This window comes from Corvus kubaryi, unplaced genomic scaffold (genome assembly GCF_017639235.1).
Source record: "Corvus kubaryi isolate FWS band 111438036 unplaced genomic scaffold, C.kubaryi_AGA036_p1.0 37312, whole genome shotgun sequence".
NCBI lineage: Eukaryota > Metazoa > Chordata > Aves > Passeriformes > Corvidae > Corvus > Corvus kubaryi.
Window position 1 is genome coordinate 1,703,603 of NW_024581098.1, and position 69,108 is coordinate 1,772,710.

Sequence of the window (69,108 nt, forward strand, 5' to 3'; positions counted from 1 at the left end):
TTCCTTCCTTCCTTCCTTCCTTCCTTCCTTCCTTCCTTCCTTCCTTCCGAATTCCTTCCTTCCGAATTCCTTCCTTCCTTCCTTCCGAATTCCTTCCTTCCTTCCTTCCTTCCTTCCTTCCGAATTCCTTCCTTCCTTCCGAATTCCTTCCGAATTCCTTCCTTCCTTCCGAATTCCTTCCTTCCTTCTTTCCTTCCTTCCGAATTCCTTCCGAATTCCTTCCGAATTCCTTCCTTCCTTCCGAATTCCTTCCTTCCTTCCTTCCTCTGTCGCTCCTTCCCTCCCTCCTTCCCTCCCTCGAAAGCTTAACATTAATAATTTTACTGAGTTGTCATCCCTGGTTTTATACCAGTTCACACAATTACTTCTTTGTGATGTTACTCTAAATCAAGTGTTTGGGCTAGCTGGGAGGTATTTGTGTTTTTCAGTTGTCCACAGTCTCAAAGCTGGACTCAGTTCCTATTATAAGCACCCTGTCTAATTTCTCCCTTTGAAATGAGGAGCTCAAGGCACAATCATTGGTTTTTTTCCTCATGCTGTATCAAAAAATAAAAAATTAAAGATTTGCTATAGTTTCAGAGCACACAGAAAGTCCCAGATGCTTGTGCATACCTTGCCACATACTCATTAAGAGGGTCTGGATGATGGTATGACAGCATTGATGTATGGAGGGAAAACTGGCTCATTGTTATCCTTACCTAGGATAACCTACAAGAACAACGGAGATTTTCTAAGGTGCTCTGGTGTATGGCAAGTCAGACCACAGTGCTTTCAATTAAAAGCAGGGCTGCCTGTCAAACTGATTTGGAAATTGCTCTTCCCTTAACAGAACCCTGGACAGTAACTTAAGGCTTGTAGGAATAAGGCCTGGAGCTTTTTATCCTACTGAGACTGTTCCTGAAGCAGGTCTGCTCACTGGTGCACAGGCCAGGTACAGTACTCTAGAACTGGATGTACCTTCTTGGGAGTGCTGGGGTGTTGCTCTATAATTATGTGCCTGAAGCTCATCAGAGCTGCACTTTCAGAGCTCAGCAGCAGATAAAAGACAGGTTTTCAGTCATGATTTTTTCAGGTCAGGATATGTCATTGTTATAGTGGAGAGTGTGGAATCACTCATTTCTACAGGTGGACACCAGAGCATGTACTTAAAGCTGGTGCATAGATAACACGAGAATCCAAACTGTCTAAACATGTGGATGTCTTGTAATACAGTGCTCTTTGTAGCAAATCAACCAGAGGTTCCAGAATGATAGCCTGGTCGTGGTGCCTCGTTAGAGGGCAAGTTACAGTATAAAAACTGTACCTCTGTGGAGTACAAAGGCTGAAGCTGGATTAGGATGCCTCCATTGATCAGCGGTAACATGGTTTGGAGAATTGCTGGATCTACTCCTCCCATGTGATATCCCATGTGCAGGTTAGAGATGACTCTGTGCCAGTCCTCCTACAGGGATGCAGATGGTGTGCATGGTGAACTGGGCATCATTCAAACATCAGAGGACTGCTTCAGAGGGAGAACAGTCATGCAAGATGCCTTGTGGGTGTGAGCACAATTCACTGTTTCACAGCTTAATCCTGAGCAGAAGCAGGGCCAGCCAAATCAACACAGAGAAATCCAGGTCAGCACGAGAACAACTATTCATATCTAAACAGTGGTTCATTAAAATCTGTCTTGTCTTCTATTTAAAAACTTCTAAGGATGGGGGTTCCTTATCCTTAGATTATCTAATCTAGTACTTCTAAGAATACTTTTTGTTTTAGCCACATGAATTAGGAATAAAAAATTATTTTTCCTTTTGGTGATATTTTACATTTTGTAGGCTAGTAGAGTATCTTTTTTGTTTACTTATTTTTTCTTCCCTTTTCTCCTGGATTATAACCCCCATATTTTCCAAAAAGAATGCATTTTATAGGCCTCCAGTCTCCTTTGATACTCTTCCCTTGACTTTTTAAAATTTATTCATGCAATGCCCTAATTAGGCCTCAGTCATGCTGACTAATGAAGAAGGATTTCTTTGTGTCTTGTATGTAGTAATCCCACTGATATTTCTTCTCAGCACTTTGTGTATACACTTTATGCCTACTGCTACATAACTGTTCCCACCCAATTACATCTTTTTATTTCAGTACATTTCTAGAACATGTCAAGAACATTTTGAATTCTAGACTCACATTCCATCCCAGTTTCCAAATTAAAAAGCGTACTCACAGGAGCTCTGGATGAGGAACAGTTCCTATAAAATCCCTCCAGTGCATCCTCTTGTTGATGACCACAGACCATTTCGAGCCAATATAGTATTGCATCCTTCTTACAGTTTTCTCTGGAGGAAAGGACCACTTGGGTGGCAAACAAAACTGAAAGATATGTTACTGTATTTGTGTTTGTCTCCAAGCTGCTTTTGCATCTCCACATGCATGGAGGAGTGTCTCCTCTTTGAAGTGTCTGTGCAGTCCAAGGGGAGAGGAAGAGAAGAAGAGCTGTTCCTGCCCCTCTTACTGGAGTCTTGTGTGCACTATTTACCAGGAAAACCAGAACTTGTAGATTTTTCTCTCTTGGATATTTGCGAAGTACTTTGGTGAAATTACATATAAACAAAAGGGGCTGTATTGTACAAAAGGCCAACTTCTTATCTCCTTCCTCTGCCTTTGTAAACCCTCTAGAAGCCCTGGAACTACTTTTGTTGTGCCATCTTGAGACGGGGAAGTTGTATAGGTGACTCACAGGTTTTGGAGGTGAAAATCCAAGGCAGGAGCACCTGGTTTTGACCTATCATGGAAGCAGAAATCACTGACAGTAAACTAAATTTAGGAACTGGGAACCTCTGGCTGTATTTACTCTTGACAAGTTAATGTCAGACATCATGAATTAGAGGGTGTACGTGAGTGAATCTCTGATAGAACTTGGACTTTGATTAATCTTTAATCAGTGAAAAAGGCTAAAACAGTGAAAAAGGGTTACATTTTCCTTTAAAATAATTTTTTTGCAATAAAAAAGCAACTTGGAAAAAAAAACGTGAATACTTCATTCCTGCTCATAATCAGGACAAATCATATGAAAACTTGTTTGAGACAATTCAGGTAAAGAATTGTTTGTATACAGAGGGGTTTGCACAAATCTAGGCCTTGACTGTTACTAGACTTTCACTGTTATTAGACTTTCTATTTGAAAATGTCTTTCCATCAATCAGGTGAAATTCCCAACTCTGATCACCTAATTAATCTTCCTATTTGTGAAAGACCTGGCTTTTTTATGCTTTATCTGCTTGCTTGACAATTACTCTGTTAATGGTAATGAAGAGTTAATATTTTCTCACAGTACGTAAAAAGTAGCAAAAGTAATGTACAAATGTTTCTAATAGGAACCTGTTTACCAACACTTAACACATGTTATTCCCTTTAGAGTTCACTTTTCAGCATAGAGAATTCTTCACTCCCACCTTAGCACAAAAGAGGAGGGAACCTAGGTGAGAAAGCAGAGCAAAGCCCTTTGATGGAGTGAAGCACAAAGGCAGAAAGCAGCAGAATACAGATTGACTCACTCCCCTTTCACTTACCCTTCCTCCCCCTGAAAAAGTGAATTCCTGAGACATGCTGCTTCCCAATACATGAAAAGGGAGGGAAGAACCCAGTGGCAGGTTAGGCATACAGCTCTCATGATATCTGACACAAAGATAACCCTCTGAGAATAGCTTTTGAGCTGCAAAAAATGAGAGATTTGAGGACATTGCTAGATTTCGGGAATTATGATACAAGGTTTGCTATTAATGCTCAGAAGTCACGGTGGTTGGCCACGGTATAAAATGTTATTTTATGATAGAGATTTATGAGTTATTTCATGTTAGTATTTTATTTTTGTGTGAGTGCTTGAGAGTTCTTTCATGTTTTTAACTGGAATACCTGTCCCAAGGTAGATCAGGTTTTCCCAGATGATTTTCAATTGAGATTTTTCTTTAAGTAGCACATACAGTTCTGGATGTCAGGATGGAACTGGCGTATTGTCAAGAATACATCTGGCTACATTAAGTAGGAAAATTTTGTTACATTTAACTCTTGCTGGCAAAAGACCTTCTACAAGGGATTTAGGAACATGCCTCTGTGGCAAATTATCAGAAGAAGAGCTACAGAAAAGCATCTCCTAACAGATGCTGAGTGTTCATTTCCCTTGTACAGCAACAGCTAACATCTGAACTGGTGGTACCAGGAACTCCTTACAGGCCATGGAGAAAACCTAGTTTAGAGAAGGTATTAGGGAAACTTCCCTGTCCCATCATTCAGGAGCCACTCTGGCAGCCACACTCACACCACCTGAGCTGGGACCGAGGCCCCTTTATAGATAAACGCCCCACACTCACACAGTCAGACAAATGAGCACTGAAAGAGGACAAGGCACTAACAGCAAAATTATGGCATGTGCTGTTGTTTTCTTCCCCCGGAAACTATTTTGAATAATGAGTTGCATTAAACAATCGATTTGTCTTGAGAAATTTTACAAATGATTGAGTGAATAAAATAAAGTATTAATGCCATGCCATATATATTTCATCACTGGAAAGAATCTAATTTTTCCATAAATACAAATTTATTTGATTACAGGTAAGATAACCATTTGAATAAAAGATAATTGCATCTGACATTAATGGCTTTTATTTTTTTTGGTTGCAATTTATCTCTCCAGTTATCTGTACAAGAATAACATTCAAACAGTAGATCAACAGGCATTTTCAGAATATCTGTAGAAGATTCAAAACTATTTACCGAAATCCCTGCAACAAAGTTTCTAGAATTTTATTATTATTATTATTGTTATTATTATTATTATTATGTGGTGCCCTGAAATATGGAAATTTGTATTTTAGGACTGGATAAATTCATTTAGTAAATACAGCCACAGGTTCCATAATTAAAATTTGCCACTGTTATCTTGTTTTAGAATGATAATAGTCTAACTATGATTGCTACAGAAGGAGGTTGCTGCCCAATCTTCCTTATCAATGTAGAAACACCAAAAACCACAGCAGAAAACTGCAATGTAATTTGGCACATGGTGCCCAAACAAACCAACAAATCCTTTCTGTATGTGTCCCTCTCCAAAAAAAAAAAAAACCAAACAATTATGTACAGAACTAAATAACAAAAAAGAAAGGAAACCACAATTAAGAAATTTTATATTCAATAGAAAAAATGCCACTAAAATATGATTTGAGATGTTATTCTGTATTTTTAGCAGTTAATAATTTAATGTTTACCTTTGAAAAGCATTTTGAAAACTAATGTATCTTTGGGGTTGCAGTCAAAGTAAAGTTTTCATTTTCTGTTGTAAAACTAGAATAAAACCAATTATGATTTCCCATTACAAACAAATGTTTGCATTAGCAAAATTAAGTTAGCTGCTGAGAATAATATTCTGAGGTCATATAATTACCAACAGAATAGTTAATTATTTTTTGAATGTTTCTGTGTCATTACTTAATAATGCTACCATAAAAATCCTCATAACAAGCTATGCTATAGGGAAAATACCATGTTTTTGATGCATTATTGTTAGAATTCTTTTCAGCTTTACCTTCTAACAGCTGCAATACAAATATTTGCTAAGCTGTGTGTATCTGAGCATGCACCTGAAACACAGCTGCAGACGTAAAATGGCAACAATGGAAATATGGAAATAATACTTAAAAACTGGTTCAAGGCTGATTCCAATGTGTTGCACTTTCTTGTGTCAATCACAATGCACTGAGCCCTGGCACAAGTAGCCAAGACAGTCTGTGGAGTTGTCATCCTCAGAGATACTCAAAATCCATCTAGATGTAGTCCTGAGCAACTGAGTTTAGGTGGCCCTGACTGAGCAGGGGAAGGCTGGACCTGAAGTCCTACAGAGATCCCCCCCAACCTTAATTATTCTGTGATTCTGTAAAAAACACTTATTCTCTGTTGAAAAAAGAAAGTTCAATTACAATTTTATTAATAGCTCTAATAAGGGAAAATTATGGGCACTTGATCACAGCTTCATATCAAGTCACTCCTTCCTCAGTTTGGCAGTTCCTGCCAAATATAATCCTGCTTTGGGGAAAAAAGAAAAAAAAATTAATTGTTTTGATGTAACAACCTAAGTTTTTATTTATAGATAGAGGCTTTTTTTATTAGATGGCTGGTAATGTTAGAAAGAAAGACAAGATTTTGTGCAAGAAAGCATTTATTTTGAATTTAAAGAGAAGCTTCACCTTGCAAAGCTAAGTACACATGAGAATAGTGTTGTAAAATTAAATTAAGTACATAGCAGGTCATCTCTGAGACAAAAATTGGACCAGAAAAAGATATTAAATGAGGCAATGGAAGAAGAAAGAATTGAGTGGTAATTTCTCTGAGAGGTAGTAAAACTGCATATAACATAGAAATATGACTTTAATATGCCCTAAAATCATTATCATACAGTAGTCATTTAGTCTTTGATATTTAACAGGGCAAGGAATTCTTTTGCTTGGATTTGTTTCACTCTTGTAGATTTTTTGGCAGGTTTTTTTTGTATGTCTCTTTCTTATTCTTTTACCACCATCTCTGATATTCATAAATACTTGAGAAGTGCCATTTCCAGGGTTCAAGATACTGTAACTGTAAAAGAATGTTTCTGTATTATGAAAATACACCCCTTATCAAATTTTTTTGCAAAGATATTTTGCATCTCCTGTAAAGCCGGATAAAAATTAAATATTGTAATTAACATTGGTACCATTCATGTGTTACATAGAGGTAGAGATAAGCGAAGCAGATTTTTTTATATAGTGAAGATATCGTAATCAGTCATTCATCGGATTTTTTGTTCCATTGGCAATAAATAGAAAATACATATGCCCTTATTCTCATCAAGCAATTGGAGTCACAATCAGAGTATACATCTTTCCTATTCTTTTATTTCAGCTGTCACGCTCAGCTTCATACAGACTATGCCTTTGATGCAATCTTTATTTTTCTTTCTCCAACAAGAACGATATCATTTTAGCTTTTTCTTTAATCTGAATTTTATTCAAGTTATTGTGATTTTAGGCTTTTTCTTGTCTCCTATCTGATGCACGCTTTATCCTAGAAAATGCTTTTGAGATTTTTAATCTTGAAACTTTTACTGCAGGTCTTTTGATTTCTTGGTTTTGGTTTGGTTTTTTTCATTCTGTTCCAGTCACATAATAAGTGATGAATAAAATTTTTAATGGTATATTAATTTCTCAGAAGCCTAACTGACTTTAGAGCTTAGGAGAAAACATTTCCCTGGTACAGCTGAGCATATATGGGCAGAGAGCGAGGCTGTTTTGCACTTCACCTGTTGCCATATGAGGAAGAAGCAGAACTACTCAGAGGTGTCTGGCTCAATGAACTTAATCACTATTATGAAAGCTGTATCCCTCTTCCCAGTAAGCCAGTTGGTTAACTCTGAAAGTTGCAATCCTCAGCTCTCAGGCTCTCTCAGTCCTCTTCTAATGGCATTGCCACATCTTTCTGCACACAACACAGTTATTCATAAAATACTCTTTGCCAACTGTCAGCGGAAACTTCTGCCTTTGCTTCTGAATCTGTGTAAGTTTGCATTTGCTTTGCATCCCTCCTGAGATGTAGAGTGCATTTGGAAATGTATCCTTCAGGGCCCTTCTGGAAGACCCAGATTGATTTCAGTGTTCCTGCAAACTCCATGCAAGCGTTATGGGAGGATATTTCCCATCATGGAGTGTTTTACTGCCTGCTGTAATTTTAAAACACTCAAGAACATTAAAAATATGTTTTGAATCATAGAGATTGTATCTAGAGTAAGCTTTCAGATCATTCCTTCACTCTATCACGCATGCTTTCCATATTGTTTCAATATACTCTCTCATCTTTGTCTTGACTGAATCCTTGGAATGTATTTCCCTGTGGGTTTATGCAAGGACAAATTTGAAATTAGTGGCTGCTATTCAAAACACTGTTTTTTCCCACCATTATTTTGTTTCAGTGAGAAAAAGCAGGACTGGATAGGCCCCTGGTGTGTTTCTACAGTAATTAATCTGGATGAGAAGATGAAAGAACTGTAGGTAAATAGCTTTCATTTAAATATATAACTCTTTTCGGGAAAAAAAAAAAAAGTGACCAAGCCTTTCTTTAGAGGTGCAGTTTGGAAAACTCCTCAAAGGAAATTTGCCACCTTAAAAACCAAGCCTGTTTCAGGAAGGAAAACATGATTAATTTATTTGTTTCAAGCTCTTGCTGACTTTCCAACTAATTAAACTTCACTTTTCTGTATCATAAATTTTTTCTACTTAACTGTACTTTTTATCAGGATTTCACTGAAATTTTGGGTCATGCTGTTTCATCCTTTCATGTACCGTCCTCAGAAGATGTTACTTCATTGCAGCACATTAAAATGAGTCTTATTAACCTTTTTATATGGTAGCTGACATTCAGAGGCAGTATCAGCTTCAAATTTTGAAACTCTGCCAAAATATTCAAGCTTAGATGTACAAGTTTGGTTTCTCAATCTGTAGTTGAAATTTCCAGATCAAAGCAGCCTCATTTGTAGTGATTGGAGTCTTTGGATATCAAGGTAAAAATATTCTTGTCCTGCCCTTATAGTTAGGAGGCAATTTGTATGTTCTATCAAAGTCAGAACAGTAAGAGATTTGAATTATTTATGAGGAGACTTCTTGAATATTCATAATTTTTAAAAAGTCAAAAAACTGTGCTAGTGTCAAAACTTATGTAAAATACTCAACTCACCATTGATAAATTTCTCTTGAAGTTTTGATGTTGGTAATCAATAGTACTCATGGGAGGATGGTTTACTGACTTGTGCATTGCTTTGCATTCTTATGCAAGGTATTTCTCTTGTTCACAGCTGTCTAAATCCTGCCAATACCAAAAATAGTCTGATAAGATGATGACTTTTCTCTACAGCCTCCCAAAATTAAAATTTTCAATTCCTGAAACCAGCTTCCGAAAAATGTTTTCTGCTCTCCCACAAGACCATATCACAGGAGATTTCAGCTGGACCGTGCCTTTTACCTAGTTTATTCTGGTCCTTTTCGCTCAGAGAGGTTTTTCTTAGGCAAAACGTACATTTAATGTACAATTCAAAAGCAGACTAAAAATTGAAGCTGATTTTTTTTCTGCTTTCATGAAAGAAAATTGGCGAATTACTGGGACACTCATGCTGCTTCAATGTCATCCCAAACATGCTGTTGCTAAGCTAGTCCAGGTCTCAAAGCAGTGAGGAGAGCGCTATGTCTACAGGAGCATCTAAGGATGGGAAGTATATTTGAACATTAGACGTCAGAGTTGCTGGGAGATAATGAAGAGAAAATAAAAACAACTGAAATGGGTTTAATGTCACTAGGAAAGCTGTGTCATTTTTCCCTTTTTTGTCTCTGGCAGTGGGTAGTAGGCTTTGGGCATGAATGCTTCATTTCTAATAAGAGGATGAAAAGTAAGCCAATATTTAAAAGACCTATTAGGAAATTAGGCTCCAAATGACATCTGGAGGGAAAAGTGATTGTAATGCAAATGTTCCATTTTAGCAAGAGAGAGATTTAAAGGAACTTATGTCATGTGACTCTAGAAAGCAAATGTCCTCTTTAGTCTAGAAAGTAATACACATTAAACAGAAGTTATTACCGCAGGCCTGGTTGATACGGTATATCACCGTGTCCCGCAGCCATAGGGAGGAGGAGGAGGAGAAGATCCAGCAGGCAGGAATTGTGCAGCAAGATTGATTTATTTAATTATTTTCCAAACTCTTTTATAGACTTTTTTCTTCATAGTCTAATTGGACAAAGGACCAGCCACTCCTTGGGGGTGATTGGCTAAAATCCTAAAACATCCATTGTAAAAATATTTTTCTACTATACCATAAACAAGACTTTTCAAGGTTGCAGGTGGCTTGGTTGTTTACATTCCCTGCTACCTCTTCTCCGTGAGAGAGAAAAGTCTCTCACAGACTTAGAAAATAGCAAGAAAATCCTTGCTAGCAGCATTTTTGTATCTACAAGAAGTTCCTACCAATGGCTTAGTTTGGAAATGAGCTGCATTTGTGAAAAGCTCATGCCAGGTTTTCTCCTCCAATGGATTCCATCTCCAGCTGCCTATCATCATTGCCACAAGCATTTTTCCATGTATATTGTATCATTTTCTTGCTTAATGCAACTAAAAAAAAGTCACCATATATTTTACTGGGCTGTTAGAATATGGCACTCATCCAAGATTCCTGTAACCATTTAGAAAACTTATACAGTATACACTTATGTTGTTATCATTTCTGAAGTTTTTTGGAACCACTTGAAACGTTTAACACATTTTTCTTTAAGTATTATAAACAGAACAGAAAATAGTTCTCATTTTCTTTCCCTGTCCAGTTTTTATGCAGCAGAAATAATTTTTTTAGCACAGCTCATTAATACCTATCCCTGACCAATGTTTATCCTTTTGGATGAATGAATGCATCAAAAATAGCTTGTACAGACTTGTGTATTACAAGTGCTTCTGGAGAGCAAATTATATCAGGATTGCTTTTTCTCACCCGTCTGAACATCAGTGTTGTTAATAATAATCTCGGAATAAACAAGTTCAGAAAGCTTTTGACAAGGGCATTGTTTTTCTGTTTTGCTAGAAAGTGTCTTCATTTGCAATTCTAACAGTACAGAACATTAATGATAGACTGTGAATGCATTTCTATCCTGCTGCAGCAGTAGCTTTAGAGCCAAAGAAGAGCTTAAAAGTAAGTGTTTCAAGGTAAATGTTTTTTTCTTAGTATCATCTGGAGTGAAAAGAGCCTTCACATATAATCCCTTTTCTTTACTTTGTAGGGCAATTTTGATTCCCTCACATTTCAGATTTCCTCTTTTTAAAAAACAATTTATAGTGAGAAAAGTATTCTGTAAAAACCTTTTTCTTGGACCATTTTATGACTGCAGGTTGTAAAAGGAAAGAAAAAAAGCTAGTTCATTTTTCATCCTGAGATTATTCTTCACATACTAACCACCAAAATTCTGTCTTTTAATTTTTTTTTAAATTTTATTTTTGAGTCACATTTCACAACTTGGCACTGTTGGTCGTGACACTAAAAGGGAAGAAGAAAGGTTTACAGCTCTAAAGCACAGCAGGGATGAAACCAAGTTGGAATATTACATTTAGTGGATTTACCATCCTTGGAGATACTTAAAATCCATTTGGACATGACCTGGGCAATTGGTTCTAGGTGGCCCTGCTTGAGCAGGGACACTGGACCAGATGACCTCCAGAGGTTCCTTTCAATATCAACCATCCTCTGATACCAAATTCCTCTGAGGGCCAAGCTAAATTCTAAAAATCAAACTATGCACATTATTATTATTATTATAGTTATTGCATAAAAAATTCATTTTTTCCAAGTATAATTTTCTGTTTACTATTATTTTAATTGGCAAGAACATATATAGGATTTATCTGGATTCCAGGCTCAGCTCTGTAGGTGTTGTGCTAGCATCTGAAGCTCTGTTCTGAAAAGCTGGCTGTGAAAGGCAGGTGACAGAATGAAGACAGGTGCAGTCAGATATTGCAGAAATGCATACATACATAAAATTATAATAGTTGTTTGCTTTAAAGAAGCTGTTTGGGGTTTTTTTTTATTTTGAAGACAGTGTTTTAAGGAAAATGTATTTCTTTCCTAAAACTAGAACATAAGAAAAATGATAAGGGCAGCAAGATTACTACTTTTCCAGTGATCAGAGCAGGAGATTGGAAAATAGATATTATGCATTTTAGAGCACAGTATCTGTGCATGCATGGCACATGAATGTTAGAAGAGGAGACTTCTGCAAAACCCTGAAATTCAGTTTTCTAACTATGAAATGGTTATGACCTACCACCTGAGAGATTGTTACTTTGGGTGAGGCACCAAATGATTTCATTATTCTCCTTTTGATATTCAGCATAATATGAGTCATGTAAGTACCATATAATAACTATGATTTCACCCCCCCCCCCACCCCAACCAGAATGCTAATACTGCTGTATTAATAAAAGAAATCCACAGGGAATCAGTGTAGTAGCTATCAGCAGTTCTCTGATCAAAAATAACTACTTCTTATTATGCAGAGATAAATTAAGACATCAAGCGGAGTCACCAGAAACAATTCAAAGCCAACATGATGAAAAGCAATCTGAAGTTTCCTCTGAATTTTATCCAGCTGTGCTCAGTTTCAAGGCAGAGAAAAAGAGCAAAATAATAATACAGTACTCAGCAAACCAGCTGACAACACTGTCTGTTTTTATTTTCAACAGAGATGAGAGAAATACTCATTTAAAGTCTTACTTTTCAAGCTTTTGGCCTACACAGTCTGGAGTTAAAGAATAGATATATCAGTTGGAAGGGACCTACAAGGACCATCTAGTCCAGCTGGACCAGTCTAGTCCTGACCAGGGCTGCCCAAAAGTTAAAATATATTATTAAGGGCATTGTCAGAATGCCTCTTAAACACTGACAGACTTGGGGCATCCACCACCTCTCTAGGAAGCTTGTTTGAACAGCCTTTCAGTAAAGAAATGTTTCCTGATGTCCAGTCTAAACCTTCCCTGGCGCTGTTTTGAATCATTCCTACATGTCCTATCTCCGGATAGAAGGGAGAAGAGATCAGCAACTCCTTCTTCACCTCTCCTCCTTGGGAAGCTGTAGGGAGCAATGAAGCCCCCCCTCAGCCTTCTTTTCTCCAAAGTAGACAAACAGAGCCTTCAGCTGCTCCTCACAGGATCTTTTTTCTAGTCCTAGCACCAGCTTTGTTGCCATCCTCTGGATGTAACCGAGTACCTTCATACCCTTGTTAAACTGTGGGGCCCAGAACTGCACATGACACTCCAGGTGAGGCTGCACCAACCCTGAGTAAAGCAGGATAATCATCTCTTTTAACCTGCTGGTGATGCCGTGTTTGAGGCACCCTGGGATAGGTTTTGCCCTCTGAGCTACCAGAGCACACACTGCTGACTCACACTGAGCCTGATGCCCACCAGCACCCCCAGATCCCTTTCTGCACTCCTTTCCCGGTGTAATTTTGTCTCCAGTATTACTCCATCCTAGGTTCAGAATCTGGCATTTGCAAGCTGTATCTAATTTTGAAATACTATTTTAGAGATGTGAGCTTTCCCATTATTGTTAGGGAAATATGAAGGCAAACTAATATAAAATGCAACTGTCTTCTCTAGCATGTGAATCCTGTATTCCTGTGTTCATGATGAGGGACAGTAATTGAAAAATCCAGATGCATAGCAGGTGCCACCTGCCAGCACTGTGCATCAGCATCCTTCTCCACTCCTCCTGCAACAGCACTGTGCATATGCAGCATGCACCATGACCAGGATTAATGCCTTGTGTCCAGCTTTGCAGGGACTGTTTGCACTTAAACCATATACCCAGATTGCTGAAGGAGAAATCAAAACAAAAAAAGTTTAACCTTTTTTATCACTTTTACAAAGTTAGCACTTAATTGCTTGCCTCATCTGTTTCTATTATCTGTTTTTTGGAGTCACTCTTGTCTTCACAGAGATCTGGCTTATTTTGCTAGTTGGTGTTGTAGTAAAGAAAATGCATCATATTAGCTGTGGATGAGTGCTCTTCTGATGGGGAAAAATTGCACTGGACTGTTAATAAAAATCTGGCAAGGGTGATGTATAATTTAGGATTTCTGAAGGAAGGGCAGATATCTGTCTCACTCACACAACCATTGTCACATCTCTGTAAGCTTTACTATTCTTAGTTATACAAAGTCACTTTTCTAATATTGATTATTCCTGTCTTTATGTCTAAGTGTTGGTATCTCTGTCCTACCTTTTTTTCTGCCCATGTTGAAAACAGTGTCTTGGGACACTGATGATTTTAAACAGGGGAATGCTTGCTGAGTGAGAGAAGACACTGATTCTCTCTTGGTTCCTGTGAGCCAACCTATTAGCTGCTGGCAGGCTTTATTGAATCAGCATGTGGCTTAAATCCAGAAACGAATTATAATACAAGATTAGAGTTATGGTCTCAAACTAAAAACAATGTTAGTGCACTGACTGCTGCGATCAAAGCTGTTTCGAGTTCTCTCAGAGGTAGAAATCCCTAGGTGGCAATCAAAGGTTTCATGGTTAGGAATTACAGACAGAATTCATAATACACTCCAGTCAAAATAAAAAAAGTCAGAAGCTACTATAAATGGAATACTCTCTTGGTTAAGAGCTGGGGCTCTGCAGGCTAATTTAAAATCATCTCCTACCCCAAACAACTTAGTTACATCCCAAAAGTCCTGAAAAATATTATATTAAAAAATAAAATCTACCTAAACCAGATCAAGCACACATAATTCTTATTTGTTTAATGGCCAAAGCAAAAGTAGCATGGGGTTAGTGTTGGTTTATAGAGGGGTAATTCTGCAGGCCAGATGAAAATGCTCAATAAAATTTCTGACAAAAATAGATAATTTTTTCTGATGTATAGAAGAAACATGATTCTTAATGCCTAAAATTTGTAGCAATACCTGCTGAGTCACTGCAGTAAGATGACCCAATAAGGCAGCTGTGACTACATTTATGCATAAGAACAACTCCCTGATATGCTGCAAAGGAATGTTAAGATTAAGAGTCTTGGTTTATTTATGTGTAAATTTAGGTAGATTTATTACAAGGACCTGACTGGAGTACAGTATCATACACTGTACTCAGGCTTCCTTGGCCTGAAACAGAGCATTTACTCCTGTGAAGGGGCACATGCACTTCCTGCTGGGATTTGTCTAGGGATATGATGATGGTGTTTTTCAGGTCAAAACATTCGGACCCCTTGGGGAGAGTGCTCTTGGACAGTTTTAAAAATACTTGACATGCTGACAGGTATTTTTGATCTGCTCTGACTGGGCTGGAATGGATCCAGCAGGCAGATTAAATTGATGGATGATATTCTTCCCATTTCTGTCTCTCCCCACAGTGATGTTCCTTCTCTGAGGTAAAATGCTGGGGCTGAGCAGAAGTGCTACATGCACAGGTTCAGTGCACATGAAGTGTCACGGGGTTAAAAAAGGAAGAGGGTATTGGTGCTGTTTCAACTGCTTCATGGCTACTCTGTTGAAATCCTACATTGATGAGTCTGATCCCACACTGAACAATGCTCTCTGTTGGAGAATGGGAGGGCACAAGGCAAGGGAGACACCCCATTCCTATTCATTATTCATTAAAACATTCTAATGCCTTGCCTAGAGGTTTAGAAATTATGTCATATTTGGTGCTATTGTGTTACTTTTTTGTAAGTTTATATCTTATGTGCCTTGAATGGGTTTTGATAATCTCTGTTCCAGATGGAAAATTGACAGGATGAAAGAAATATTAAGCTGCTTTCTAACCATGTTATTCTGTCTTGATATTGCCCACTGATGGTTCAATCACTCACAGGTTCATCTGCCTTGTGATAACTTTGAGTTGCTGCAAGTTTATAGAGAAAATGTTTACAATCAGGAATTATTTTATGCTATTCTGAAAACATATTGTTATGGATGTTATAAGTTTTAAAAAAGCATGGAAAAATTTATACTAAAATTAATATTGAAAGTAATGATTTGAGTTATTTGTGTGGGTTATGGCCACTTAAACAGTGACATTGAATTGTCAGATGACATGTCACATTAAAGTATCTTACACCATGCATGCACATACATGCATGGTTTAAAAGAAGGTAATGAAGTAAAACAAGGAAAAGAAAAGATTCAGGTTCTTAAAATCTCATGGTAAGATTGTATTTTTAGTATTATTTATGTCTGGGTATTCTTATTTTACCATATTTTGGTGAAAGAAACATGTAAATGTTCAGTTTTGTCAGCCTACCAGTTGGTGTCATGGTAGTAATGAGACTAAGAAGTCAGGGCCTTCAGATTCTCCTTTCTCAAGCTGCCATGCAGACTGTGACCCCTTCTCCCGAATTCAGACAAGTATCTGTATTTTTTCGTCAGTAAATGGATGGGGTTTCAGGGCTGTCAGGACTCACACTGAGCCTGATGCCCACCAGGACCCCCAGATCCCCGTCTGCAGGGCTGCCCTTCAGCTCCTGCTCTACCAATAAATGCTTGTGCCTGGCATTACTCCATCCCAGGTGCAGAATCCCACCGAGTAGGATTAGTTCTTGCAGGTGTAAGATCTAAATGTCATGTTTCACTTTGCATTATTTTAAATTTCTATGTTTAAAGAGTATGAACTTAGTTTTTGATCTTTCCTGTTCACTTCTATCATTAACTGTGTCAATATTTATATGAAAAAAAAAAGGTACACTGTATCACATAGAAATGTTTTTCTATTGATGGTATATTATTTATGAAAATCAAGAAGTCATTTTCAGATTTTCAGGTTGTATCTTTTCCTTTCTCCACACCTGGCGATAATTCATAACTCAAATTTTTCACAGTTGTTCCTTTGGCTCCATAATTACCAAAACTAATGTTCCTAAAGCCCTGTGGTAAATCTTGCCCAGGCAGTTCCCAAATTTAGCCATAATTTGAGCATTTATTTCTAAAGAGCTAGGATTGAGTTCATTATCACCAAGAAATCTTCATAACAAGAAGGATTTCCCCAATGTAATAAAGCATCCAAGCGTTACTATTACTTTTGGAAAACTTAAGGGAACCTAATCACATGCAAAAAAATCCATACATTTTCAAGAAATTTGCAAGTGAGCAAAATTAGAAAATTTATTTGTATCATAAATTTAGTTGTATTACATTTTAAAACTCTTTAAACTTACTGTAATTAAAGTAAATGCTGACATCCTCTGCTAGATCCTTACAAAGTGCTAGATTCAGAGTTGAACACTGGAGAAAACAGAGCATCACATGCTCAAAGAATGCTGGATGAATAGTGCTGCTATCCTGGCAAAAGAGACATTAAGGATTGGAATTGCTAATGTCTCCTTAGGGTTCTGCTGTCCTGTCAATATGTCCATGTAATTCTTGTTAATACTGATGGAAACTATGCAATTGCCATGAGATTAGGTTTTGAAAAGACATTTTAAGTCCAGTGGAAACCTAAATTATTCAAATAATGACCCCTAAATTTACGCTATTATATATTTCCTTATGCCTTTATTTCACTTTAGTGTTCCAAAACTCAAAACTGAGTCACTATAAGAGAAGGAAGTGTTATTCTACCAATATTCCAGTGGGATTAGATTTACTGAAGAATTTACAAAAGTTGTATATACACAATAATATTCCTTAAAGACAATAGCTTAATAAACTAGACAGTGTTGGGATTGAGGAGGCTGCCAGGACATTGCTGTTCTGCTACATATTCATTCCTCAACTCAAGGAAAGACAAGAGTCAAATAGAAAATTGATTTATTTATCAGAATTTAGTTATAAACTATAACATCATAGCAAGATAATATTCATCAGCTCAGATGTGATAAGTGAAAATGAAAACTCCTGCAATGCACCATAGTCCTTTTCTTTTGCATGTCAAATTACTTTGACATAATCTGAGAGCAGACAAATGGGCAGTTATCATGGTACAACAGATCCAAGGAAACTTGTGATGCAGGAGTGAAATTTTCATGCATCTCTACCCACACTGCCTTAGTTTTATGTTTGTTAGAGGGGTAATAACACTTCCAAATCCTCAGAATAGCTGTATTAAAACCTGTGAATTTCTAAAATTATCTGCTTGGAACTGCAAACCATCTGAGAGTGATAGAAATCAGATTGACCTTATTATCTTGACACATTTCTTTGAGATGCATTCAGATTTCTTTCCAGAAGGCATCGTATCAGGCTTTGATGAACATCACAAAAAAAACCCCAAACTTGTAAAGTTCATGTCTGTTCAATCAAGTGGTTTTTGATGTTGGTAGACCTGAAGAATTAAGTTTTCAATCTCAAGATCAGCCTTATTACTGTGAAATAAATCAAGACATAAATAAGCATAACTTTTAGGAAAAAGCTTTTTTCTTACGTGACAATTCTAAGAAAATTTCTATCATATGAGTGGAAGAGCTGTACAGAAAAAATGGTTCTTAAAGATAAATGGTAACTCTAAGGGAAATAAATCAGCTATGACAGGTTTGGTTAACCCTCTCCTTAAATGAGGCTGTGGAGTAGAGGGAAGTGGTCTCTGCCAAGAACTGCCATTCATCTGAACTTTAGGCATATTCGACCTTTATATATTTCTTCAATGGGAATTGATATTTTCCTTAATATCTTTTCAATTTGGGATCTCAAGGAAGCATTAAGTAAAAATTATCCCATGATACAGGAAGATCTATATTTGTCTGCCTAGAAAAAATGGTGCTTGCAGAGTGAATTACACAGGCATCCCGTGCAAAGAACTCTTCATGCCTCCAAACTGTAAGGACACAGGCTGTATCAAGCAGCTCTCTGCAGTTGTGGAGTGAAAGTGTGGTTTCCCAGCATCTCTTTCCAGAGTACAGAACAACTGACCTCAATTTAACTTGCTAAAATGGGCAGCAGAGTTACGGCTACTATTTCAGCTAATTTCCTCCGTTGGTCTGGAATAAAATACTCTTCATCTTGCCTGGAGGGAACACAAAGCACAAAGAGAAATTATGCCTTTGAGGAAGTGTCTGCACAGACCACTGAGGAAGTATCAGAAGTAAGAACAGCTTTTTCATACCTACCCTGATCCAACAAGACCAAGTGTAGAAGCCAATGGAAGATGTACCTGCCCATGGTTGGGGTGTTGGAACTAGATGATCTTTTAATGCCTCAACACAATCCATGTGTTTCTGTGAATATCCCTATTAAATGTTTGCACCCTGGGGCAAACACTCTCAGCTCAAATGCAGTAGAACTTACAGTTGCTGTTTAAAAAGAATACTTTTTGTTACGTTTGGTCCATTTCAAACAAGACTTTAATAAGAAATTACCTGTAAACTCAATCCATGATAAAGGCCAAGTCTTAGAATTAGAGTGGCTGTACTGTAAACACGTTTACATATATGTAGTCAACCAGCTGCTCTGGAGGGAATTCAACAGTGGCTGATAATTAAATTGAATGCACCAGTTTTCAGGATCAATTGCAGACTTTATTATTTTATGTGTATATGTAGATGTTTTGTGACTGTGCCTTAATAACATTGGCCGACCTAAGAAAATAATAAATCAGGAAGAAACTTCCCCAGACTACTGCAAACTCGGAGTATTCAAACAAACTTTAAGGCAGAACTATTGCCTGAATAAAAACTCACCACAGTTAAATCCTTCTAGTACACTGGCTGCATGAATCTTTGGACTTTATGATTGAAAAAAAAAAAAAAAAAATCAGAATTCTGAATTTAACTTCATTGTTTTGGAACCCCGTTTTGGCTTATCTTATTACCCAAACTTTACGGGTAAGCATTTAAAAAGACAGATATTTGATATTCGCAATCTCTAAGAGGGAGGATTTTTGAATTTTTTTTTTATTATGCTTCTTTCTTTTTCAGTAGGTGGCCTTTCAATTGGAGTAATTTCTACAGGATATCTTGAAGTAGTTCAATTTTATTCCCCGTGTTAGGTGGTAGTTCTTAGTGGTTTTTAGTTAGTTTTGTCATGGAGTATATATAAAGATGTTCTAGTTGCTTGTTACTTGAGATTAATCCTAAATCTTTGTGTTAACTTTGGACATTCAGTAAGTCCCAGATCCTGCAGAGACGATTATGCCCCCACTTGCATGGAGAGTGAAATAACTGCTTTAATGCTTTTGGATCTGTTCAGATTGTGGAGTTTATGATTCTGAAAGTACTTTTCTGGTTTTTATTCTTTGTTTTAGTTTTCTAAAAAGTTTTCAGGAGCTGCTTAGTTGAGATTGTGCTATAAAAACTGTGCTATTAACAGAACTGAAGGATGATGCATGCTAAACTGTGTTTTTCAATAAAAGAATATCAAAGCAATGACTCAAATATGATTTTGTGTTTTAACTTCACTTATACAGATATATGGATACAGATAAATAAGTGAGAGATATGTATGGGCAAAAGGCTAGGTTATATGAATTATGATTTAATTTTCTCTCTGATATGTATGTACTTCAGAAGTGGCTTTTGTCTTTGACAGTAAAAGAGCCTGAGTGTTCCATGGCTGCTAAGTGTCTTAATTTTGTCCTACCCTCAGTTTCTCCTTCACTATGATAGCATCTCAAAAGTAATTCTTGTGGAAAGTAGAATTTATGCAGAGCATAACTATGCAGCCACTGAGCTGCACAAAAACATGAACATGAATGTGAAATAAACACTTGCCTGCTTAGTAATTTCCAATTAAAAAATGTGAAAATACCCAAAGATATTAACAAATTATTTGATTTAGTGTGGGTGAAGGGAATATATTATTTTAAATATATGAAAACTAAATACACAATGTTTGCAACCCAACATCAGTATAACTCAGTGTATGTTTCCATGGCATTTTTCATCCAAAAATAGTCACTTTTTTCATTCTCTAAGCCAACCAGAAGATATGTAGCTGTAGTTAACAGCATGCCTTACTGCATTTTTATGAGGTAGAGAGGAAAAGAAGGAAAATAAAGAGCCAATATTCAGAAAATGTCAGATACAGCTACATGAGATTAGGAAGCTGTATCACCTCTGAATTTTTTTCACTACCGCCTATTACAGTTTCTCCTTCCCAAGGCCTGGCACCAGCTGGTGTCTTGAACACGACACAAGAGTGATGAATTATTATTGTGATCATATGAGGTGACTTTGAGGCAGGATCTGATGAGCCTACTTTGGTCCTCGAGGTGACTCATCAAGGATATTGTCTTGTGCAGAATGAGCAGAATTTTACCCTGTAATTTCCAAATTTTCCAGATTTCCTGGATTCAGATTAAGCATGCTCCATCCAAACTAAGAGACTGCAAAACCATTTGCTGATGTATGGTACTGGGAGTCTGTCTGAAAAGTGTGATTTTAATAAGAGCTTAAAAATATCTTCGTGTTTATTTTCTATAGCAAAAAGTAGAAAAAAATGCAGTTTATTTTGAAAGTTATGAAAATTACTGGAATTATGCAAACCTTCTAAATTTCAATTGAAAAAATTGAAGGTTTTTAAAGCTTTTTATCATAAATTGAATTATGTTCAAGTTAATTTATCTTAAGGTGAGAGATGATTACTAGCAATATTTAATTTAATATCAGCCTATTTTTGTGAATTTTTATGACAGGTTAAGGTGAAAAGACTACATTTTTATCAACTGATTTTTAAAGTACTTACTCCTTTGCTAGTTTATTAGGGCATAAAAATGTTAATTAAAAATTCTTGAAAGCTTCCTCCTCAAGCAACCCTTTCTATTTCCACTCTCATTTCAGTTGGAACATGACCTAAAATAAGGACAGCAATTTTTCTGGCATTTTAAACTGCCATAGACCAAGAAAATCACAAATATGAAAATCTCCATCTTAAAAAGGCTTTTTTAAAAAATGAACTGGACATTCAATAATTAAAAATACAGAACAGCATCACTATGTGGCTCTGAGCAGTTTTCTGGCTTTCTAGTTCATGAACAACCACTAGAATACAGTAAAATTTCTTTTGAACTAATTGATGTTTTGTTCAGCCTGCCAAAGGTAGGATATAATCCTAATCCATAATTAACATTAGTGGGTTGCTAAAAATTACATGGATGATGATCACTGAAGTTAACAGCAAATCATGTTATTGAAAATTATATACTAGTGGGGAAGGTTTAAAAATAATTTCCATTTGTATGGAAATGCAACTTTTATTTAATATTATTCAAAATGCCATCAACATTGTTACTAAAATCAATTATAGAATACAGGATATTTTTAAATGGAACTGTTGGAAACATTACTTTGGAGGAAAAATGTCCGTACTTTGGGATGAAGTACTTGTAGTGATAGGAACAAATGAACAGAGATGCTTTATGTGTCCAAAGGCTGACATATTTTCTTTTTCTATTTTGATACCCAAAATCTTTTATTTAAAAACTATAGAAATCACACATGCTTTACTATAACTATGAAAAATGAACACAAAATTCAATCAGTAGTAGACAGCAAATGTGAATTCACATTAGTGTTACTTCTTGAACAGCTTTCTTTGTTCTTCAAGGCATGTGCAATATGCTGAAACATTGGTGTCTGCTATAAAATATGTAAGTAAGAACTCATGAAAATAGGAAATGTATCTTTTAGACTTGAACACTGAATAATACACAGAAGCAGAAGGTACAAACTTGCCTTTACCAATTTCATGCATCCAAGTTACAGGTTATTTTGGCCATATTCAACAGTTCTTACACTGCAATCTGTATGGTTTATCAGGACAAATGAGACACATCTTATATGCAAAATCAATAATGTTTTGTTAGGCTAATTAATATCTTGACAGTTTAATCGAAGTCTTATTATTAATCCAATTAGAATGACATTAAGACACATAATTCAAATTGCCACTTAGAATTTGGCTCCATAATGAATCTATTTTAGGATCAGATTTAAGATTTAGTCACCTCATTTTTCCTTAATAAACTCTTTCGTTATGTTTTAAGGTCAGAATAACAAAACTCCACTAACATACTTTTTTGGAGGTATGTTTTAATAGCTGCTCTACTCTTATCTATTCCTCCTTCTCCAGAGCATTTTTATTACCTCAGAACTGCAAGATGTATATGTAACCCCAGAGAATACTGTTCATTTCATGTGCTCAGCAGATGGAAATTCTTTGTCTGAGATGCATACATTTGTACACAGATCAAATAAAGGAGATACAAGTGGTTCCCTATGAATGCTGTTTATTTTTGGAAAGGATTCTGTCTTTGGTAACTCGATGGCCATGAATTTCACATGTCCTTATGTTTGGGAAGGACAATTGATGCATATAGATGGTTGATTTTTTTTTCTGATTTAATTAATTGTAAAGGAAATTAGGCATCAAAACCCCTAGGAATAAATAATGTTGTTAAAAAAAATATTTTCTTCAGGGTCTTCAACTTAAGTTATTTTAAAAATAATGTAAATTGCAGACTTAAGTGAAACCTTTCCATCTCTTTGAAAGGTCCTGGTGTCACAGGGAAAATGTTAACAGGTGTTTTTTCTCAGACAACATTGAAGAGGAAGTAAGGTTTTAAAAAGTTTGCCAAAGAAAACCCCATATTTTCAAGCTGCACTCACTAAACCAGACTATCTCTAAATTAGGAAACCAAACAATCATGAAGACTGTTTCATATTGAATTTATCAATATCAGGTAGAAATTATGCAAATTTTGAAAGTTTGCGTAAAAGCTCCAGAATAAAGGTTAAATTTTACTTAGTGAAAACCATTTGTTTGTTGCATTTTTTAAATCTGGCATAAAAATAATTTAAAAAGAAGAACAATTAATAGATTAAGAAAAAGTCTAACTCAGGATTAAGGCATCAACTGGAGCATTAACTTAGATACACCAAATTCTTCTTTCACTAATAATCACCAATATATGAAAATAGCATAGAACTCTGCTAAAGACAAGTAATGTTTTTGAGCATAAGCCTGCGTGAATGAACAGGCACCGTCAGAGGCCAAAATACACAAACTAAAAGGAAGGGTTTAGAGAAGACATACAGACCGCTGTCATCTTGTTCTTGAAGCTCAATATTCCAGATGCATCAGACAGCACACAGAGTTTCTTTGCACATTCCACACCCCAGTAACAGAAGGGTGTCTTGGAGAAATCATTCCTGTACAGCTTTCCTGTTACCCTACAGATCTTCAGAGCAAAATATTCTGCCCTTCAGCTTAAAATTCTTTCTGATACCTGAACACAGAGCAGATAACAAAGGTATTTTTGCCTTCCATTATACAGAAGCCCACACTCTGTTACTTGGGAGAGTTTTCCTTACATAGCTTATGCCTTTATATGTGATGCTGAAGTTTTATTCTCTCTTCTTTGCTTTTAAGGTGCCTACTCAATCAGACAAGATGGACTGCTACAAATATTATAGTGCTGATACAGTTGTGAGTTCATAAGTTTTCATGGTTTTAACTGGCCAGCTAATACAAATACATTGTGAACATGTACTTGCATCACTCTGGCACAAAATCCCATCCCCTGGAGGCATGTAGTGCACTCCTAAAATGAACAGAGGGGGTTGACTGGTAACACTTTCATTATAAAAGCAGCATAAACTTTTCAGTCTCTTTGGAAAGGACCAAACTACTTGCCCTGAAAAACAGAATAAAGAGATTATATTCTCCCTTCAGGTTGCACATCCAATATTCTTCTCAAGAATATTACTAATTTAACCCAAATATGCAAAGCTATTTGATCAGCTGACATGTCCCATTTAAAAATGTCTTTTAAAATATACGGATATTATAAACAAAGTTGTTTAAAGTAACTAATGAAAATGGCTTGTTATGATTAAATATTCATCTTTTATATTCAAGGAAAAGATGAACATGTCTGTAATGCAAAGTGTGCAAAATAAGTGTAGTACTTACTCTTGAATTTAAATTCTTATCAAGTATACTTTTAAATGTGAAGTTTCAGTAGTGTTCTTGTTACAGATGTATGTCTGTTACTTCACAAACACATACTTTTTGAAGCATAGTTAGGAAGATTTTATTATTTTTTTCTAAATACATATCTACTAAAAAAGAAAAATAAAGCATCCTTGCATTTGCAGCCTCCATGGGGCTCACTCAGACAATTTACACTGCTGTATCAGAGTTAGGCCGTATATCCTAACAGGGATGTAATTTCTGAAAAAGAACCAAAAAAACAACCAGACAAAAGACTATTCTCTAATGATTAGATATCCCATATTACTCTTCTTCAAAGTGGCAGAGCAAGTACAAAGAGAATTGCTAAAAACCCATTGAAACCCTATTGTACTGTAAGTAAATTTTAATTTAGCCTCCCAGATAAGGTTGCTTAGTAGGAATGCTTAAAAGCTTTTTGTTTTCAGGAGCTGTCACACTTACTCAACAAAGAAGCAAAGCTATTTTGCCCTGAGCTAAACAAACAAAGCTCTTAACAAGTAAACAAATCTTCCTCTTCTTTATAATCCCAAACGAAGTGCAATGAGCATAAAATATTACAAGGGGTGATGACATTAACAAGTCACAGATGTGTGTTTGACATATGGATTTTCAGTCACAGCTGTGAGTACATGGTATCATACAGGAGTACAGCAATGACACCTGTGCGTCTTTGTCTTCTTTGTTAAGGAATTCTCATACTCTCCAATTATCCTCACAGTTGGTACTACCGGGCAATATTCTGGTGCAGTATCTTTGACAGTTTGAAGAAGGAGAATACATGACTAATCTGGGAATCAAGACCAACACAGACATATTGTGAAGATGGAGCTCTTATTTATCCTCTCGCTGTTAGAACAGAGTCAGCCACCCCCTCTCTTAAGCATTAAATGAACATTATAAACATCTAAGCAAAATAAGAAAATAAGTTGCTCCTTCCTTGATGTCACTGAAAGAGGCTGGGAATATTGGGTTACCCACAGTCAGTTAACCCAAACACCCGTCCAGCCCTGAGTCTTCTCTCTGAGAGTGACTGATAAGGGAAGCTGTGCTGGGGCTGGTTGAGATGGACCAGCACAGTCTCTCAATAATTTCCCCCCTGCTAAAGAGCTGGGAGTGGGCAAGGTGCTGGGAGAGGGACACAGCTAGACCAGCTGGCCCAAATTAACCAGATGGATGTTTCATACCATATGACATCAGCTCAGATATAAAAGCTAAGGGAGGAAGGAGGAATGGGGAGCATTTTTTATTTACAGTGTTTGTCTTTTGAAGCAATTGCTCCATGTGCTGAAGCCCTGCTTCCTGGGAAGTAGCAGAACACCACTTGCTGGTGGGAAGTGGAGAATAAACATTTTTCTCCTCTTTGCTTGTAAATGCACAAAATTTTGCTTTTGCTTTAGTAAACTGCCTTAACTTACAAGTTGTTTTCCCTCTTATATTCCCTCCCTTGGCCAGCTGGGAAAGGAAATTGTAGAACTGCTTGGTGGTCACCTGGCATCCAGCCAAGGTCAAACCTCCACCTGTCATAATTTTTGAGACAAAAATTAATCCCAAATTGTTTAACTTAGTATTTCCACCTATTAACCTGTACCCAAATGCTGAGCTCCTTTGCCTGGAAGGCAATTATAGTATATATAGCCTTGGGATCATTAGAATCTAAAGTGCAGTTTCTCAGTTTTAAAACAATATGATAGAAGTCGCCATCTGCTTGTTCTTCAACTTACTTTATGGTTTCTTTGCTACTTGTTAAGTATTGTGGTTTTTAATCCTTTTGAGCTGTATCATTAATCAACCAACTGGTGTGAAAAAACAGATTTTATTTCCTTCTAAAGCAGATTGCATCTTTTAAAATATTATGGTTTGGGGTTTTTTTGTCATTTTAGCAGATTCTTCATCTCTGTGTCTATGATACTGCTCTATTTTGCTTCTATAACTGAAGCAAAAGCCTAAAAGATCTCCACTGAAGATCGGCTGAGAAGTGATAAATAAAAAGGAAAAGATTTCTCATTGAAAAGTCCATATCAGTGTGTGAGGCAGAGACACTGTTTTTTATGGCATAGAATAATTAATATTGTAAATCAGAATTTATTCCCATTATGCATCTTTACAAAGAATGGCAAGGAGGATATTGCTGTGCCTGATTTTAATCAGACTATAAATCTTTATTTATGTGATGGATATAAAAGTTATGTTAATTCTTAACAAGAATTACCAGTGGAAAAGCTTTTTTTTTTCAAGCGACGCTATAAATCTTGTCAGACTGAGAGATGTACTTGTGGGATTTTAAACTGAAGAAGGTATGAAAAAGGCAAGTCATCACCAGGATATAAATGCCAAACTCTCCCTAATTTAAAGGTCATTTCAATTTCCAGTATTTTCCTAGTTTACACATGGTTTCCTAGGAATACTCACTGGCTAGTAACAAGAGAGAGATTTTAGTCTCTGCTTTTCCCTTTCAATAGATAACACTAGGTTTTTGTACATGTTTTATGTAGTTCAAATTAATTTTCTAAAACGTGTATTGACATAATATTCACTGACAGCATTGCTGCTTAGGACCTTAGAGAAGAGTCTCATTACACTTCATATATTGCTGTTAAGGAACTACTCCTGCACAAAATTAGGGTCTTTTGTTTGTGATACCATAATTAACAGTAATTAATTTTATACAATAGCTCTTATAGGGGAAGAATTATAAATAGTTATTATTTTCCAATGAGTTAAGTCTTTACAGATTATCTGAATCTTTCTGTACTGTTTTCTTTTTGTTCACAGATACATGGAACTTTCATTAGAATATATAAATCCAATCTTGTAGCCATTAACTTTGTAAAGATTTTACTACAGATTTCTAAGGCATTAAATGTGATTACTGGCATTGCACACTGGCAGAGCAAAAAACCCAAACCACATGAAAATTATGTACATTGATACCCCAGGTTTAAAATGCATAAGATTTCTCTATTGTACATGAACTCAAATACCAGGAAATTCGGGTTAAAAGGACTCAACATTTAAAAGCATTTCACTGTTGCCAAGGCATGAAAATCTGCATGCTAGGAACAGCCATTAGCCTGAGCATCAAAGACCACCATAAGGGAAAAACCAATAGAAACCTAAAGTAGTTTAAAAAAAAAAAAAAATCACATTAAAGTATTCCAGCATCATATCCAGTAAAGTGTTTATTGCTTTATTTGTGAAGCCATATTTAGCAGGCAGGTACTGACATATGCTGGTTACCTGTGCAGTCAGTGAGCATAACTTTGAATTGTTAGAATGAATCTTTCAAGATACATTGAAGACACCAACAGGTTGGATGCAGTTTATATTTGCAGAAAAATGATTTTTTGAAATACTTAGAAGAAATGTCTTTGAGAAAAGTTTATTCACAGGTGGCGGATTCATACAGTGCCCATATTTTCTGAAAATAATATTGCTAGTATGAACATTTTAAAAGCTATGAGATGAAAGGAATACTCAGTTTCATACATTCTTAGACAAAATGTTGCAGTGTTTTGAAATGAACATCTGCCCCAAATAAGCATGCAGTGCAAGGAGACAAAAAGATTAAAAAACCCAAACCAGTAGTAAATTTAAATGTAGGTGTTATGACATGCGTTATACTCCTGACAGGGAAGATTAACATCACAGATTCTGTTTCAGTCATTCTGTCTGTCTTCTGAGAATTATAGACAAGACTTTAATTTTCCAGCCCTATAAATCATGGTGGGTCATTTTGTTCAACACCATTAAGACTTGGAGAAGTAGGTTTAGAGTTCTTTTGCTTTTAATTCATTATTATGGCTGTAAACATGTGCACTTATTTCTGTGCACATTTATTTCCTAATATTAGCATATAGATGAGGGTGAATGTTCTATTCACTGAGGTAATTTATAATTCATTATTTGCTGGGGGGGAATGAAGCTTGTAGCTACAAGGACAAAGCATGTAGTAAGGGAGAGCCATGGTCTTCTTATTTGCTGTTTTCCACCATAATTATTTATTTCTTCTTCAATCCGTTTGTTCATCTTGCACTCTTTAAAAAGCTTCTTCTTGCAGAATGAGCTTTTTTATGGCATGGCAAACTTGGTCTACTACAAAAGGAAAAACATTTTTCAAAGCTTCCGATCTGCAAAGTGTTAAGCCCAGCTGGAGCCAGCCATATTGCCTTTATCCTTCCACCTCCCCATTTATTTTCTGTGACTTTCTTCTTAGACAAGGAGGATTAGCCTTTGGATTTAAGATGAACTGAGAGACTTTATTACACTTGATGAGGACTGGCTTCAAACCTTTTGGTTCTCCATATTCCTTCCCATGCCATCACGCATGCCTTGGCTTCTGAATATTTCTTTGGCTGATTTTTGGACAAGTTAATATAGGGAATAGATTATTTTCTAAAAACACAAGAGAAGGAACATTTTGAGTTCATGACTGATATAAATATGGGGTTCCTATATCCTCACAAGGAGTCAGAGCTCTCTTATCCATATAAAGCAGAAACAAAGCATCATTCTGCTTATATTCTTCCAGGCTTTTGAAAAGGCCTTAGCACTGCTGTGAAAAGCTTCTTTTGGTTTTAGTGACTTTAAGGTGTTTAGTGATTCATTGTTCATATATGTATACACACTTTTTAATTATAGCTGCCATAAAATTGTGATATGAAGTTCACTTGAAAGCAAAGAAGAGAAACTAACACCAGACAATGTTTTAACTTTAGTCCCATTAGGGTTTTTTTTCTCCCCATTTATAGTGCAGCCCAAGGGCCAGTTTGTGAATGCCTGGACAAAAACCCAAAAAGATGAAATCAAATTTACATAACGCCATGTTCCTATTCTGCATAGAACTTGTGCAAGAAAAATAAGAAAAAGTATCATAAGTATAAATAATACATTACTGATTATGTTAGTGCATTGCTGTGTATGATTAATGTAGTTGAGACACTTAAATTGTGTATGTTTTATTTCTTATTTTATCTTCATGAAGACATAAAGACTTGCTGTATTTAGTAACAGTTACACAGTTCTTGCCTAAATATTGCAGCGCCTGGAATTCTTTGACTCAGTTATTTTGCAGAAGGACTTTATTATCCATTCAAACTATCTCCTATGCTCTATCACAAAGCACCAAAGAAGAGCAATGTTACACACATGCATTTAAAAAAGGAAAATATCATGGTTTAATTTAGGTAAGAAAATAAATCCTGGGGTGGAGCATTGCTTTCCAATAGAACATGTAAGTAATAAGCAACTTCATATGTTTTTTGAATCTTGTGTAACTATGTAGTGGAACTAATCACAGAATGATTATATAACTAGAATTATTTGTTTAATAAATTATTTTGTATCTAATTTCTCATATATACATTTAGAAATTAGCAAATTTTCATCTGTTCTGGCTGGTAAGTCTACTTGAAATCTCCATGCAATTCTGAAAAAAAGAGCTGGATTTATAATAGGATCTGTTTACACTTTTATAATGCGGATTCTAATTGCTTCCATTAATAATTAGATTTGCTACCAGTTTTCAGGATGACTGAAGAGCAGTTTAATAAGAAGACCCGTGGGACTCAGAAAATATAACCTCTTTACATATACTCAGCATCACTGACTGTGTAAATGGTCCATGTCTTGTGCACTTCTTTCTTTCTCCTTGTCAGTAAGGATTCCTTCTTTTTTTGTAAGATGCTTGTGGCGATCTGTTTACCCACTGTTTTTTCCTACCCCAGATTGTTCCCCACCCTGTTCCTTGCCCTAGTCCTGGGCACTTCCTCGGGCTCTCCCTATTGTTCCTGTGCCCCAACTCTGCCCATGTACCGCCCCTGAGAAATCCTCCCTGCGCCCGGATCACGAGGTGTCTCTGCCTCTGGGGGTCACAGGGACAAGATGCAGTTAAAGTCCTCTCAAACCCTCATGAGAGGCCCTTCTCTGCCTCCTTTGCCATCACTGGTTGTAGCACTGCTAGCTGCCAGAGCAAGAACTGCGGGGCTGTCCGAAATGGACTACGGGAGGGCGATAATTGTTGCACTGCCCCAAGCATCCCCGCTGAGCTCTCAGGAAAGCTGCAGCCTGCTAAACTAAACCTCGTGACTACAACAGATGCTAAGTGGATGGAAAACCCTAATTAAAAGCAAATATTTTGATTATGTTATTCTACATCTAGACTGTTCACCCTAGGTGGTGATCTCTCCAAGATGTCACCCAGCAATAAAGCCCATAAGCATTATCAAGTGGCAGCTCACTATATCACAAATATTGAAGTGCGCAGTGCACGCAGTACACACAGTGCTTAAAAAACCATCACTTGCTACACAGTATGGTCTATAAAAATAAGCTGTTTTATTTTTTCTAGGGATGGAAGGGTGATTTAACAAAAAATTTGGATTGAATAGCCTTTCAGTTTCTTCCTTCTTGAACCAGATCTTTTTAGTCAGTAAGAGCTAATTATGAATGCAACCCATTTTGAATCTGACATTAACAAGAGTAATCAAAAAAAATCCAGAAAGTCTATGCTATTTTTCCTTAATAAGGTTGCTAAATTGACCTTTTATTTCTCGAAAGAAAATATTGTGGAAGTGGTAAAGTCATAATTTACCATGTACTAAATAAACAATTTTGAGAATGAGATCTCATATATATAGTCTCCAAAACAACTAAATACAGAATGATCTATGAGTATAGTTTTGTACTAGTTTGAAAACAAACCAGTGGGAGGAACCAAGTCAGAATAACAATTTAATAGGGCAATTAAAAAAAAAAGGTAGAAAACACTGGATTAAACTGACAGAGTCAGGATAAAACCTGACACCCTGTTAGTCAGGGTGGCGGTAGCAGTCTGATAAGATGATGGTTGCAGTCTTCCTGAAGTGATGGATGTGGTTCTGTTGAAGCAGTGATCCTGTAGAAAGGGTCTGCTCTTCCTCAGAGGGTCCAGTGGTGGCTGTGTAGCTCCCGTCCTCTGGGAATCCAGTGGAAAGGGTTCTCTCTGGTGCTCAGAGTCTCAGATTATATCCACGATGGGATGCTTGGTTCCTCCCTCTGGGTGGAGCATCTCACAATGGGGTAATGAGTCATGAGGCCAAGTGTTGATTAGGCTCATTAACAGAAGATAGTCCAGAGGGAGTTATCTCTGAGTCATGCAGCAGGACAATGATGGGCCATTAACAGAAAGATAGTCTGGAGGGAGGAGGCAAGGAAACACTGCCCCACCTGATTTCAACAGCCGATGGGGATGGTAATAGAATACACTGCAACCCAGGACAAGTTTACCATGGTTTTCTCAGTTCTTCAGTGTGCTGTACAAATCTGACTTCAACATGATTGATGATGTGTGGTGCTGCCTACTGAAACGTTACACATTACTCATGAGGCTGAGCAGGGTCTGGAAAAGTATGAATTGTCCTATCAGACTCTTGAGGAAGGTAAAGGTAAGCCTAATCTCCTTGCTGAACATGCAACCTCAAATTAACAGATGGCCTTCTTATCTTTTAGGTGGATTTTACAAACATTATTCTTTTACTTTAAATGTTATTCTTTTACTTTATTGTGGTTTTCTTAGTAACCTGTAGAGAACATCATTGATGTTCTCTACAATACCATGAATATCATGATATTGTAGAGAACATCATTGCAAAGGAGAGGAGAGAGAGACACTGCCTAGAATTAATATCAGGAAGGTACCCCAAAATCTCAGGCAGATAAAATTATATGGTCTGTGACTTCTTAAAAACCTGTATCCTTTCTAAAATCTGTTTCTACCTATAGCAGAGATTTAACTCTTGTTATCTCTTGCTTACTGATTTTTCTCCTATATCCTATGCACACATTGCGCAGCATTTGACTAAGAACAACATATTTTTGTATAAGGAGGCAGTTAGATATTCAAGAACTGAGTACAGGTTGAGCATTGACTTCTTCAGCCTGATAAGCATGGGTGGGTCATCTTAGTGTAAATGTCTTGGAAAGTCATTCTTTTTTTCTGTAGAAACCTATAGTACTTCAGAGTAGAAGGAACACCTAGAGGTCATGTAGTCCATTCTAAAGACCAGGTCTAAGCCAACAAGGTCGTAGGCTGATTTGGCTTTAAATTCGTCATTTGTAATAGTTACTGTATTAGTAATAGTTACAGCATTTGCAGTTTTCATGTCTTTTGCTGGTCAGTAAACTTGTGCTGATCTTTGGTATAAGTTATACTTTTAAACTTGTGAAAGTGTCTGAGATATCTGATGTACATCAATACATACACATTTCTCACATTTTCTCCTGCCATATTTCCATGAAACCATGTTTATCATGATAGCACATTATCATTTTTAAAAATAACAATGGGAACAGTCCTACTGATATACCAAAATTCATAAAGGAGATTTCCACCTGTGAGGAAACTTTTACAATAGTACTGTTTTATAGGATATATGTTTAGATAAACTTATAGCTTATTTATTCAGAACTATGGTAATTTTCATATTTAGATCAAGTGGGATATATTTTACTAAAGGAATAAAGGTTTTAATCCATTTAATGCACCAATAAAAATTTTATCCTCAATTCTGCTGAGATGATAAGGGACACTTACAGACTTCTGATCTAGAATAAATATTAAGAGATGTGAAGAGTTTAAAATATGATAATTTGTGGAGAAAGAAAATAATCAGGATTCTAACAGTAGTAGATCAAGAAGTTAGAGGTTGTATGTCTAAAGCACAAATTTGACTTGAAAACTGAAATGAAAATGCTTTAGAATGAAACATATAACAAATGCAGTAAGAACATGCAAATCAAATTCACAGGAGGTAGTCCAAAGTTCTCTCCCCTTCAATAGTCACAGGGGTTCCCTCTTTTGTGTAATTTACATCATGCTATTTTATGAGAGTTTAATTCTTGTTTTGTCAGCTTCAAGAGTTTCAAACAGCGAAATACCACTGTCAGCTCTCAATTATTCTCTCAAATTTACCATAGACTTCTTTGTGATTTTGAGGAGACAGGACTCAGGTGATAATAAATCTTATAAATACTATGATGGTAATTTGATTGGAAAGACACTGCCATGAAATGTGTTATTTCTCTCATTTTCCTCTGTCTTATTTCAACTTGGCTCGGTCATTTGGTTACTCCAAAAAGTATCACTAGGCTGTTGTAAATTTTTCTGCATAGCTTTTGAAAAAAACCATTGAAGTTTACAGTAGCTCATGAATTGCACTAGATTATTCTGTTTGGCCCATAACTAAGATAACTGGTGTTTACACAAGGGTGCCTGAAAGTCCTAAGAGGTGACATTCACATAAAAAAAATGTTTTATTTTTATTTTCTGTAAATCTGAATAAAGCATTGGGGTATAGGGATTATCATCAGTGAGAATTGAGATGATTGGTACAAACACTGCATTTCTTTTTCTGCTGATAAAGTCAGCCTAGCCTTTCTCTTTTACTACTTCGCTTAAAACGAGAAACCCTTGCAATTGATGTTTTGTTCAACATAGGATTTGGACTGGCTTAATGTGAATTTTATTATGAAATATCTTTTATGAAAGAATAGAAAGATTTTTGTAAAATGGTCACTTTTTTTTAAGTTTTATTTATGGACTATCATTCCAGTTATGAAAACCAGCAAGTTCCTTTGTATATTCTGAGGGCACAATTACTACCACAAATGGGAAGACATGAGTGTGTGTCAAGCATGTTGCACACCTACATCTTATGTGCTTCTCTCCTTAATATATAATACAATATTAAGTACCAGGGAAAGTATGACTTAATTCAGGAAAAAAAACAGCCCCTGAAAAAGTAATGTGAATAGGACCCATGTACATTTAACAACAAACTTTTAACCTCAGTAACATCAATAATGAAATCCCACTGCCTGCAAAAGAAGGTATAGACAGAGCCTTTGTCTCTTAGCTTGATTCATCTTCTACAAACACTGGAGTTTTTCAACTGTTAATATTAAACAGAATTAGGCTTGCTAAGTATTTGCTTGCTTATGGAGATCAATACTTCAATCTGAATTTTCATTAGCTTTTTCTGATTCTACTGGTGTCAATATGGAAAATACAAAAGGAACAGAAGAATTAAAAATGCAACCATCAGAGTCAGTTGTTACAAAATTAGTTGTTAGTTGTCAGAAAGTTAAATCTCTGTTAATTGTATTAAAATATATATTTTTTGTCTGTGGGGGACAGTAATTTTTATGGCTAAAGTCATATAAAAGGAGTTTGTATCTGTCTTCAGATCCTTATATTATTAACCAGATAGATAGACAAGTACTGCTTTGCAAGTAAACATCTTTTGATGTAAATGCCAAATTTACACAGTCATGTAATATAACTCCTACAGGCATAAAATTATGACATATTTCTAACATAGTTGAAAATAGGCATGGTTCTGTTGAAAAATCTAAAGATATCAATACATAAATTTATCAGATAATTCGGATCTGCAATTTTCAGGGGTTGTATACCTGGAAAACCTTCTTTGAAGAAAAAAATTTAACATTAAAGGCAAGATGGAAGGGTGGTTTACACTCAGCATCGATTAATAATCAAACTCATGCTGTTCCCTTCTTAAAACTCACAGGGATAAAAGAAGCAGGTACAATACAGATAAATGGGTATTAGACAATTAAAAAAATAACAGTAGAGTTAATTACTGTAGAGTCAAAGGTGATATTGCTGTTATTGATGCCTGAGGTAGCCACCTAAAACACAGAGACTAGACAAGAATAAGATAATAAAAGAAGGTATTTATTTGAAGGACCTTCAAAGGTACACCCTGGGCAGGCCAAAGGCTCAACCCAAGATGGACCCTGGCTCACAGGTTCTTCACACTTTTATAAGTTTGGTCCATTTGCATATCAGGGTTAATTCTACAATTATAACCTCAGTTCATGATGTAATTACCTCAAGTTTGCCCCCCTTCAGAGGCTTTTTGCACATTTTGGGGCCTGGTGTCCTTGATATGGAAACCTAGAGAGGCTTTGTTATGTCTAACCAGCATGAGAGAACAACAGCTAACAGGCCACAAAAAACTTCAGAGTTACACACTAGGCAGTACAGGATTTGAAAAATATAGAAGTTAAAACCTAAGACATCATTATTTGTACTACAGTTGTATCGATTCTTTTCTAAGTCAGTTAATAGGTCTTAGCATACTGTATATAGAATAGCATAAACTATATCTTCTTTCTCTTCTCAAGTGAAAGAATTTTGTATTTTAGAAGACAAACTTCAGGGAAAGTTTATCCTTAATTGTGTCTTCATAATTTATATATTAGCAAACAGATTAGTTTTTGCTTCATTCAAAAATCACTGCTCTGATAGGGTTCCAAACATGAGACACTTTTGCAGTAGGCTGTAATGGATTGGGCTGTACCAGACACTTTTCTGAATGTGCTTTAATAATCTCACCATGTGTGCTGATCTCTTTATTCACTCAGTCCTGCAAACTACTTCTTAACAATAACTGAATGGCTAAAAGAATCAAAGGGAAATCATCATATGCTGCTCATGGCTTTGATTCTCACTGTGTTGTGCTTTTATTTCATATGATTTGCTCTTGGGTGCCCTCAGAGCTGCATTCCTTGTGGTTTAATAATGAGTCTCCATGGTATACAGATATGTATGAGGAAAGTATTTCATATTTTGTAAGATATATGTATAATTCAGTGTAGGTTGCTTTGATTTCCAAAATACATTAAACAAGGTTTTCCCTTCAAAGTGTCTCTGGGAAACCAGCAGATAAAAAGGAACAATTTCACACGAATTCAAACAAACAAACAAAAACCCCAAACCCGTAAAAATAAATAAAACTGAAAGGAAAGCAAAGAGTAAAAATTTCTTCTTCATTCTCAGTGGAAGAAAGTCAGTAGTACATTGTGTGACACTTGTGCTGTTTAACATATGTGTAAATGGATGAAGAGTAAGGTGACAAAGTTATCAAGTCCTAAGGTTTCTGAAAGATGACTGAATTTGGAATGACTAGGCTATAATTATGCTGTAGGACTCCTTGCAACAGGATGAATGGGTGCTCAACGTTTTTCCAGGCACCACAGAGTAATTGGATCTGCTCATGCCAGGAAAATCAAATCAGGCTATGGAATACAAATCTCTGAGTCAGGAAGTCTCTGAGCTGCAAACTATAGGAGTCTGGAATCTGGGGTAGTAACTTTACATTTCCTTTTTCCCAGACAAGGTCTACTACCCATCATTTGAAACAAAGCACAAGGTGTGATGGATCTTTGGTTTGACTCAGCCAGAGACTCTTGTATATTTTTATGGATGTCAAAGAGATGGGGATATCAGACGACCAGGTTTTTAGATAGTTTTTGTTGCATTTTTCATAATGCTTATAAATGAATTTGAGAGTTTCTGTACATCAGAAGTCAAAATATCCTCCTAAAAATAAAAAGGCAAAGGCTACTCTTTTCACATTTAATTTTTACATTGTACTACACAGCTATAGTCCTTTGATATTGAAAGGGAGCTAAAAGTAACAGGGAGAGAGAAGGTGTTTTGTCAGATTTCACATATTTCTTATTTGTTTTATCTCTTAGGGTGTTGAGTTTCTTCTAAGGATTATAAAAGTATCCAAGAATGGCTTAATTTCTGTAAGTCCAGATATCTTATATTCAGAAATAATTTTCTCTGTCCCTTACACATAATTTCTTCATTTTCAGCAAAGCAGAAACCTGTTACCTTTAAAGCCTTGTCAATTATGTCTACTCCATAACAAATATATTGCTTTCTCAAAAAAAAAATAAAAAGCCACAAAAACCCAAAAACAAACAAAACAAAGTTTTCTGGAGTTTTTGTGGGGCTTGTGGGGTTTTTTTTGTGCGACACCTTGAATTGATTCCCTTAGCTGATATCAAAATTGCTGTTTATTGCATTGCACTGAGGTTTTAGTGCCGTGTGCAATACAGATACAAGTTCTCTAGAAAGATGGGGAATTTGTTTCGGGAAAATAATGAAACAGCAATAAATAATATAATGAAACAAGCCTATCATCAATAACCTAATCTGAATTATTGAAATAGGGTTATAAAGATTCTTTATCATCCCCATGAGAATTCTCCTGGAATTTTTATAGCTGAGGTTCATTATCAACAGAAGTTTTTGAAGTTTCTTTATTTTTCTCAGACATGCTGCTCTTTAAGAATGCAGAAGTGTAATTTGTCACACAAAATTGAAACTTTTTAAAGGAAGAAATTGTTCAAACTGTGAAACTTTTTTCAGTAGCACAAGAGAGAGAAACAAGTTATACCTATTTTGATTTACCCATTTTTTATGTCATCCAGCAGGTTTGACATGCAATTAACTCCAGAAGAAGAAATTTGCTTCCACAGTAAGAATTTGTTTTATCTTTGCTCACAGAAATTGCTCAGTTTTGTTCTGCTGACTTCCTGTATCTTTCTAGAACTTGAAGAATGATACTTAAATATGAATGCTAAAATACTATTTTTCTCTAAGCAGGCAGCACTGAGCTGCAACCATTCAGATGGTGGGTTTGGGTTCTCGTGTGTGTGGGGTGGGTGGGTATGGGGGGCTTTTATTATTGCTAGGGCAGTTTTGTTATTTTTGTGGGGAGGTTTTTTTCTGTGGTTATTTTTATTTGGTTTTGTTTTGATTTCTGTGACTCTAATATCTGATACTAACAAAAACCAGATGACACAATTTTAGTACTTATGAATTTCCCATGTTGCTTCTTCCTATGGTCTCATGACGAGCTAATCTACAGGCTAAAGAGGTTCCATACTGTTGCTGCAATATAGTTTGGAGGCACCAAAAGTTAGCTTTTTTTTAAACCAAATGGTGGTCTTCAGCCATCCATAAAGTCAAGGAAGCAAATGCATCTACTATTTCTGACTGTTTGGCAAAAGAAACCAGGTTTATCGCAAAAACAAGGTGTGAAGAAATACAATGTTTTCTGAAAAAGAATGATATGTGACATTTTATAAACTGACTTCTGGTGGTAAAAAGGATGAAAATAGCTACCATGATAATCAATGAAATGTGTTCATAAGCATTGCTTTTTTCTTGCATTAATTCTACTACATTGAATTAAATAATCTGTGAATAACTAAAAAATCAAAAAGATTTGTTTTGCATATGTTGTAGACAGATTTCTAATTTTAAGATCTAAAAGCATGTTTGCATTTTACTTTAAAATTATTACTTCCACTTGAGCTAGCTTCAGCTAGGGTACCCAGCCTTACTGAGCTTGATGTCTGACTTTTTTGAGTTTTTGAGTTTAAATCTGTAAGCAGGATCTGAGGTGGCTTAATGTTTCTTTGACTGCTTCTCAGCTTTCTTGACTGCAAAACTTATGCTTTTGTTATTTCTGAGCACTGCTAACATGGAGCCAAGGCCTTTTCTGCTTTTCATACTGCCATGTGGACAAGGGAGTTGGAGGTGCATGGGAGACTGGGAGGAGACACAGCTGGGACAGGTGACCCCAACTGACCAAAGGGATATTCCAGACCAGATGGCATCATGTTCAGTATGTAAAGTGGGGGGAAGAAGGAGGAAGGGAGGAACATTTCAAATGATCATGTTTGTCTTCCCAAGTCACCATCACACATGATGGGGCCCTGCTGTCCCGGGGATGGCTGAATACCTGCCTGTCCATGGGAAGCAGTGAGTTAAATCCTTGTTTTGCTTGGCTTGTGCATGGCTCTTGCTTTCTCTATAAACCTGCCTTTATCTCAACCCACGACTTCTCTTTTACTCTTCCAAGTCTCTCCCTGATCCCACAGGTGTGGAGTGAGTGAGTGTCTGCGTGGGGCTTGGCTGCTGGCTGGGGTTAAACCACGATACCTGATGATCCAGCTCTGTTGGGTACTGATCTGCACACCCCTGCACGCAGCCCTTCTGCCATCACACAGGCAGTCTGTGAAGGCAGGTGATGAGAAAGGACAGGGCTAAGTACGACACTGCAAGGTTAAGCTCATCTTTCAAGCCTTTACAGTATGTTAAACCTTCCCCATATGCATGCAGTGTTGGGCTCCCAGCAATGCTGAAAATTACTATTACTTTAGAGTGACAAATGAAAGCATTTTTGTGAGTACTAAAACATGGGAAAAAAAGCTGGTGCCAGAATATAAGTGGCAGATGGCACTGACATAAAAAGGCATGTCTTCCTTCTGATGTCACTGTCATGTGATCCTAGGAATGAAGTATATTGTTAATGAAATTCTTTAAATGAAATTTAAATCTATCCCTCTATAAAATATCAATGCTTATGTATTTCTCTATTTCTGTATTTAGTATTTTCTCATCTTGTAGATTTGAGTTGTGCCTCCTTTAGTTTATACATTTTACTATGAATGATAAGCACCCATGTTTATCAAATTTTGTTTGAAGAATAAGTGTGAGAAGAGTTGTTTCCAGCATTTCTGTAAAAACTGACAATAGGAATTACTAAAGATTTGCTGTTACAGAAAGATCTTATTCTGTCTTACTCATTTTGACTTTGTTTTTCTTCAGCCGCAATTCAAAGAACATTTGCCTTCCATGTTTAAAAGCTGCAGGTTCAGTTTTGTCAAAATTAAATTACAATTGCACTCCTTGAAAAACACCCATCTTTTAATTGGATTTGTTCCAGTATTATTCTTCAATTTATTTTAAAAGAAACAAAGGGGACAGAATAATTTTTTGTCAGTTGAAACAATATGACCTTTTAGAGGATCCTGGCTATTTCCAGGCAAGGCAGATACTAGCAAAACGGTGATAACCGTGTGTAAATTTTTTTTGTGGGTAGATTACCAGTAATTTCTTCATAACATTTTGGCTGTTTCTGGATCAGCAGTAAGGCTTTTAAAATATGAACATTAATGACTTTGTCTAGTCATTAATTTAGGTTTGTACCTTTTTTGCCAGCACACTGTAGGGAGTTATTCTAGATTCTTTCAATGTATTTACACTGCAGAGGAGTCGAACCAATGCCACTGATGCTGCATTATGGGATATTTCACTAAGTCCTCAATATTGCTTCTTTGGGCTGTGAGTCTATTGGCTATACATAGGATTGACTGAAATTAGGGATGGATTTACAGGTAAATCTCCAAAAACCTTTGACAAAGGAAGTTTTCCCCCTTGTTTTCCCATGGTTACACTTCTTGGTAATTTTTCATGGAACATGAAGGCTTTGTTGCGTTAACTTGCTTTGGTACAGCAGACCATAGAGGGCAGGAGCAGTGGAGACTGACCATTCTGCACAGGCTGTGCTTTCAGAAACAGAAACACATAGTAAGGGAAATCCTGAAAATTATCTCTACCTGGGATTGGAGACAATGTCAATAAGAAACATAAGAAAGCTTGTGCTTGCTTGATGCAACTTATCTAATTCAGTCACTGGCTACCCAAAGGCTTTGTTGAGTGTGGCATGAAAATGGTGAGCAATTACAAATGCTACGATTCCTAACTAAATTATGGGAAATATTCATACATTTTCAACAGTTGCTTTTAGCTTTGATCGAATGCTGATCAACCCCATTCTCCATTGGTTAAATGATTCAATTTTACAAAATTGTACTAGTGAAAAGTTCCTCTGTAATATGAGTCATACAAAATTCTTCCTTCTCTCCATTAATTTTCTTAGGATTTTTTTTGGCCAAGCAAGTGAAACACACATTTTTAGTTAATTGTAGGTAAAGCCTTTCTTTTCCCTCTTTCATTAAGTTCCTAAACCATTTCTATTCTTCTCTCCATCTGACGTTTATACATTTTATTTGCTTTCTTTCTTTAAGTGTTCTGTTTACATATTTTTTCTTTTTCTTGTATTCCTTTCTGTGACCGTTTAGCTTTCTATTTAATTTGCTGTTGTCTTCTGGTTTGTGTCATTCAAGATACATGTCTAACCATCTTCAGCCTTACAACATACCAAAAAAAAAAAAAGGAAAAGTTACTAATTTATTTAATTAAAGGATATTAGCATACTTTTTAGCCAGATGCACATAAATATGCATAATTTTTTGTATTGGTCATGGATTTGATTCTCCAATTGCCTCTTCACTATCCAGTTTCTTTTTCTGGTATCTTTTCATGTCAGTTTTAATATTAACTTTTAAATTTATCTTTTTAGTAATGAAAGAAGAGTGTTTTGACTATAATAAAAACAGTTACTGAAACACAATCCAAATATGTAGAGATTTACTGTACTAAAAATTGAGGACCTCGATCTCAGAATGAAAGCACCTTAAAATATTTTCAAAAAAAATATAGATAAAATCAAGTTTAAACCCAACTTGTTACAAACAAGAACATTGTTTTTTTAGTTCAGGGGACTTGTCAAAGAGAAGGAGACTATAATCATAAAAGTTCCTAGTAGTTCTGAAATGGTTAATGAAGATGTTGTGCAAATTGTTCCTAGGGTTACGTTTGTGTTGACAGGAATACACTTGTGAGAAGCACTTTGCTGGGATATTTGTAGAAAAATAAAGTTCCTGTGGATTAGAAATTTACTACAACTTAATTAAAATCAAGAGAAGTAAAGTTACCTTCAGCCTTTCCAGAACGTTGATGTGAGATAGATCAGTCTACTAATCTGCTCATTCACCTTTGTGTGTGTTGCAAGGACTGCTAGTAATATTTTTGGAAAACTGACACTTTTTTAAGTGCACCAGCCAAATGAACCTACTGCTCTTGTCAAAACAATCAAGCAAACCTATCATCCATCCTCTAGATACCTTGGAAGACCTGAAATTGAAATTGGTTTTAGAAGGGAAACAACTCCAGTAAAAGAGAGGAAAAGGCTTCATTCTCAGCTGAAATCTTAAACACTATCTTGTCATCACAAAAACATCAGATCAGCCTGAGACACCATAACAGACCTTTCCCACACGCAAAACTGCATCAATGCTTAGCATTTCTTATCTGCGATATTTTGAATGTGGTATAAATTTCAAAAAACATCTTTCCATCTGTCTTTACAAATAAAATGTGTTGACAGGAAAAAACTGCTTGTAAATTTCTTGAGTTTTTGAGAAACCATTAAAACAAGTAGATAAAATGAAGTTTACCTGTGTATTGAAGACTTTTAAAGCCTGATCTCTATTTCACTATTGCTTCTTATGTTCTTTAGTCCGTGTAACTTTTTTCTAATTGAATAGGTCTTAACCTTGCAAAAAGTTATGCCATTAAAAATGTATGGCTAGTATATTTGAAATATATCATGTCATGATATGATGTTCATATCATATCATGTTCTGTGTTCCTAACATAATTTATGTGCATTTTTGTAGACCGTGTAATACATCCTGAGCATCACCTTTTGGCTTGTACTTATGGCAGAAGTTTTAACTGCTGACACAAGAATGGGACTGGTCTTAATGTGCCTTTTTCTAATTCAGTTAAAGTATTTCAAGGATGCAGAATGGTAATTAACTTCATGATAATGTAGTTTTGTCTAAGGAACACTAATTTTATTGTAATTATACTTTATAATTCTAATAACAGTTATGATTCCATTATGACTGTTGTTAAGGAACTTCACTACTAGACTGAGAGATAAATTGGGGAAAATTACAATTTTAAACAATTTAAACTTCCATAATACTCCTTATACTCAATTTTTACCGTCTGTGTTGCCAGACTAGGCTAAATGTGGATTAAAAATATTGTTGGGGTTTATGGTTTGCTGATGTAACAGCCGAAGCATAGAGGGAGAGTAGGACAGGACAGAGCAGTACTGAAAGACAGTCTTAACACAAGACTAAAATCTGACTTTAACTGGTGGCATTTATCAACCTTTTTATCTCATGACTTTAAAGGGAAAGCATTTAGCAGCTTTGCACTGATTGATTAAATGGCTTCTTGCCACAAATCAATAAATGAAGCAGTTTAATTGTCTTTAGTTTAATCTTCAGGTCTTGAATCATATTTGAATTTCTGTGTCTGTTTTTCTGCATTGGAAAGTTTTTCAGAATTCCCTAGTCAGTGCATGCTATAGACTTTAACAATATTCAGAGTTTTTAAATTTTCTTTCATTAGAAGATCTGTCACCTCACATCAGCAGTGGCCATCAGAAGCAGATCCTCTGTGTGCTTCCATTCTGCTGCCTGACGTTAAATTTCTGGTTATGCTCCCTCAAACCCAGAAATCCTTCAATGTAAAAGTTACATGCCTGAAATGTTCATAAGAAAATACCAGCCTCTTTGTTTTCAAGTAACTTGGCAGATTGACTATGACTGTATGAAGGATTCCTGGGCTGCTGATTAAGCAAGTGTGAACAATCTTAGACATGAGGACAGGTGTTCTGGCTGCAGAGAGGGAGTAATATAGCTGAATATAAGTGATTATTTTAATGTTTCATTTTATGGCCCAAGGACTGGACATTTTCCTGCTGATCTAGTCAGAATCTGTCTTAAAAAAACTGAAACAGGAATAAACAGGTTATGAAAATAATACCTCATGCAAAAGATACTAAGATTCAGCAGCAAACTTCAGTTTCAATGATTAGTGTATCCTTCCACATTCCATGGCTTCTTACTATGCCATAAAATGTGACATAAAGGAGAAAGAAAAAAATTGCTAAAAAATTATTATTTTAATCTGAAATTAAGGAGAATTTAGTGGATCCTGAGACAGGAGAGAGACGCCATATCAGGTTTCATATTTTGATATTTACTTATTTTGAGCAAGTCTTATTATTCTGAAAACAGGGATTTTTAATGAGAATATACCATCACTATCATGATATTTTTTTAATTTAAAAGGTCGAGATGTTATGTGCTGCTACCACACTGCTGTGACCAGGAATTTGGAAAGAAATTAATTTTAAAAGATTCTATAAGTATCAACTCTTGATAATTGAAATATTTTGGTCTTTACCTTTCTCAAGTGATATCTTAGTTCTGAAAATGTAAAGCAAAATGGTGATGCAGATGGTATGGAACACTATAATATAGGTGATGAAGATAGGTGTTTTCATTCTAGATTCTTGCATGCTGATATTTTTAGTTACTAAAAATCAAAACTAGGAAAGTAATGACAAAATTTATGATGATTAAGATGTGATAACTGGACTTTGAAAATGTGTTTCAATATAAGGTAAGGCAAAATCTTATCCAAGGCAAATGTCTAAGGTAATAAAATCTAAGAATTAAATTTAACAAGTAAGTGAAAAATATAATATAAAAAAAAATAGCTCTTCTCATATTTACATTCTCTGTCTGTTTTTATGTTTGTCTCATTATCAGTGTTCAATGCAATGTTTAATACTAAGACAGAATCTATAATTAATAAATTTTTAAACAATTATTTGCATACCATTTGCTGACCAGATTTTTAATGTAAATGCTGGACTATTCATGACCTCAAAATTTACTGTCTTTGGTTGATGTCCTGTGACAACAATAGTGACAACATCCAGTAAGTAAGTCCAACTCTTAAAAAGCAAACTGTCCTCAGGAATATGTAATATACACGAGCCTTCCAAAAATGGATCTAAAAATCTTGCAAAGCTGCTGCAAAGATCTGCAATATTCTGGAACAGAAGTAGCAGGTGGAATGTCTAACTCCAAAATAAGAATCTTTTCGAATGCAAGAATTGTTATTTAACATATCCCATACTAATATTACTTATTGTCACAGTGTATATATAGTAAAAAGAGGGTGAACTAAATTTTGAGTAAGTGAATTTAATTTCAAAATATATCATTTTTTTGGTCACGTGCCTTGTTAAAAAGGCTTGTTTTGAGCACTTAGGTTACTTTCAGCAATATTGCAAAACCCAAAAAGCCTCTAGGTAAAAAAAAAAAAAATGTATTTTTGCCAACAGAGAAAGTGTCTAAAGTTTCTCTGCTAAAGTAAATATCCTGATTTGAACTTTTGCTGTTTATTTCCTTTTAACATCTTCAAACCAGCCACCTAGTTGAATTTCTTCAAGCATTTACTAGATAAAGAAGGTTATTTATCACTTACCTGAGTTAATAATTATTGTTTTTTTCAGCTGTCATGATTATATTGTGTATAAGATGGAATGAGCAATTTGTCCTCTGCTGGCAGGTTAGAGGGAGTATAATATATGCAGAACTACAGATGAGTTTTATCCCATGTCAGCATCCCATATTTTGAAACTGTGACCTAGGCTAAATTCTCAAGGTTTTAATACTGTGCAGTTATCTAGTATGCATTCATAGATGTGTGCATGTATGTATTTATTCATTTACTTTGGGATAACTCCCATTTGTGTTTTTCTCCTAAGTAAAATTAATCAAACGGGGTTTGAGTTATAAGTCATTACTCTGAATATGAAGCTACTCTGTAAACAAATTGATTGGCATAATAAATACTGCACACAGATTGCAATGGTCACAATGACTTGCGGTCCATGTTCTATGGAAGAGACAGGACGAAGGAAAATAGTTCTACAGCTCAAGTAGGAGCTGAAAGTCAGTGGAAAGTATCAAGCATGTAGTACTTTAACTTTTGTAGCTCAAAGAGGTAAGAGAAGAAGATTTTTTGGTGAAGCATGTGGTTTTCTTCAAACTGTAGCAGCTGAAGGAAGCTCCATGACTCATGTGAAGGAGTTATAGAAGTGAACACTGTGCTATGTTCCGAGGCAGTCCTCACCCCCTGCAATCCTCTTCTGCAGCCAGAAGAGCTGAGAGATATTGTCAAGTATTTCCATATTTCTGTATTTTCCCTTTACTTTACAAGGGAATCACTGTTTTCAACAGTCAACCAACAAATGAGGTCAGGCTGAGGGGGCAGTAACCTCAGATAGGTTATTAGGTTCTTGATTTCTGTGAATTTCTCAGAGGTTTCCATGATGTCATTCACTATTTGCACTTGTGCATAGGATTATTTATCTACAGTGTAGTATTTTAGTTTAGACCACATATACTTTCCAGAATGTTTAACCTATCTTTTATTAAAAGTCTGCATAAGATTTTGCCTGTTTAGCTTGGTGTTTCTATCTCCATTTGCAATTCTGTCATCCTTAATTTAAATCCTAAATGTCTTTAGTCGTGGTATATCTGTTCATGCCCTGTGTACAATATTAGTTTCTTGAAAGTTCTTCTGAAACACTAAAAGACAAGTTTGAAAGGCTTCCTTATGGTATAAAGTTAAATATAGCAAACAAACTCAAATGCAAGAATGAAAGCACTTCTATGGCTTAATTGTCTCATTAAAGTTTGCTATGAGCTGTGAAATTCTGACTTTCTGCAAATGTCTTTGAAGATACTATTTTAATTAATCATGCAGCAGCTTTTAATAGAATGAATTTATTAAGGGAATATTTGGCAAAGCAATAGATTTCATACTATGTAAAAATTCAATTTGCCTTAGTCAGCTACAACCATCAGTGTTGAGAGCACTTCATCTATCCCACAGATACTTGAAAAAAGGAAAACACGGATCTTTCAAATACCTTAGAATCTCAGTTTGAGAACTTAATGTGAAACTTCCATCTGGAAATTGCAAGGCCAGATGGTTGTATAAATCCCAGCAGAAAATATACATCTGTCACTTTTTTTTATAACTGGTTCTATTTGAAGAAGGATTTATTTAATCAGCTTGGCACATCATTTAGCGTGTCAATCATACATTCTGTAGCTCTCAGCTCTCTTTGTACCACGTCCTCTTTCATTTGTAGAATGCAGTGGAGGTAGTCATTTCTCTAACCAGATGCAGGATGACTGCTGATTTAAATTGTTTTATGCAGAAGCATGATGAAGGAATCCAGATGAATATAACTGAGTAAAATATTTTGGTAAAGATTCTTGCCATCAAGTGTACTTAGCTTGTAAATTTACCTGTCATACCTCTGCTCTCCATCATGAAAAGACACTCTCTAGAAAAAGCTTTAACAGGGTAATGGAAATAAGCATATTGACTTAATGGAAATGTGCTTTAGAGTACTATACTACTTCAATAATCCAAAGGAACAAAAATTACTTCTGAATCCACAGTCTATCAAAATTTAAACTCATGGAGACATCTGCTTGGACTGTCTTCCTAAGGATCCTGTAAGCCACTACTTTAGAATAGGATGTCAATATCTGTACTAGTGAGGAGTAGCACAAGGCTTGTGAACCTTAATGTGGAGCTCCTTATGTATGTGACAAGTGACCGAACATAAAGCCTGTCTTTATTCAGGTTTACATTTACATCAGGTAAACTCTCACATCCATCCATACATCACGTTGAGTTTTACACACTTACTGGAATTTTACTGCTGTCTTTTAAAAATTGTGTTTGGTCATGATATTACTGCCCACTCTACCTAGCAATTTTCTTCTGATGTATTTCATTGATGCAGATTTAATCTGAAGAGCAGAGAAACATGAATCAATTACTTTCTCCTCTTTGCTTTTCACTGCAACACACAATCATCTAATCTGGTCCCTGTCTGAGAAAGCATAGGTAGGTGACATAACACTCTACAAGAGATGTACACTTCGGAGCTGCTTCCTTTTCAGCATTTGAGTCTGGATCAGCATATTTGAAGCTAATCTCCCAGTTGAATCTTATTACTTTGTCTTGGTTCACATCAGGGAACAAACTTGTGAGGCAGAACCCGTATTTTGTTTCAATGAAAAAAACCAAAAATGCCAGCCAGGAATGCACAAAATAACTCCAAATCCAGAATGGTTGATTGGACAAGAGTAGAGCTTACTTAAACTAATTTCTTCCTCCTTGAAATTTATATAAAAATAATTTTCTCTTCAATACAAACTATTTTCATTTACATGTTTGCTCCTACTACTGGGACACATGGTTTTCTAGTCTAGATATAAATTTACCTTTGTCTTGGAAAACTATTTTTACAGTAATTCTTCCTGGAGAGGGCAAATATTTATTGAGCTAATAGAAAAAAATTGTCATTGCTAGAAATTTTTCGGAAAAGTCTACTGGTTTTTTTTTCTTCTTTTACTTGTCTAAACTAAATATAATTTTGGAGATGTCAGTGCAGTAGTAGAAGAAAAGAGTGAATTTTCTCTCAGGATCGAAATCTGTCATGTTTATTTGTATTGGATGGCTAAAACTTCCCAAAGAATACTGGCAGAGCTTCCCAGTGGCCTGATTTTTAGAAGAGGATGCTCACTAGGAACTAACAGTACACAATGGAAGCAAATTATGTAATATGTCTGTGAGTTGCCAAGTTTATTCTCACAAATAGGCTCAAATTGAAAAAAAAATTTCATTTATTATTGCAAATATTTTAATGAGATTCTCCTGTCAGGAGACAGAAATAGCTAACTTTAAATTATTCAGTACAATTACAGCTCTTCCATTTAATAGCATACAGAGTTGCCCTTTTAATGATAGAAGACTTAACCTGCAAACCAAGCCAAAGCTTTCAAATTATCTCAGTTCTTGTTTCATTTGTTCTAATCTAATGAAAATGAAAAAAATCGGTTCCAAATACATTGTACTAATGTCAGCAAACAGAATGAGCAAGCAATTAGAAAATTAAATTAAATCTATAATTTTCAGGAAATTAGTTAAAATTCAGAATACAGGTACTGGCAGTCCTCTGCCATGTGATGTCTATGACTCTGAATGTCACAGTACACATTTTGAGTCTCTTAGATGAGTCAGCCCTGAGCAGTTCTCTGTGCTGTAATTGCCTGGTGGTTTATACTTATTTCTCTTGACTTAAAGCACTGAATCTTAATGTAATTTTGGAAAAGTATTTAACACTTCTCCCACTGTTGATTCCTTCAAATTCTAGCTACAATCTTAAGAGATGCAGTTCCTGTCACTCTTCATTGTCTCACCAGACTGCCATAACCTATCAGTTTAATTCCAGTGGAAGAAATCTCTTAACACACCTGACAGCAATATTTTCAACATGAAGTACCCTCATTTTAGGGACCATGTCACCCAGAGAGATAGAGTGCCTTGTCACGTCACATAGCATCAATTTTTGTAATAGAAGATGTATATGGATAAAGTAATACAGGTCTATGGATAAAGTAAAAAAATTACTTATTAATTTTGCAGTAGTGAAGAAAATTTAAAAAAATAATATGCTTTGTAAGATGTTCTTGCACAACTGTCTGAAGATTCACTGATAAATGTTTCTATTATACTGTAAGCAAATATTAAATGAAGAAAAGTCTAAATAGTTACATATCTGTTCTTAATCAACGTCATGGACAAAGGCTGAATGTCATGATTATATTCATGCATCTATTATTAGGCACTCCAACTTTTATGAACACTGCTGATCTTACAAGATCTTCTTGTGACAAGAAGCACTGTTGTCATTTCCAGATCTCTTTGAACTGCAACAGCTTGTGAATACTGACCCTGGTCTCCTGCTTGTCATTCTGAACAACTGTGGCCAACTTAAACTCATCAGCCATGTCACTTAGATCATTGAAGTATATTCTGAAGTTAGCAAGTCAGTCCTAATAGCAAGTCTTGTGTTGGTTCATACATTCATTCTATTTGTGAATTTTCATGCTGGACAGCATCGGTTTAAACAGAGCGTATTGTTTAACTATCTTTTCTATCTAATATGTAACTTATATGAGTGTTGATTTAATCAAGTATTCCTCCACAGTAGTCAAGGTTATTTGCTACTGGAAGTATAAATATGTGTTAAAAATGATTATTTTTTGGCCTTATCCAGAAATGGCATTAATCCACCCCAGTTGTTTAAAGACAATAAACTCAGTGGTCTCCCTGAATTAAAACAGCTGTGGTTCCTGCTCATGCTAAAGTAAAGCAAGCTCAGACTAATGCATCGATTCCCAAGAGCAAGAGAATGAAAGGGTGATGTGGGTATGTTATGCAAAACAGCTTGTATCAGTGAAGCAAGACGTAGAATCACTGTTGTTCAAGCACATTTTCTTTTTCAGTAGCAGTCAAATGTAAATCAAGATAAAAATCTGCAAGGCTGTCCCTTTCCAACAAATGAAAGAAACACTAATGCAACTGTTCTCGGAGCTGGCCTGAAATGAGAACTGAACCTCAGTCTCTAATTACAATCTCCTTTTTTGGGCAGGTAACCTGAGATGTTTCTTTTCAGGTATGTTATTGACTGTGACTCTAATCTGACATTCATAATCTTGATCATCAAAGGCAGTAGCAGGGTTAGCTAGGGTTAACAGCTTTCATGGTACGTGTTGCAGCAAAAAGGCATTCTGTGCTTCACATTTGCAAAGCATTGCTTCTATCATATCAGGTCTCTAATTTATGTGGTCTGTACTGACATCTTCCTCACTAAATGATGGTCAGAAGTAGATTGCAAAGCACAGAGCAAAGTACTCCTGACACAGGGGCGCCTGTGGTCCCACCTTTCAAAATGTCTTCAAACTGTTTTGTGCTGTGGAAAGATCATTTCTGGTAGCCATATAGGAATGTGTAAAATCAAAAAACAGAAAAGGCTAAAGGCAAACAAGAGAAAGTAAATTCAGATAACTGATTTGTGGGATTCCAGAATATTCCCAACATGTGGCATGCAATAATGGCTTCATCCTTAACATGCTGGGTTCACAGTTAATCTGCTCTTGGGTTGTTGATGCATTCCCAATTCAGGCATTTTGTCTTCAGACAAATAATCTGTCACCTGTATGTATAATTTTTTAATAGCTATAATTCTTTGCATAACCTAGAATTCAAGTATCCATTCAAGTACTCTGTAGCATAAATGTCAGCTGCCAGTTCTACAGTAGTGGCACACAGAAACTTAAACTGATCACATTTGTATGAGCAACCCTTTGGCTGTTTCTAGTGCAAAGTAGTTTTGGAAAACACATTTTCTTAACATACCTATTAGACCAGTTTTAAAAGCCAGTCAGAAGTGAAGTAGTTGGAATTTAAATGCAATTCCTGTCTCTCAGATAATTGAAAAAAACCCCTATGTCTGCGAGCTTAAAGGACTTATTTTGAATTTATTTTTGATTTGATAGTCTTTATTCATCAAGGTTATTATGATTCCATTTCTGAATAATAAAGGTTATCTCAGAGTCCATTGTTTAATATCTGAAGTTAGAACTGTTTTTCCACATGTGTGTAGCTTTATTTATGTACCAGATAATCTACCAAGTCAGTCAATCTCAAAATTTCTTTTTTCCAGTTCTTCATAATAAGCATTTACTTTTATTACTGTTCCCTCATTTTTCATAAATTTATCTAAATTGTTTAAGAATATATTGAACAATAGGGGCCTTAACACAGAGAACTGTCAAAGACCCTCATCTAAAAGAAAGACAATTTTCCTCCTGTCTTTGACTTACCTCCTAATTACATACTTATCCCAGGATCTTCCCTTCTGCCCAGTGTCTTAGTAATTTCCCAAGTAAGCTCTGAAGGATTTGGAACACCTTGGAAAAATCATTTGAAGCTTCAAGTAGACAAGATTTATCTGATAAATGTTTTCTTAACATAAGACACCTGACAAACGGATACAAAATAAAAGTCTCTTTCTTGTTAATGGAGTAGTCTGTGTTCTAGGAAATTCATCCGTGGACTATGATATGTTGGGAATGCTAGAATATTTCTGATTATTTTTGCCAGTAATTCAGATTATATTGTAACAATTCTATGACCATGTAATTATTAAAAAGGAATGAGGTTTTAATTTGACAAAGGAGTTTGCAAAAAAAGGAAAATGCAAAAAAACCCCAGACATTAGAATTTATTTATAAAATGAAGACAAGCACAGAAAATGCTTGAAGAAGATTAAGGCAGGGTATAGGGGGAAGAAAGTTTCATTTAAGACTTACGTTGAAAGTTATATATGGGAACTTTCTTCAGGCCCTATGTTTTTCTCTGGCTATGTCAAGTGAGGTGCAACAAGATAAATTAATACTACCACATGATTTCTGCTGAAAAGTTAACTGGGCCTGTTTCAGCTTAGCTGGTTGGATTTGTTTTAATTTTTTTCCTTTACTTTGCTTTATTCAATAGACACTGTTTCTGGTGCTTGCTTTGCTTTAGTCATGAGGCATTTTTTTGTTTCCAGTTAAAGGCAATACTATTATTTTCTTGAAATATAGAAAATCTCTTAGCTATGTGTTGCATAGAATGTGACATTTGCTTTGTCAAGGCAAGGTCTGTCAGCATTCAACAAAGCAGAAAAAACTTGTCAAGAAAGGATCCTGCTACTAAAACCTCAACAATATATTAACATCATCTCTAATGTAATAGAATTGCATGACATTCCTTTGAAGTTCCAAAGAGTTTTCATCTCATGCAAAAACAACATAAATGGATGAATATTGTTTTGAATTTTCTCCATTTTTAGCTTAATTTTCTCTGTAAAATGTTTAATTTTCCCATGAAACTTGTCATTCAGATGCAATTTCCCTTTTCCCAGTATTTATTTTTTATTTCACATTAAAAAAAAATCAACATAAAATGCATCTGAGGGAAAAAGTAGTTGCTGAGTGCTGTTCAAGAATTTTCAGTTTAGTGTGGAAGTGAAGGAGCAGGTTTGTCTTTTTACATGAAACCAGACTTTTCAACTGGATCCATCATTTTTCGGAAAATTACAATTTCCAATTGCATGATTTTCTTCTAGAAGAGTCTACAAATACTCTTAAAGTACTATCTGGTTCTTTCCAAATTTTATTTGAACTACACCTTTTTGCTTGCTGCTGCTGCTACCTCCAAGTGAAAGATCAGTCTAAACAATTACATTTTAGAGAATTGTATTTTTGGAAAAGATGTTTATAAAGTGTGTTGAAAACATTATTTTCCTTACTTTTTAATGGTCAGTTTTTATGTACAGTAAGCATAAAATGATTCCAATAAAAACTTACTGAAATAAAATTTTATAGGACGTGATACCTAGTCTACTGAACTTAGGAAAAATTTCAAGTACATTCTAGTGCTTATGTTTTACTGCACAATTTATCTTTTAGAAGAACTAGAAATGAGAGTACTTACCTGAAATTGTGCAATAATACGTAGTATGTGTTTAATTAGAAATAAAAGGGCAACTTCATTTGAAAACCTTCCTCCTTGGCTCATTGATGGAGATTTTGCATTTTTACAGCTCTGTCTGTAGACAATAATTGTTTGTACTTTGCAATTCTCTGGAGATTCCTGTTTTAATGTTTTTAAATACCTTTCCTGTGTTTTAATTATTTTTTATGACAATGGAGCACAGATGGTCCTTTAGAAAGTGTTTGGTTCAGAGCATTTTAGAAGAAGATGATTATTACTATACTTTTTTCCTGTGGCTATCCCTATCATATTGTCACTTTCTCCTGAGCTAATTCACATGCAAGCTTAATTATTTTTGCTTATTTGAGTGAGTGAGTGATGTTGGGAAAAAAGTTGCATTTCCAAATTCTGACAAAGCTGATATTAATTTGGGTGTCATATTTTGTGTAATATCAAAGCAGAGGTGATTAAATAAACCTTAATCTTAATAAAAAGAGCATCAGAATCAGAAATTGTGTCAAGAGCCTGTGAAAAGTGAAATAAGCTCTTCAAGCATATCCGTGAAACTGAATCTGAAAGAGAGTATGAATGAGGTAAATGGATTTAAGGTCTTTGATCTTTGTTCCAGCTTTTTTCTCACAGACATTTCTGGGTGCAGGTTACTGAGGTGAGTAAATTGAAACCTCTCCTGAGAGGAGAGTACTGTGCATGCACAGGTTAACAGCACATAACAAAATGAATTACGCAAGGTTGAAATTCTTTAGTTGTATATGAAGAAAATACATCAGGGCAATCCCAAGCACAAGCACAAACTGCAAGGAATACGGATTGAGATTAGCCCCGTGGAGAAAATCTTGTGCATGTTTAGAGAGGAAAAGCTCAATATGTGTCGGCAATGTGTGCTTGTTGTCCAGAAGGCCACCACCACAGTGGGCTGCATGACAAGAAGTGTGACCAGCAGGTCAAGGGAAGTGATTCTTCCCCTCTACTCTGCCCTAGTGAGACCCCACCTGGAGTGCTCTGTGCCACCCTGGGGTACCCTACGTACGAAAGATGTGGACCTGTTGCAATGAATCCGTAAAGAGGCACTAAATTGATACAGGACTGGAGCACCTCTATATGAAGACAGGCTGAGAGAGTTGAGATTGTTCAGCCTAGAGAAGGCTCAATGGAGACCTTAGAGAAGCCTTCCCATATCTAAAGGGGTTGGCAAGAAAGCTGGATGGGGACTTTTAGTGACAGGACAAGGGGGAATGGCTTTAATCTGAAGGAGGTAGGTTTAGATTAGATATTAGGAAGAAATGCTTTACTGTGTGCATGTCACATCCTTGGAAGTGTCCAAGACCAGGCTGGATGGGTCTCCAAGTAACCTGGTCTAGTGGAAGGAGTCCCTGCCCATGGCAGGGGGCTTAGAATTAGATGACCTTTAAGGTGCTTTCTTACCCTAATGATTCCATGATTCTGTGATCTATTGCAACAGTGGTTAGGACCACAGCAATTACAAATCTTTTCAGTTATGAATCAGATGGAGTTTGCACAAAATAGGTTTTCACATAGAATTTTTTATTATTGTTGCAGCTAAAACTCATATTATTTTGAATGCGTACAGTGAAATTACCCGTGAGCAAAATATGAAATAATATTCCTAACAAAATCTCTTTTTTTATGCCTGGAAATGAACATCATGGTTTTAATGTGGGTGAATACTTTAATCTTTTTTCTTTTAACTTGCAGTTGATAAGCCATTGGCAGAGAATAGACTAGTGGTATAGTCTGCATGCATTGTGCCATGAATGCTCTCTAAACACCATAAAGAGCTTAATGCATTCTCTTTGGTAGTTAAACCACACATTAGGAATTGGCTTTTATGGGGCTGGTAATGCAATGCTTGAGAATTAGGTGAACAGAACTGAATCGTAAATTCCTTGAATGACAACATGCATTCCTGAATCAAAAGCCAGGTCTTTCCTCTCAATTTTCACAGTGCTGTTTCTCCCAGTGAAGATCCAAATGGAATATGTTTCTGCAATATTCAGTGAATTTAAAGTCTGACGGTTATTGTGAGAAGTATTTCTGATATTTTCTTAGAGGAAGAGATATGCCAAAAGAATTAGCCCTCTGTAGCAGGAAGACAGGTGCACAAGCCATGTAACTGCCACTTTACTTTGGACATGGAGAGCAAAATTTAGAAAGTGTTTGTAAATGATTTATTCATTTAGGGTACATTCCCTGTCGTCATCATAATAATCATTTTCCCGTCATCTTTGAATGACTAAGGACAATGTCTTCTCTCAGCTACCATTTTCCCCTTCTCATTTTTGCAACAGTCAGTGTCAATACTGGATCTAATCTGTCAGTCTTTGAGAAACATCCCTACTTTGATATGAAAGATCATCAATCAGACAAAATAAATAGGACGGTACTATGTGGCTGTTGCCTGTATTTTGAAAGTGCCACATGATGCCTAGATGGATAGATAGACAGAGAGTAACAAGAGACATTTAAGACACTTCAGCTCTTGAAGGAACATCTTATATCACTGTGCTGCTGGCCCTATGTATAAGGGAAATTTGAAAAAGAATATGCTATTATGTGAATTAGTAATGATAAAATTTATAGATGTCTTCATACGAGCCTGATCTCTTCCAACAGCCCATTGTTGTCAGAAAATAGCCTACTGGAATTCCCAGAATTTCAAAGAATAATGAAGTCAACAATGAGTAGAGATAATCAGCTATTCCTTGCTAACAGTCTGGGGAACTGTTCCTTCCTCAGACTTTCTTTGACAAATTTTCACTTTTTTTTTTACTTCTTTCTAAACAGAGAAGGATTCAGTAGTAAGAATTTTCCACATTTGTTCATACAGTTGTTTGCAATGATATATTTAAATTTATGAGGTTTCTGTCTAGTATTTTAAGAGTTCTTTAGAGCACCCACTCAGGCTTTCATAGTCAGTTGAGCTCTTCACTTTGTGCTTTGTTTAAATTTCTTAGACTGCTATAGTTACTACTTAACACAAAGCAAATTATCATAGCTTCAAAACCTCTCTTGTTTTCCTGAATTGTGTCATAGTATTATGGACATTGTAACACCATGTTCTATCAAGAAATAAACTGAAAATAATAGGTTTAATAACAGGAAGTAGACTCAAACAGCATCAATAAAGTAAAAATATTTGGTTTCACATTTCTGGTACCACACTTTTGCACTTGACCTACTGGATTAACCATCATCCTCTGGAACAATAACTTAGACTGAAAGAGAATAGGTTTAGCTTAGACATTAGAAAGAAATTCTTTACTTTGAGGTTGGTGAGACTCTGGAACAGGTTGCCCAGAGTTGTGGATGCCTCATGCCCAGAAGTGTTCAAGGCCAGGTTGGATGGGGCTTTGAGCAACCTGGTCCAGCGGAAGGTGTACCTGTTCATGGCAGGAAGCTGTAACTACATGATCTTTAAAGTCCCTTTCAATACAAACCGTCCTATGAGATAGACTAGTGGCTTTATGACTGGATAAAAGATAGCAAAACAATGGAGTAAAGAATTAAGAAATCTGTTCATTAATGTTGAACTTCAATTATGTTAATACAGGACAGTTATTGAAGAAGAGACACACAAAGGCTTGTAGAAGGTATTTTCAAAATAGTTGTGGCTGAGTATATATGAATGCATATCTCACACCTCCTAATCAAAGGCTGGGTTCTGGTCTGTGCTTTGATTTCAGAATATCTACAGAGAGCCTCTCAGTTAACCTCCAATACAACAAAAGTACCAAAACTGTTGGTTTTTTTTTTTTTTTTTTTTTACAAGGAAGTGCTTCTTCTCTTCTTCAGTTCTTTCTGTATAGATACTTCCCATAGTTCACATTCTGCTGTCTGTTTTGTAGCCATCTTGCCCTGCTTCCCAGGACTCTCTGTAAATAACCCTGAAAGGCTACAGTCCATGGTATGGAAGAAGGTTGCAGAAGGTTCTCCTGAGATGTCCTCTCAGGGGCCAAAAATGCCAGTCTTCTCAGCAGGCAACAGGGAAAATACCTCCTCCTCTTTCAATCAATTAGTCACCCTTACATCCATTAGTTACTTGTTGCCTTTCAGCAGAAAGGGTAGTTCCTGAGTAATTTTGGAAAAGCAGAGTTTAATCTTTGCTCTATAATAATGGAGAAAATATTTCTCCTTCATTATTGCTTCTGGGAGAGTGCACCATGAGGAAAGCAGTCAAGCTTTGGTACAAAGTGAGATGTCTTTATGAAACAAGTTTCTGCATTCAAAGAGGCTTGAATGGAGACTTGTCTGAGGAAATGTCTCCAACCCTGTCATTTTTAATTCTGAGGTTCTCCAGACATTATCTAGTTTAAATGGGGAAGTGGAGGAGGAGAGAATCACAATAGAAAGTTTCTGAGGAAAAGGTGGCAGCATTTGGCCCAATTCTACATGTGCCTAGCAGAAGTAGTCTTATTAGGGAACTATATGCTTAAATTTAAAAGGTTTCTCAAAAACCTCACTGAGCTGGGGACAGTGTGTGCTTTCATATTCAGGAAATTCTGGAGTTACTTTCATTTTTTAATAAAGCAAAGCCCTTGGGAGACACCTCTCTTATACCACTGTGGACATGGAAGTTCTTTTCCTGGCAAATTTCTATTGAAGAACTACATGAAATGCTGAAGTTCATGGCTTTAACAGACTTGGAAAGAGCTTGAATCTCAGGAACTGAGTTAACTGCAAATATACCAATTTTCTCTCTAGGAATTTTACAATTATTTGAGGTAAAATCCAAATGAATTTGCATATTTTCTTCTGCTGTTTGTTTTCAAATTAAAAAAAAAAATCATATTCCTATGAAAAAGAAGATTAGATACTGCATCATCACAGAAAACACACTGATGCGCAATTTAATGAGATTTTTCCAGAGACTGAAACATATCAGGGAAGATTAATTTCATTTGTCTGAAGGTATCATAAGAGAATTCTTTTTGTTTTCCCCTGGTATTTTCTGTCTTCTTTTTTTCCTAAGACTGCTGTTCTACAACAAACTCTTCTCAGATGTACATCATCACAGAGAATTCGAAATTGCAAGTTTGGGGTAAATTGTATAAAATAAGATTATTAAAAGAACAAAGCACTGAGACAAGTGACATGCAATTTACAGATCTTGAATGAGAGTGTAGGTTGAAGATTAGAAAACAGCGCACCAGGAGAAAGTGCTCAGATGAATACCACATGAAGAGAAAGAAATTATTTCACCATAAAAAGGAGAAAGGTGTCTCATTGCTCTGATTATTGATATATTTATACAATAGTTACTCTCTGTGCGAAGTCTTGTCTACCCATCAAAACACTCACCAATGTAAACATACATTTATCATTAGAGATGTTCTGGTAGACATGGAGAAACATGCATGGAAACATACAGCGCAGCCACTTGATGATTATCAACAGCAGAAGCATAGATAATGTTGGAAGAAAACCAGATTGAGTTGATATCCAAGATGGAGACAGAAAACCCAATGAAGCTGAATGGAATAGAGCTAATGGAATCCTTTCCTCTCTATAACTTTTCAGCAAAATTTCAACAAGAAAAAAAATTAGGGCAACTTAGGTTACACACCAATCTTTGCAGTGACAAAAAATGGAGATAAAAATTTGAGAAAACAAGAAATACTTCAAGAAATTTGGAGCAAAAAAAAATTTGAAATGAAATTTCAGAATATATGTCTTTTGAAATACTGAGTATGCAAAAGTCTAAACTACACAGTCTTAAGAAATATAGTTGAATTATAGAACCCCCACACTGCAGTAATAATCATTTTCAAAAGTAAGCATTAAATATTAATCTCAATGTTAATATATTGTGAAACATTTTGCCTCCTTTGCTGAAAGGGAGAAAAGAAACATATCCCTCTTTCACTTTATTTGTCAGACATATGAACCTTGTTACTTTGTGGTCAGTAAAAATAAGAGATTGGTACATGAGGAAGCAATTTCTAAATGTATTGAGTAACAGAAAAATTGCAAATTCATTACAAATAAAATATAACACCTGGAAGCATAAAAAAAAAAACTTCACCAAGCCCAAGCAGTGTAATGACTGACTATGATTTTTAGTTTTTGTCCCTTAGTGTACTCACATTTTTTCAGCTTTCTGCACATTCAGGATGCAACTGGCAGGCAGTGTTGTAACAGGTGAATATCTGAATGATTGCAATGGTGCAGAAACACATTTTTAACAAACCAAAACAACATTCAATAAGTTTCTTCTCATTTAAGCCGTGAAAAGACTTTATTATATATAAAGTTAGATTTGTTACCATACTTAGAATATAAATTCAATACCACTTCTAATTCTAAGTAGTGCTGTGGTGGAAGATGTTGAAGCATAAAACAGCTTGATTTTGTTGTTAACTGCACTAAAGTCTGAAAGATAATCCTCTATATTGTGTAGCACACTAAATGGGTATTACTGCTGGGTGGACGCGCTTGTCAGTATTTATTCTGTTCCCATATACACATACAATAACACACCAAGGGAAAAGCATTATAAGAATTTTCTATGAGCTTTACAGCTATGAGTAGTCTTTGTTAATATGCGTTCTCTCAACAATATATATTTTCTAATCTGTGAAAGAGTGGACATGCTCATTTCAGCGTCCTATTTAAGAAAAAAAGGTTCACGTCTCTGAGCCACAGTGCTCTGTCAAATTAGAGCTCCCATCAGAAACCTGTGAGTAGTGCAAATCTGGCTTTGTAGTATTAGCAGTGCAGTATGTGAGCAGAGTCCCCAGCTGTACAGACTTCTCAGAAAACAGTATTTGTCTTTGAAGCCCATTAGGATTCCTTCTTACCCAGACATGGGGAACAGTGACTTCTCTTAATGTATTTGCCTTGTATTTGATTGGGCACCGGAGCTCCACCCACCCAGATGAATGAGCTGCCTCTTGTTAGATATGTTGTGCTCCTTTTGCTGACATAAATGGACCAGCAATGCTTTTCACCATCTGATCATATAATCACATGTATTTTCATATATTTTTAGTAGGTTTTTGTTTGGGTTAAATCTCTTAACTTTTGGCACAGGACCATCTTACAAGTGTAGAGCTGTTGATTATTTTATTAGTTATTTTATTGAGTCAAGTTTTGAATTTTCTGTTAAGGTCAGCATCCTTTCTCTCAAAAGAGATTTGTCTGAGGAGAAGGAGCACCTTAAGTATATGGTGTTTTGAATGGCTTTAATTATTTTATGAAGGGACTATTTAATATATCTTGTAAGATTTCATGGTCATTTCTGTCAAGAGAAAACTACTTGACTAACTGACAACTTTGGCCCTAAACCTGCTTGTTTACAACAGAAATCAACAGTTACAAGACTCTTATGATCACATTTATTCTTTATGCTTTTTCTTTTGCATTAACATTTCACCTTCAGAGACATTTTCCTAAAATTTCCTGAAAGTGATGGGATCATGCCTTGCTCCTTATCACCTGTAATGAAGTAGTCACTTACAAAGTGAAACATTCTACTCTTTTTCAATGAACTGGTCATCTTGGAATAGCTGCTTTTTGTATTTCATATAGTATGATCACAAATTCCAGTGACTAAAGGCTGAAATTTTTGGAACGTGTGCCTGCATCATCAGTCCTCAATGAGGAGGTGTCCAGCCTTGCTTTGCAAATAACACCTGGATACAAGGGTTTACACGGTATGTTAGCTCTGAGACCAACATATTATGTGTTTCAAAAGTCATCTTGTATTCATGGTATGTTTGGGACCTTGCTCTCTTTTAACCTGAATGCGTCAACCTGCTCCCTCCTGCACTGCCATGGTTTTGGACATAAAACTGGGACAAAGTCTATATGTCAGGCAGACCCCCATATTGCCTTCGGTAAAGTCCTGTGAGATCAGCAGGATGTGCCAAGACAAGGTGGCCCTGGGATATCTCAAGGAACCTGTCTTTGAGTCTCTGAGATCCAGATCATATGAATGCATGCAGCAAGGTCAGGAAGAGTAGGAAGGCATCTTCTTATGTTGGGTCTTAGAAAGTGTCATATGCATATAGACATGGTATTAAAGGTCAGGGAGACAAGGAAATTTCTAGAGAAGTCTGGTCAGAGATCTGATTTGCCAGTCATGGCTCCGAGAGAACTGTCTCCTATAGAATAGTGTAGTATGGGCTTGTAAGACTACTGATTTTAAGCACTGTGTGACCTTGCTGCGGGGTGGCTGGCATTCAGGTGCCTTGTATTCAAAGGTTGAAGCCATCCTGAGCTGATAGAAAGTTTCAACTGTGAAAATATATATATATATGCATCAAAGGCATGATTTCACTTTTTTATTCTGCCTAGGAAGTGGAAGTACTGCTGAGCATGAAATGTGCACAAAAATATTTGATTTGAATTTGCATACTGTCAAAATGTTTTCACAATGATGGGGAACTGCTGCCTAATTACAGATAGGTGAGAAACATAATGAAAGAACATGTCTAAAAGCCCTTTACAATTCCACATATCTTCCAATATGGTATTAAAACATCTTGTATATTAGTTTATCAAACTGAGCTGAGAATTTTCTGTTATCTTTTTCATTCTGGTCAAGAAGCCAAGAAGAAAAGTAAGAGGCAGGGTACATCTTTGAGCTTCAGTGTCCAAGCAGCAATACAAAGTTCTTTTTTTAAGTTCAACCACACTTTATTAGGGTTTTCTTTCAGCTGCACTGTTCTAAACAAGAGCTCTAGAAAAAAAGAATGTATGCAACATATGCTTTTTTCCTTTTTTGTACTTTATTACTATGAAAAGAAGTTTTATTTCATTTTACAAAGTTCTGATTCCCCATTAACTTTATGATTTTTTATTTCTATCAAAGTCAAAATAGCAGAGTAGCAAAGTTCCTTGAGAAGCAATAGTGAGACACATAAAAGTCCATCTTAGAGATCTTGCCCTTTCTGCATGTGTATTCAAAAGAGGATATAGCGTGCACAGGTATAAGCACTCTTGTATGAAAATTAAACATTGACATAAGCAGGTTTTTCCTTGCATGTGCATGTACATGTGCATGTGTTGCTCACACACAGCAAAAACTTCTCTGTCCTATCCATAGGCACAGCACTGAAGTAGAGTCCTTCACAAGTGTCTTTTTTGTAACTGTGACTGTATGTATCAGGTTCTGAAACAGTCTTCTGAAACAGAAGTACAAATTAAGTTTGTACAAGATGTGGCTTTTAGTCTGTTTACAAAGATTTTATATGGTTATCAGGCTTAGCTAAGACAATCTAAAAGCACTGTGCCCTTTTTTTTTTCCATAAAGGGCATGATTGTATATTCTCAAAGTTATTTTAAAGATCGTGATATGCTTTCAAAAATCAAATGAAATGTTATACCTTTGAAACTCCCTATATTATATTTCCTAAAGTACTTACCCATATTAATCCACTGACTTTAGTTAAAATCGAAGCAGTTATTCTCAGCCTTGAAAATCTAGTGTTGAAGAATGTTCTTTCAACTTCAAGGAAGGATCTGTGCTCCCAAGACCTCTCCTGTTTTCTCATGGATATCAGCTGGTCTAACAGGAGACATACTACTGTTATTACAGCAGTGCTTTTATTATAACCACAGTATATCATCCTTATAATATAAGGAGCTTATTGTAAATGACTTTTACTTCACAAGCCAGTGTATAAAAAAATTTAGAAATTAATATCTCCATTCCCAATTACAATTTTTTACAGACCCTCAGTGGTACAACTGAGGTGGAACTTAAAGCAATGTGAAAAACTACTGTGCTACATTTCCTGTACCTGGAATGATAAAACCTGTGCTGCTTTCCTCCTTAATTTACTGCCTAATCTTTTGTCACCATTTGATTACTACAGTAGACTACTTTGTAAGGGTACAATTAACATAAATAACCTAATTTACATAACGATGCAGATGCACAAATGCAAAATCATTAAACCGTATTCACAAAACATTCAAAGAAGGTATACTTATTAAAAAATCCCCCTCTTGTTATTCAGGACAAGCAAAAAAAGAGAAATGTGATGCACAAGAAGTTGCACTTATATCCAACCAACATAGCAATGTAAATATTGCAATCAGAAGGAAAACCCTGTGAAAAACCAAGTTCCTGCTGAACCATACTAAAGAATTCATGTTGGAACTGCATACATCTGTATAGAAATACACCACAGTTCTGTCATCAGGCATAATATTTTAGATAGTCGTTGAGTTCTCTAAATATTTTTTTTTTATGGTACTGCATGTTCTGTTATGAAACAGATTGAGATTTTATGGTTTACATTGAAAATGCTCATTTCTGCTGTTTTTATATCTAATTGAGGTAGTTTGACAATATCTAATAAAAAATACATAACACTAAATCTATATGTCTACAGAATCAATGCATAGAGATGTTAGATGTTTTCATAGGTATGACACCTTAAACGTATTACAGTATATATTTTCTTTATATTTAGTAATCTCAAATCACATCTACTGTAGAATGGGAAAGATGCAGTATACTAAATCAATTATCTTTGTAAGGAGTATAATGATTAATGTGGATGTTTTGAACACTTCTTGGGGGGTGGGGGGTTTTGTTGGTCGGTTGGGTTTGTTTTTTAATTGAGCCAGAAGAAGTTTCAATTTATTTACAGGCGTCCCCTTCTGTAATTAGAAGAATTTTTAACTGAACATAGAATTCATTCAAATAAAGCCTGCCCTGAGTGGAACATAAATGATATGCATAACTTTGACTGGTTCTGTGAATATGTTATTAAAAATAAAAAAGGAAAATAAAATAAATATTTTTAATTTATTTTTAAGTAAAGGAATTTTGATCAGATTGTGACATTTTTCTACACTGGTGAGAATGTTGAAAAGAACCATTACTAGTGCAACTGAAGTAAACAATTTTTTGCAGATCCACATTGATAGAGATGGAGTATAAGGTATGGGAAATACATAGGTGAATGGGAGGACATATGTGGATTTTTCTTCATGTAGATGGTTATAATCTGGGAGAATGCTTGACAAAATTTGCAGTCTGTTTGTTTAGTGACTGTATAACCAAAGCTTTTAAAAAAATTGAGTTAGTATTCTAAAAGCACTCAGTTTCTTTACACCAAAGGAAGAATAAGCTGAACATATTGATAGATGTTATGAAAATATCTCAAGCAAATTTGCAACATGACTCCTTAATGTACATCAAATACTGTGTAATAATAATATGCAAGTTATATATTGAATTAAGCCAATGCAATAACACCTGTAACAAACTTCAGAATTCAATATCCAATATGAATTCAGCAGTCTCGATTGTTCCAAGCATACTCCAAAAACTTTAATATGATATATTTTCAGGGAAAATCAAGAAAAATAGTCACAAAAAAAGTATTTTACTCTATAAGTAAAATAAGGAGCTCTATAAGCTCCTACCATGATTACGAAAAAATGTTTTGTTACATAGCTTTAAAGAAGCTTTTATTAATGACTCAGTTCCTGTCACTGCAAGCCATTATTGATCTAAATGTGCAAATTCAGCTCTTAAAAGCAAGAACTCCAAGCAACCATATATCTATATAAGTGGTGCAAAGTCTGCAATATGCATCTATAAAATTATTTTCCCCATTACATTTTCTACTTTTACTTTAAGCATTTAATTTTAAATTAGAAGCATTAAAAAAATATCATTATTCTGTCATAACTTCAAAAATCTAGTGCTAGGACTGGATAGCAGGGAACATAAAAATGTTTCATTTGTGTGCTTGTACATTTAACGCCTGTTTCATAATATAGCGTGACATCAAGGTATCCACAGATTTTGATTTCATACATGGCTAATTCAGAACTAAATTAAATACAATCAGCGGACACTAATTACTATGATTTTAAAAGCAATTGGATAAAAGTAATGGAGAAACTTAAAAAAAAAAAGCAAGCAAGCTCAAGAATAAAAGTGCGTGTGATCAGTACCTAACTATAATTTTCTTATTAACAGTGTCACTGCGGGCAACTGAACTTACTTGGGCAGATTCATCCAGATCAAATTTAGATGTTGCATTGAGACAACTGGCCAGTCATCCTGATGGCAGCTTAACATTTGTGTTTGAAACTGCAGATCCCTCAAAAAACATGGGAAGAAATTTTGATGAAAAGGATATCAAATAGAAAGACTATGTAAATTTGGAGGTATAGTGATCTGAGCATGAGCACTGAAAAGCATAGCAGTATTATTGTTATAGCCTTATATTTAAGTGCTGTTTGACAAAATTTGGCAAAACCTTTCTTCAGTGTTGTGTCCATAAAAATGCTTATTTTAAGTGTTTTTCCACACATCAAATATATTTTTGAATTTTTGATGGTCCAAAGTATAAATGCTGTATTTTTCTTGTATCATGAAATTATAAAACAAAAAAATAAAGAATTCTTTAGAGTTATGTCTTATAGGATTGCTGTTTTTTTAAAAAAAAATTTGCTTACTTTATATTTTGCATCAATATCCTCATCAAGGCTCAGTATTTCAGTGATAGTGTCAATTAAAAAAAACATCTTCAAATACAACATTTTTATTGACAAATGTGGCTTTTGAAATCATAGAATCATAGGATGGTTTGGTTTGGAATGGCCCCTAAAGATCATGTAGTCTGATGCCTCACAGGTCTCAAGGGAAGATTGAAGAGGGGAATCAGAACTGCCCCAAAAAATGCAACTTGATTTATATTAAGAAAATTATTAATTGCTTACAAAGACAATTTTCCCTGGGGCTTCATTTCTGTTTTTATTAGGTGGGAAGACCAGATGAAAGACCAGAAAATGCCACAATGACAATCATTAACAGCCCACTGCAGAAAATACCACACGCATCCTGCAGCTGGCTGCAGCATGTTTTTATGGACAGGCAGTCTCTTGGGGTGTGTCCACATAGAGATGTTTGGCATCGTTAAGGGGAATTAACAATAGGCATAAAATTGAAACTCAGAAAATGTTCTAAAACAGGTGTTTGTGTATAGCTATGGGAAATCAGAGGTGTAATTTGGTTTTTTATGGTTGTGACTAGTCACAAGGAAACCAAGGATAGTGGGGACCACATGAAAATTAAGTATTAAGTACGAATTTATATGCATTCACAAATTAAAATGTATTACTATTAAATTGCTTGGGAGGAAAAGTCAGTACTTTCCTGAACCTCACTGGATTTAAACAAGCACGCACATTTAACCTCACAGGAAAGTACTTTACTAAACAGTTTCTTTCAGAATTATGTAGGAATGAAAGATCATACATAAGACAAACAAACTCCCCTTGATTTGATGTCCTTTTCTTCACAAAAAATACTTTTAAAATGTCCATCAGAATTATTCACATTGGAATATAAGTATTACAGGCTGAGCTCATGTAATCTTTTCCAACTGGCAACACATATTAAGAACAGAATGTTAATGTAGGCGCAACACCTAGTGAACATTATTTTTGTGCTATTTGTAATGGTGTGATTGTGTCTATAATTTTCTATAACAACTTGTCCTTTCACAATCATTCAGAAGCCTGGTTTTATTTCCTTAATAAAATCATTTCTCAAAGGACAGTATATACATTTCCAGAGAAGGATCAGAAAAGGCCATAGAGATCGTACAGTCCAAGATGAGATCAGAGGAATAAAGCTACTGCTATATCTTCAGCATAGGTAGCTTGGAACATCCATTTCTTTGCTACTTTTCCAGTGCAAATCAGGTGACATGGGAACTGAATAAATTACTTTGACTGATGGTTCAAAATTTGGAAATTAATCCTGTTTGTCTGCAGAACTCAATGGTTAAGCATAAAAATTCAAAACTTCCTTCACAGCTGAGCCTAACCAGCAGCAGTTGTATATCTGAGACAATGATAAGAAAATGTGATAAACATTGTGAGCTTTTTCTTGTTCATAAAACCAGGATCTTACTCAAAGAATAGCTAATTGAGTAAATAGGAAGTATTTTTTTCTAATATCCATGTAATACTAGTTTCAAGGAGAAAGAAAACTTCAATGCCAAGTATCATAAGTTGATTTATATTAGGAAATTTATTAATTGCTTACAAAGACAATTTTCCCTGGGGCTACATTTCTGTTTTTATTAGGTGGGAAGACCAGATGAAAGACCAGAAAATGCCACAATGACAATCATTAACAGCCCACTGCAGAAAATACCACACGCATCCTTTTTAATAATTACTCCTGAACCCAATAACAAACCCAAGAGAATTTACATTCTTCAATTAATTTTTTCAATCTACATATATGTACGATATAAGGAATAGTCTAATGAAGTTTATCTATATTATTGTAGGCCACCTACCACTGTATTGCCAAATTCATCACGTATCGCCTCTTCTGAGTTGTGCAAATAATGTTCATAGGTTGGGTAGAAATAATATTTCCCATAAAAGTTCTTTTATTTATATGACTGATTCATTGAGTCCTGTAAAGAAAAAGCAATTATATCCCCATACGGGCAGTCTGGGTGCAATTTATTTTAAGCCATAGGTGAGGAATAGAATAACCCCAAGTATATAAGAACATGATTTCATTTTTCTCATTTCTGAGGGATTTTTGTTAAAAGAACAAATCTACAAAAGAACACATTTAGATTTTTTTTCATGCAAGTATGGAAATATTTTCACTTGCAAGTGCTATAATACTGAAAGAAGTATTCAAAGAATTGCAGGAAAATTATGAATCAGAGGGATTATCGTGTTCCTAACTCCATACATGAGTTTCTGGCTATTTTTATTTTCCTTACATTTTCAGGAAAAAGGGACCCCCCTACAGTCTGAGATCATAAATAGATTTTAATCCCCATTTAAGAAGGATAAAACTTGCAAGAATGTATTTTCAATGCATTGTGGTCTTTATGCAAGGGATGATTCATATAAACAAAGTTCAATTTAATTCCTGACAATACAAACACATCCTGTAGGAAACCCAAAATAGATCTAGTGCAAATACCATCAGCCAGAGCCAAGGTAACATTAATTAACTGATGAAAAAATCCATCTCCCTCAAGTATCTGTACCACAGCCGGTTGGAGCTCTCTAAATAGATCTATAAGTTTGTACACAGTTTCTGCAGTTTCTAGGTCTAAACACTGCAATCATTTAAATCGTTTCCAACCACTAATTTCTTGGACACTGGAATTGTCAGTACACTGAAATTGCCCTAAAACAAAGGTTTCTATGAACTGTTGCACAAGTAAGAAGAGAAGTTGTCTGGTTAACTGCTCTTTGCAATGAATTGTGTCCTCTGAAATGTACCCCTCATCGCACTGTGAAAGTTGTGGTGAGAGAAACCTGGGTATTGTGCCCTCTTTCTCATACAATGGGTGAGGAATTTCAAGGACAATACATGTTAAATGGGTATTACTAACCAAAAAAAGGTTTGATCATGGCCATTCAGCCATGGAAGTTGTATGCTGACAACACACTGCAAAGAACATGAAAAAGGTTAAAAATCATCAATTCTAGTGCTCTTCAAATGAAAGTGAGGTACCTAAATGGGTAAAAATAGAAACCGTGCCTGGTTAGGGTTAGGGTTAGGGTTAGGGTTTGGTTTAGGGTTAGGGTTCGGGTTAGGGTTAGGGTTTGGTTTAGGGTTAGGGTTAGGGTTAGGGTTAGGGGTTAGGGTTAGCGTTAGGGTTAGGGTTAGGGTTTGGGTTAGGGTTAGGGTTAGGGTTAGGGTTAGGGTTTGGGTTCGGGTTAGGGTTAGGGTTAGGGTTTGGTTAGGGTTAGGTTTAGGGTTAGGGTTTGGGTTAGGGTTAGGGTTAGGGTTAGGTTCGGGGG

At 35.7% G+C, this 69,108-nt stretch overlaps 1 long non-coding RNA gene across 1 annotated transcript; it reads right to left on the minus strand.

Moving 5' to 3' along the window:
• Positions 1-35,291: 35,291 nt before the first annotated feature.
• LOC121665172 lies at positions 35,292-56,811 on the minus strand. Its single transcript, XR_006016259.1, has 3 exons — positions 56,801-56,811; positions 40,947-40,952; positions 35,292-35,373 (listed from the first exon to the last, which is right to left on the minus strand). It is a non-coding gene; the product is annotated as an uncharacterized LOC121665172 (long non-coding RNA).
• Positions 56,812-69,108: the final 12,297 nt, after the last annotated feature.